This window comes from Hydra vulgaris, chromosome 13 (genome assembly GCF_038396675.1).
Source record: "Hydra vulgaris chromosome 13, alternate assembly HydraT2T_AEP".
Taxonomy (NCBI): domain Eukaryota; kingdom Metazoa; phylum Cnidaria; class Hydrozoa; order Anthoathecata; family Hydridae; genus Hydra; species Hydra vulgaris.
The window spans coordinates 5,985,536-6,057,624 of NC_088932.1; the positions used below are offsets into that span (position 1 = coordinate 5,985,536).

At 26.1% G+C, this 72,089-nt stretch overlaps 2 protein-coding genes across 4 annotated transcripts in view; both read left to right on the forward strand.

The window, feature by feature from the left end:
* Positions 1–12,782: 12,782 nt before the first annotated feature.
* On the forward strand, positions 12,783–53,205 carry LOC100197187 (KH homology domain-containing protein 4). 2 transcript variants are annotated; one of them, XM_065816227.1, is made up of 19 exons: positions 12,783–13,061; positions 20,092–20,406; positions 22,517–22,640; positions 22,724–22,896; positions 26,623–26,656; positions 27,752–27,840; positions 28,320–28,372; positions 28,443–28,543; positions 29,472–29,561; positions 38,400–38,441; positions 38,784–38,866; positions 44,669–44,729; positions 45,509–45,563; positions 45,718–45,925; positions 46,417–46,473; positions 48,544–48,724; positions 50,283–50,309; positions 50,387–50,543; positions 52,758–53,205. In XM_065816227.1, the coding sequence occupies exons 1-19, from the start codon at positions 12,817–12,819 to the stop codon at positions 52,871–52,873; spliced, it is 2,211 nt and encodes a 736-aa protein (XP_065672299.1). In that variant the 5' UTR covers positions 12,783–12,816; the 3' UTR covers positions 52,874–53,205. The 2 variants fall into 2 exon arrangements, with proteins under 2 accessions (XP_065672299.1, XP_065672300.1); XM_065816228.1 differs by having other exon boundaries at positions 48,547–48,724.
* A 6,264-nt stretch (positions 53,206–59,469) lies between these two features.
* Positions 59,470–72,089, forward strand: part of LOC101239514 (RAB6A-GEF complex partner protein 2) — a 17,083-nt gene continuing 4,463 nt past the window's right edge. The window contains exons 1-5 of one of the 2 annotated variants that reach the window (XM_065814917.1): positions 59,470–59,832; positions 69,099–69,182; positions 69,805–69,954; positions 70,075–70,248; positions 70,938–71,065. In XM_065814917.1, the coding sequence (XP_065670989.1) occupies positions 59,505–59,832; positions 69,099–69,182; positions 69,805–69,954; positions 70,075–70,248; positions 70,938–71,065 (864 nt within the window). In that variant the 5' untranslated portion in view covers positions 59,470–59,504. The remainder of the gene's footprint in view (positions 59,833–69,098; positions 69,183–69,804; positions 69,955–70,074; positions 70,249–70,937; positions 71,066–72,089) is intronic. The other variant, XM_065814918.1, reaches the window with a different exon arrangement.

The following is a 72,089-nucleotide window of genomic DNA, read 5'->3' on the forward strand; positions in this document are numbered from 1 at the left end:
TAGTATTAAAAAAAATGGCTTTAGATGGAAATGACAATTAAAAATGACAAAAAAATTACATACAAAGCTATCATTTTTCTGATGATAGCAACTTATTAATAATTGAAAAAATTTGCGGAACAACATTTGCGCAAAAAATTGCGGAACAACATTTCGGACGTAGGCGGACAAGTGTTTAGTGTTAAAAAAAATAAAATGCTTAATTTCGTATAATGGAAGACAATAACTTTTATTCAATTATCAGTTAAACTCCAAATTTCCGTCAAACTATGTTTAGCAAACGAAATGCTAGTAGAGTGTGTGTGTGTGTGTGTGTGTGTGTGTGTGTGTGTGTGTGTGTGTGTGTGTGTGTGTGTGTGTGTGTGGAAAGGAAGAGGGGAACGTTCCCCCCTTCCCATATCCCGCTGTCAGCAACTCTGCTGTGTAAACAATGAAACCTATATAGATATCTGGTATTCCACCTTTTGGTCTCATCTTATCTATGAGTTTCATATAGGGACAGACTCATTAATATTTTATTTTCATTGTTAGTTCATAAAAAAATGCTTAAAAATAATTTACTTTCAACCAACCAGCTTTGATTCTAATATTATATACATTCTATCAAAAATTATGAAGTTAGATCAAAAGACCTACTTGTTGAACTCTTTGATTGAGATGTTATGCACATAAATATACCTATGGCTTTCAACAATTTTTTCAAGCTTACAGATAATACTCATAACCTCAATCTTAAATCAGTATTTTGTAATAATTTAGTGACATCATCAATGCAGACATATAATTCCTGGAATTTCCTATTGTGGACAATGGAAGTTCCAGGAATTATATTTCTGGAACTATCTTCTTATGAAAAGATGAATATGAATACCAGATGAAAGTTCAAAATAAGTATATTAAAATAAACATATAGATTGATAATATAGATAAACCAAGATTCCTTGCAAATAGTTTTAAAATAAAATTAAATTAAATTTTTCAAAAAACAGGAATACTGAGAATAATATATATTACATTACATGAAGACTAAGTTAGTTGACTAATTTGCTAGTATTACAAACTATTATTTAATAAAAAGCTAAAATGTATCAAAGTTTTTCCAAAAACGATGAACATCAAAACAATTTTTTTAAGTCACTATAACCTGTTTTTTTTTCTATTTATTAATTTAACAAGATTTTGCAAAGATCGGAAATTTTCTCCAAATTAAATTAGCAAATAATACCTTTTAATCAAGAAATAATACAACGTTCGAAGTTAAAATATAACAATGTTACAGGGTTCTAATAGTTTAACTACAATATCGTACTTGCCACAAATTCTTTTTATCTATTTTTTATATCGGTTTATATGATTTGTCATGTATGATTTTAAATGATCGGTTAGTATGATTTGTAATTCAATTATTTACGATCTGCAAGCCTATATTGATATTATATTATCTGCCTACATTATCTCTAAGAAATTGTTGTAAATTTTTTATTTTTTTTATTTAAATCTTGATATTCTTTTATTATTGTAAAAAACAAACTTTTTTAGTTACTACGTGAAATATTTAACATGTAGATATGTAAAACGTCATTTTACAGCGGTTCTCGACGACAAGAACTAACGGTCTTCTACAAGTTTCCACGTTCTTTTTTTTATATATATATTAAAAATCTCCACCTGCAATTGTTTATATTATTATATCTTAGCTTGTAGGTTTTATGAAATATTAACGTAATGTTTTAAAATTTAATAAAGAACAGCAAAAAAAAAAATTCCGATTCTTAAAATAATATGTGTATACGGCAATAAAATATCTTGTATACAACAAGTACCAATAAAATAGCTTTTATACGTTTTATTAGTATTTTGGCAAACCTCTTTTATTTGACTATTATGAAGGATGGTACTTCTTTTTTCTATGCTATTGTTTAGATTATTTTTGTGTGAACAAGACACTTTATAGAGTTACTACTCGGATCAAATTCTCAAAGTTTTTTTAGAGAGGTTTATTAGATTTTCCATTGTTAAAATGGAAAGTTATGCTGTATAAATCGGCATTCGGTAAAAAAAGTTTGTTATAGAGAAAGGTAAACTCTCCTTAAGCGAATCAAAAATAAAAAGAAGATTAGCAAATCTAACGCTGGCAATGTAGAAATTTTAAGTGTTTTAAAGAAATTTGAAATATCTGTATTATAAGGTTGAATATTTATAATTCGGATTGATTGACGTTGCAATTTATTAGTTTTGCAATTGTCAATTTGTCCATTGTATAGACACTTAAGGGTAGATTTATCAACACAATGACAGGTTATTAAAAACATCCCATTAGCTCAATTTAGTTTTGTAACATAGCAGATCTAGCATAATACTAACAAGTTTCGCAATTTAAAATACATAAAGAAGGGCAAGAAGAATACGCCATATCACCAAGTTTCTTAAAGATTCAAATCTACAAAGATACCAAGATATTTAATAACTTTTGTTGAATATGGATGTTTATTACTAATTTTGGTTACACAACTGTAACATATACTTTTTTGTCTTTGCGATGAAAAAAATTCTGATTTGAGAGATAAGTTTGAAACTAGAGATGTCACAAATAGTAACTTTGCCAAATACAGAAAATTTGGCTGCCGAATATTCGGCAACACTTAATTATTTTGTTACTGTAGGGGAGACCGGGCTCGGTTTTTACTCTATGAGCTCTGTACTTTTGCAACTTTTGGAACATCGCTTTCTTTTTACTTTACAAAAAAATTAGTATTTTCAAAAAAATGCCCTAACAGGACATTTTTTTGAAAATACTAAAGTGTAGTCTCAGAGAGTATGAATTTGGGTAACTTATAAAATTTGCATTCATTTACAAAAAAAAATTCTTGGGGCATTCCCGGGCCCTCAGAAAAAAAAAAAAAATTGCGCTAACTTACAACTATTTTCTTTGTAAAGTAAAAGGAAAGCGATGTTCCAAAAGTTACATTTTTGTCCAAAAAACATATAAATTTTAATATCTCCCATGCGCATGCGCAAATCCTGACAATACTTTAGTGAATGATGAAATGATCAATTAGTAAGGTTTTGTGTAATTTTTGTCACTTTCTGATGAAAGGCTCTGAAGATAAACGCAGTTCGTCAACTTACCCATGCGGCCAACTAGCCCCGGTCTCCCTTACTTAGTTATTATATATCAAATTGTTTTAACGATAGTTATGTATAAAAGTCATGCTCTTCAAACTAATTAAAAAAGTTACATTTCTGAGGTAATATCCAAAGTTACTATAGATAGATATAGCAAAAAGAACTCCAAATTTGTTAAGAATGATATTTTCACTACAATCTGAACTTAAAGCATGGTTTAACTTTAATAGGAATGTTAGTTATTACGGTTGTCTCTTTTATTGGCAGTTTGAATATTGCACTTACTTGTTTTCACCCATGCCAATTCGCATTCATGAAATTCACATTTATTAAGTGGCCCCTTTTTTTTATTTACGCATGTTCCAAAAAAAATTTCATCACACTTGTTAAAACACAACAAACAAACAAACAAACAATTTAAATGCTCTGAAAAAGATTAAGTCAATAAAGGTTAATCCTTCTCAGTGAAAAGGTGCTTGACACTGATGAACCATCAACTGTGTCTAGCAACACCGGTGATGATATATCTCTACTTTGTAAAAAAAAAATGTAAATAAAACTTTAAAGAATATATGCACACATATGAAAATGTGGAAAAGAAAAGAAAAATTGCAAACTTGTTTCTCCGCGCAACGGCCTTGTTCGCCAAGGTTCGTGTTTCGGAGTTATAGAAATGAGAGAGGGCCGTAACCACAAAAATTAGCCTTCTCGACTGTAGTGACCCTCTCGGCCTTGGGGAGGGGAATAATTAAAAACAACAACAGCAACAACAACAAAAAAAAAAAAAACAACATAAAACTGTTGGCTTAAATTAGACATTAAACTCTTACAAAATATGGTTAGAAAATGCAAAACAATATCCTAATAGAAATTGCTAAACTTTTCTTATTATTTGCCGGTGGGAGTGTTTTCGTTTCATTACTATCTGGTATTTGGTATTCAGCCGAATAGTTTGCAATATTTGGCCGAATACCAAATAGTTAAAAAAGTAGCCAAATGGGCTAAATATCAGATAGTGACCGAATATTTGTGATATCTCTAATTAAAACCAATCTTAAAAAGATTCTATAATGTTCTGGCTTAAAAATTAAATAGTATGATCAATAGTATCATAAGCTTTTTGTAAGTGATAAAAATGATAACAAAAAAAACCATAAGAAAAATGACCAGTATGCAGTGCTTTTCTGATTTTTTTGGTTATTTTTATTAAAGCATAGATAGCAGAGTGTTTTATTCGAAATCCAAACTGAAAGTCATTTAAATATTTGAAGAAACTTCAAATGTTTAAATGACTTTCAGTTTTGTTTAAAATACGTTAGACTTTCAAGAAGCTTTCTAATATTAGATTAAAATAGAAACTGGTCTTTAGGTAATGCATAATAGTTTAAAGCCATTTTTAAACATTGGAGTGACACAAGAAAAATTCCATTAAAGAAAGAGATATTATACAGACTAGAAAAGATAAAAATTAAAATTAATAAGAATGTTTCTGGAGATGCTGTTTTGACCAATTGCTTTTCAGGGTTTCAATTTTGAAATGAGATTTCAATATTGTTTTTTTGGAGATATCAGTAAACTGTGAAGACGCTTAAAATTTTTATAGCTAATATAAGATAAGTTAAATATAATAAATATTGGATTAAAGTTGTTTAAGCAACATTTGTAAAAGTATATTAAATTCTTCGGAGTTAAGAGTTGGTTCAGTTATGTATTTTTCTTGGGAGTTAAGAGTTGCTTCGGTTATGTATTTTTCTTCGGAGTTAAGAGTTCAGATATGAATTGTTCGTTAATTTGTAAGTAATTAAGAGTTGGTTCAGATATGCATTGTTTGTTAATTTGTAAGTAATTAAGAGTTGGTTCAGATATGTATTGTTCGTTAATTTGTAAGTAATTAAGAGTTGGTTCAGATATGTATTGTTCGTTAATTTGTAAGTAATTAAGAGTTGGTTCAGATATGCATTGTTCGTTAATTTGTAAGTAATTAAGAGTTGGTTCAGATATGTATTGTTCGTTAATTTGTAAGTGATTAAGAGTTGGTTCAGATATGTATTGTTCGTTAATTTGTAAGTTATTAAGAGTTGGTTCAGATATGTATTGTTCGTTAATTTGTAAGTAATTAAGAGTTGGTTCAGATATATATTGCTCGTTAATTTGTAAGTAATTAAGAGGTATACTACTAACATTTTTGAGATTTCTTGACATCTATAGAACATTATAATTTTTATATTATTATATTATATAATTTGTTATATTACAAAATTATATTATTTTTTATACACGTTTTGAATAAAATGATGTCAAACGCGTCAACTGTCATGGACAAATCTCTTCGATATTTAGTTCTTCATGTAAGATATAACCATAAATCGTAAACATAGCAATCAATAAAATGTTATTGGGATTCTGGAATAAAATTTAAAAAACCACAAGAAATAAAAAATTACAAAAAGTAATCTCACTCCTATTTATTAGCATTTAAATTAATTTATTGATCATAAAAAATTATTTAGATTATATTTATATAAATGAAGTAAACAAAAAGAATAAAAAAAAAAAAAAAAAGAAAAAAAAAAAAAGTAAACTTCAAAGTTATATTTAAAGCATAAAAAGACAACTTAAAAAATCGTGATTTCAAAAATTACAGGAAAATAGACCTATCCTCCAAATTTTAAAAATAATGACCCTAAAGTTTACTATGTTTATTTACCACGGTTATCATAAATTCTGATAATGCCAATCTAGCTTACTCAACGCCACTTGTATGGAAAGATACACAGTACACAGCAAGGTACTTTGTGATGGAAATTTTGAAATTTTTTAATTTTTTCCCCAGAAAAAAATTAGAATGTTTGCAAAAATAACTGACTGCTAAAAAACTTGAAGGGAACAGAAAAAGATCAAGATGATGGAACAGAGGGTCATAAAAATTTAGATTATATTTAAATTAAGTTATTGATCATAAAAAATTATTTAGATTATATTTAAATTAAGTTATTGATCATAAAAAAATATTTAGATTATATTTAAATTAAGTTATTGATCATAAAAAATTATTTAGATTATATTTAAATTAAGTTATTGATCATAAAAAATTATTTAGATTATATTTAAATTAAGTTATTGATCATAAAAAATTATTTAGATTATATTTAAATTAAGTTATTGATCATAAAAAATTATTTAGATTACATTTAAATTAAGTTTATTCTACTATGTAATACTGTTTAGTGTTTACTATGTAATACTATAATATTTTTATTATAATTGTTTTATTAGTACATGTACAGTTTTCATTTTATAGACCAAAGCATAAATTTGCTATTTAAAGAGTTGTTCGACTTGGCCATACAAAATCACAGCATTTTCAAAGATATAAATTGCTGTAAAAATGCATAAAAGTTTATAAAATAAAACATTTATTTTTCAAAAAAAAATTATAAAAAATATTTTTTATTTTGACTAAGAAAATTTGACTTAAAAAATTTAGATAGGATGACTAAAATAACTGACTGCTAAAAAACTTGTAGGGAACAGAAAAAGATCAAGATGATGGGTCTGAGAAAAATTAATCTATACAGAGGGTTGTTTGGAAACAAAATTTGTAAAAGTTTGATTAAACCAGTGAAAATCGTTTTTTAGACTTATTTACTTACTTTATTTAGACTTTAGATTAGTCATTAAATAAGATTATAATTGTAAATTAGGGGTGACAAGTATCATTAATTTAAATAGTTTCTTGTAAGAAATAAAATATTTTAGGAATTGTTTCCTTTTAATCTAAGTAAATATTTTTTTGTTTTTAATAGCTTTTAAACTATAATATTTGCAAGTATATTTAGTGGTTTGTAATCCAATATTTCGGTTAACTTTGTAAAAGGCCGAGATATTCAGTGAACTTAGGCTTAGTGAACTGCTACAAATGCCAAAGCAAAGATTCGTGATAAAAACTTGAAAAAAAAAGTTTGTGTGTTTGATTTGTCTGAAAAAATGTTTAAGGCAGCTTACTGCTTCCCAAGCAAATCGAATGCAAAACTATACAAGACCAAGATAAACATAAGTGGTTCTCCGATATTACAAGGACTGGCGAACCGTGCAGTGCTACTTTGCATATGAAACAAGAGGTGAAAGAAATTACAATTGCCCATATGTTTGACTTCAAGTCAATACAAGTGAGACCTGAAACAAGAAACATAATGTATTGTTAACCTGCCGAATTGGTAGTTGTTAATCTGCTGAATTGGTAATTGGTAATGTTATTAATCTGCCGAATTAGTCGTTCAAAGCGTAAAAAAATAATAATTTTCCTAAAGAGCAAACCGCGGTTGAAAAAGAACTAAGTGTGCGTTGCAGTACATGCCTCAGTCTTTTATAAAACGGTTTGCCCCACAAAAGCACTCTAACAAAGTTCATGGAAAGCCTTCAATCTTTAGCAATAAAAGTTGCCGAAGCAGCAAAAAAAAATCTCATTTTGAGTAATTTCTATTAGAAAATTATCTTCGGAAATAACTATCCAACTTGCTAATCAATCTAGGAGGCTTTAAAATTACCACCGGTAAATATGTGTACTTAAATAGTTTTTACATTTAAGGATAATTAATTACATTTTTTACTATTGAGAAATAAGAATAAATAGATTTCAGGAAGTATTTTTTTGACAAGTTTTAATTTCTTTAAAAACAAATATATTATGTATATATTACACAAAATTTTAAAAAAAAGTTTAATATAAACATAAGTAGTGCCTAGTCACCATTAAATGTTACGAAATTGACGACTATCCCTTGCAAATGTACAATTAAATTCTGGTTAAACAACTGATTAAAGAAACTTTTGAAAACTGTAAACCAAACGTCAATCAGCATGATGGTAGAGCAAAATTTTACATGAAACCTTTAAAATCAGGTCAACATTTGAGTGGTTTCTTCACCTGTAGTGACTTTAAAATTGCCGACGGAAAAAGAGATTCTGGTACAATTTAAGTTAATCACTGCAATGATTTATCAAGTCTTCTAGATCATGTTATTCAATATAGTTCTCAAAATTTTCGGCGGCTATTTTGTTAAGCTAGGAACTAATACTGAAAAAAATTTTCTCAAGTTTTGACTAAGCATTGTCAATACTGCGTTAAGAGATCAATCCAGTTCACCCCCACAACAGCAACTTCTTGCTCAAAGGATTGTCAAAAAAACTGGAGTCATGAGACAAACTCTTTTTGCGTAATCAGAAAATTTGCAAGAAACTCACTTCAATATTGAACGAATCTGATCACTCATTAATGCAATGCATAGAGTTAAACAAATTTTGATTTGTGATATAACACTACAAACTCCTTCAAGTATGCATCCTTGCACATGGTGTTACATCAAATCCAAGTTTCTTACCAAATCTAAAAAGTTGCAAAAACTGGGCTCAATCAAATCGAGTCATTTTTGAAATAATTCCACCAAGGGAATTGCATCTTATTTTAGAAGTTGTCAACCATCTTTTCAAGATCCCTTGACATTTTATTGAGCCCATATCATGGGAGCCAGTTCGAGGGGAATGAATGCAGGAAGCATCTTAAAAATATCGATACGTTGCAGCTGATAAAAAAAATAGTTTTCAACATTGTTCACATAATTGAAGCGCTCAAAAGTTTCAACTAAGTTTTCAAAGCTTGCTTTGGATTCATCATTTCAAAAAGTGTTACTTAACAATAGCTGGTGCAGGCGTAACACCTTAAATTCACGCCATAATGAGGTAGCATTAGCAAAACATAATGACAAGCAAAACAATAAGAGTACTAGAGTACAAATCTAGAGTACAAAGAAAGGTTGTGAATCTAGAGTACAAAGAAAGATTGAAGAGAATCTAGAGTACAAAGAAAGTTTGTGCGCGGCATAATTGATCTGAACAGTAAGCAACATTAAAGTACTAGAAGCATAATTTGAGTTATTAAGGATTATGTCGCAGAAATTCTTACGGTTTATAATGAACATTTTCACCATCTTAATCATTAAATGTTATTAGTTTAAAAACAATGATCTTGAATATTTCATTTAAAAATAGTATTGAAGAGTATTTGTACTAAAAGAGTATATTGAGCTATTTATTAATAAACTTTTGTGTATAAAATCAATGAACATGTCTTAAAAATATAATCAGATGCGAATTGATGGTGATACAATGTTAAAAATAGTGTATAAATTTTTATTTATTCACTTAATTTTGAAAACAAATGTATTTAATAAGGTTTCAATAGTTAATAAAAAGTTTGTTAATAGATACATTCTTTTTTTTGTTTTCTTGATAGTCCTTTGGCCTTGATTTGCACTTTTTTTTAGCATTGTTTATGATTTTGGCAGTAGTTTATACCGTATCAAATGTTGATACACTTACGCTTGGCATCAGATAATTCAAATCATGGTTTAATAAGAAAACGGATATTTTGATCTATAAAATGAATATTGTTAAATCTACCAAAAATCATTTAAAATAATAATGGTTGATTATTACATAGTAGAACTCTTATGTAAGCATTATTTTGTAAATATTTACCAAATATTGTAGTAATCAATAACGTTTTGAGGTATGTGTAGCAAAAAACTAACGAAATTTAAACTTAAACTTTAAAATAATATTCAAATTTTATCCAGAGTTTGATGCGGTCAAAGAATACATTTGCACCAGTTTTTATCAAATTTTGTAAGGTGATTTTTATCCTACAGATGTTTTATTGACGCTCAAAGTTTCACACAACTCGAACATTTAAATTAAACTTTTGTTTCCGCGGACAAAATTAAGGGATTTAAAAGTTTGCACCATAGGATACCTAGATATGTACGCTATTTTTCCATATAAGTAGAGTTCTTTGGTCAGCTAGGTTAGAATTATCAGGGGCGTCTTTAGATCGAGCTGACCCCCCAGGATTTCTAAAAAATTGGCTTCTAGTAGAGCTGACTGAGGGAGGGGGGATATATATTTCTGGTACCGCAGTTTTAGAAGACCATTTTATTAGAAAAATTTTTTTTTCTTATTTTATGTAATGGTTATATGTCAGTTTAGGGTTCCTATTTTAACTTAGCTTTAAGCACTAAAATCTATTCATAACTTCTAGGTCAAGAATCGCTGCATATTTCTCTAACTCATGCTTTTGTATACTAATATAACAAAGAATATGACATTACTACAAAAAGTAAAATACAGTAGAAAAAAGATTTAAAATTTCTATTAAATTTTAAATTCCAAAAACGAAGATAAAAAAATTAAATAAAAAAAAACTGTTGTTCATACATATAAATTGTGAATTTTATTTTAAAATCAATCAATTTAAATAAGTCATACTGTTTTTTGCAATTAAATGGTACTAACAACACATCTTTGACTGAATATAACTTACATAAAATAAAAAAAGGATCTCTAAGAATGTCATTAATTTTAAAATGGTTTCAAATTTTGCCGAGGCTTCCCAGCATTTACCCGTGTTGATTGTGGGTAAAGACGGCACTGATCCATGATGACCGTGTTACCGTAACTTAAAAGTACACATCAAGCTTTTACAGTGCAAATTTATGATGTAAATTTTGACTCTTTTTAGCCTGTATAGTAATGCTTTTAAGTTTACTAAATAAGTCAGAGATAACAACGCCTTTGACTTATATTTTGAATTTTTATTAGAATTTGTATTTTGTACAACATTACTGCTATAAATAAAAATAATCATTTCATGTTTTTTAATTTTTTTTAACAATCAAATAGTAAGTTTTTTTTTAGGTTTTGACTTTTTACTACACCTCCCTCCCCTTTCGTTCCCTCTTTTTTAAGAACAATGATCTGATACCGCGTCTGCTAAGAACAATTTGTCAATTTTTGACGGACACGTTCAGAAACTCGGTTGTTTTTGTTACAATTTGTTGCATGCGTTGGTGAAGAATATTCATACAGTTTAAATAATTATTTCAAAACGTGTTTTTATTTTTTGTTTTACTTTTTGACACAATTTTTTGTGTAATGATCGAAACCGACGAGATTTAACTCGAACAACTTATTATTTTTTTCGAGAAGAAAGTACGGGTAAAAGATTTTAACCGGAAGAATGCGCACAGTCACGGAGTTAAAACTCAATTAAAAGCAAAAAGCAGTGTTGTCTTTAAAACCAATATTTCAATAAATGAAACATGTTATCAATTAATTTGAATAAACATTGTTTTTTTCTAGTAGTGAATAATATTGAAAATGTTAAAATCAATCAAGAGTTATAAAGATTTATCATAATAGTTTTAAAGTTTTATAACTTGTACAAATATTTAGTTTTTCTTTTGGTACAATGTGATATGTGTTAGACTGTTAACATTGCTTTAATACTTGCTGTATAAAACTTAACAGTTAGTTTACAATTTTTATGTTATATAATTAAATATTATATACTATATAATGTTTAGTTATATAAAACACTATAAAATATAGTGTTTTCTATTTAGTGTGCTTGCTGTACTGTACAAGCTTTAAAATTTTAATGTTCAATTGCTTTATATTAACATTAAAGTATATTATCTATTACAAGTATGTTCAAGTTGCACTAAATAGAAAAAGCCTAATTTTTAATATTATAATCTAATTAACATTATATTTGAATGTTAAACTGGTACAAATTGTTAAAATTTTATCAGTTAAGTATTTGATTACCACAATCTATTAATTTAAGCTCTAATTACTGAATTTATATTTATATGAACTTACATAAATACATACACATGCATACATACATAAATACATACATGCATACATACATACATACATACATACATACATACATACATACATACATACATACATACATACATACATACATACATACATACATACATACATACATACATACATACATACATACATACATACATACATACATACATACATACATACATACATACATACATACATACATACATACATACATACATACATAAATACATACATACATACATACATACATACATACATACATACATACATACATACATACATACATACATACATACATACATACATACATACATACATACATACATACATACATACATACATACATACATACATACATACATACATACATACATACATACATACTTACATACATACATACATACATACATACATACATACATACATACATACATACATACATACATACATACATACATACATACATACATACATACATACATACATACATACATAATAAGTTAATTTTAATGCATAAAGACTCATTTTTTAATTGTAGCTGTAGTCTTACCTTTCATCTCATTAAGTTAAAAGATATTTTAAAATTATTATAACTTTTATACTTGATAATCATGTATTTCATAGAGATAAACTTATCAAACTTCCATAGGTTCTATGGAAGTAAGATTCTATGATAGAACAATTAGGAAATAGTAGCTATAATTAAAAAGTAAACTGTTATGTTCTACTGATTGTTTTCTATAGCTAGTTTTAAAAATCAAAAGGATTTTTTGTGAAAAATTGTAAAGCCTTTTCTAAAAATTATGCTTATAATACTGTATTACATAGCACAACTGTTATCAAAATATTTCAAAGATTGTATAAAGTTTATTTTGGAAAATTGTATTATAAAAGTAGAGTAAAAAATAATGAGATTCTGATTCTGCAGTTATTTATTTTTAGAAACAATTATAATGCTTTAGAACTATGGCTGAAGTGGATATACCAGTTTTTAAGGAAGGCACTGAATATGAAAGTTGGAGAAGTGAGGTATTAAAATGGCAACTGTTTACAACAATGGAACCTAGGAGGCAGGCTCTAGCTGTTCGAGCAAAACTTGGAGGATCTTTGCGTGACTGTGCCCTTATGATTGATGCAGGAGAACTATTTTGTGATGATGGTCTTGGTGTTCTTATTGGGAAACTTGATAAAGAATTTAGAGTAAAAAAAAGGTTTTAAACTTGTTTTGACTCAGTCTAATTTATTTTCACCTTTTATTTACTTATTCATAACCATTATTTTTGAAATAAACTAGTAGAGGTGTAAGATTCTTAATAATAATACAAATAATAATCATAGTTATAAATAATATCTCTATATATTATTGCCGAACTTAATAATGTTAGTAGTGTTAGTGCCCCTTCGAGTGTGTTTGATATGGAACCCTTGGCAGCCAATGCAACCAAGGTAGTGGTGAAAAAGAATCACAGCTCTTTCGAAATATTATAGCACTATTCGAAAACGTGAAGGAAAGTGTATGCAAATATCTTACTCATGCAAACTTGAAATTATGTAATGTTAAAACATATTAAAACTTGAATCAAGTTTTACAGTTTTACTTTCATTGAAAACTGCGTTGCGGCAACATCTCCTTAATGTCGTTCATCTGCATTTATTACTTTTTTATAAAGTCTTTTATTTATTAAATAGTTTTAAAATTTTTATTAGACAATAAGGCCGAGTGGTTAGTGTGTAGAGCTTCTAAACAAAAAAGCTGTGGTTCAAATCCTACCATTGGCAACTTATTATTTTTTTTAAAGTTTTATAGTTATTACATGCATAACATATGTGAAGATATTATACACTATAACAAATGAAAGGATTTTTACAAGAGGTAAAAATTCACCAGGAGAAATTTGTTGCGTATGTGTCATTATTGAGATACTTATGTCATTAATGTGCTCAGGTAATTAGTCCTAATAAGCTGCAGATGGTCTGAAAAAAAGTTATGGTCTGAAACTTAATAAGGAAAAAATTTAATAAGACAGTCCTGCTACTCTAAAAGGTTCTGCTGTGGAAAAAAAAAAAAGGCCAAACGTTAAAAGTAACTTTTATTTTACCAATTATTAGTCTTTTTAGCTATATTTATTTTATTTTCTTAAATTATATGGCCAGATTAAAAAAATTAAAAATATATATTGTCTTAAGGGGTGGATTTAAACCCATTTAAGTCCGCCCCTTAACACAATAACAGTACCGATGACAGCGCATTAAACCGAATTAAATCGAATTTATGCATGTAATTGAAAAACAAACCATTTTCCAAAGTCTTATACAGATTTTAATTAATCAACATTTTTCAAGAGAGTTTTCTAATTAAGCGCAGCTTTATTGCACAGCATTTAATATAACATAATATGGCAATAAACAAATAAGTTATATACAAATGTAAAAAATCCACTTATATAACGTTTTATACAGTTTTATACATGTTTAATAAAGAAAACTTTTCTAATAATTATGAAGATGATGTAAATTTAGTAATATCTGATTGCTAAATTTACATCATCTTCATAGATTATTAAATATGATAGACGCGGCTTTTTCATAAATCATTGAAGTCAAAAAATTTTCCATTTGTTACGTCACTTTTATGGCAAAACACTAACTAGAAATAAGATTTTGTTTCAATTTTTTAGAAAAGTTTCTTTTTATTAAAAAAATATATAGAATATATTTTTATGGGATATAGTCTAATTAGACTAAATATAGTAATTGCTAAATTTTTTCTTTAAAACTATTTTTTTATTATTATTGTAATAAATACAAACTCTTATCCGTGAAATTATATATGTACCAATTTTATATCTTTATTATAAAATTAATCAAAAAGATAAATGCAAAAGCAAACTTGATGTATAAAAGTTTTTTTTACCACAAACTGGCGCCACTGCACAAAATTTTTTTGGCTTAACTTTTAGATTAGCATTTTATAGCTAAGGCCACGTTTATAGTTTTTAATGGTCTAAGATCTTCTTAGTTCTACCATTGATTTTGCATTATGTACAAACATCTGTAAGTGTAAATGTCTTTAGCATATTTTGAGTTTGCAGGCAGTATATGGAACAATTGTGTATAATAAATCTATAAAACTAGAAAACTTTAAAATTTTATTTAGAAATTTAGAAATCTTTTTTGCTATATTATTATTTTTTTGCTATAAATATATAAACAAGATTTCAAAATCTATTATGCTAAGGGGAGGTCTTAAACCTCTCGAAACGACACTGATGACAGTGCACTAAACCGCTGAGCTATCAATGATATGCGTTAAGGAAAAAAACAATGTCATTTTGCAGTGTCATTTTACCACTTGAACATTTTTTCTTGTGAATGATATATTTTACTGTGTGAACCATTTTTAATTAATATTTTAGCTTGTGCTAAAAGTTTTTTAATATATTGTTTTATTTTATACATTGTAAATGAAGTTGTTTATATTTATGATCTTGAGTTAGTAACATTTTGATAAATGAATGTATGGCATACATGATCACCAAGTATAATTTCAAAGCTTAAATATTACTTAGAGTGCTTGCTCAGATCAAGCAAGAGATCCAGAGTTCAAAGCAAGTAGGAAAATTTTGCTGCATTGGTAAGGCAGGAGGCGTGGAACGTTTTATCTTTTCAGTTAAAATCTCTTCTGTGGAAACAAACATTTAAAACCTTAAACAAATATATATATATATATATATATATATATATATATATATATATATATATATATATATATATATATATATATATATATATATATATATATATATATATTTATATTAGGGTGGTGGAAAAAACAACTTATTTTAAAAATGTCAGCTGACAATCCCTAAATGTGTTTTATATAATAAAATAATACTGGATTTAAAAAATTTTTGAATAAAAAATATTTTTACGGGTGCCACAAGGCCCTTATACATCAAACAGGTTCCTAATATTATAAAAAAAAAAGTTTTTCAAAAGTATGTCCTGTTGGGTCTCAAATGATGCAAAAATATATAAAAATTTCAAAAATATGAATCATTTTATAAATATATTATTATTTTAGATTTTAGTAAATAGAAAATGATATTTTTTAATTTATAACAAAAAAAAGGGAATTTAACAAGATTTTTTTAATTATAATTTTTTTATCTCTGCTTTTTATAAAACAATGATTATTTTTGAAATTTTTACATAATTTTGCTTCATTTGAGCATGATATACTTTTGAAACCCAACATGATATACTTTTAAAAAACCTTTTTTTTTATAATATTAGGAACCTGTTTGATGTATAAGGGTCTTGTGGCACCCGTAAAAATATTTTTTATTCAAAAATTTTTTAAATCCAGTATTATTTTATTATATAAAACACATTTAGGGGTTGTCAGCTGACATTTTTAAAATAAGTTGTTTTTACCACCACCTTAATATAAATATATATATATATATATATATATATATATATATATATATATATATATATATATATATATATATATATATATATATATATATATATATATATATATATATATATATATATATATATATATATATATATATATATATATATATATATATATATATATATATATATATATATATTGGGGAGGTGAATTACAAAAAAAAAACAACAAAAAAACAAAAAACACTTTAAATTGTGTCAAAGTATTGTTAACTGCAGGCCTTGTTAAGAAGCGTTACGCAGCTCGCATTTTGCCTGCGAAAAGGCGATTTGCCTACGTGTTCAGCAGTTTTGCGCTACGAAAAAACTTTTATCTTTTAGAATATTTAAATTATCTTTTGATGTCGTTAACGTGACGTTTATTCAGTAGAAATAAAGTCGTAAGTAAAAGCAATTAACTGCAATTGTAAACTAATAGATTTTTTGTTAAAGAAACAGTTTGTTAAGTAATTTTTGTTGTTGTTAAAAATTAGTTAAAAAAATAAAGTGTTTTAAGTTTTATCTTAAGGAATTAAATATATAAATTCCTTTTAAATATAAAAATTATTTTTAATCATAATAGTTTAAAAAATGCCTGATTTATTTTGATGTAAATATTTTATTAATAAAATATTTTGTTTATTGTTAGTTCAATAACGTAAAGTTTTAATGATGTTCGTTTAATTTATGAAAATAAATTATGATCACGAATATGTTATCAATAACTGATAAATAACAAAAAAACCTCTTTATTGTTTAAAAACATTAAAAAGAGTTCACAAATTAAAAAAGTAAAAATTTATTAACAGTTAATAAAATAACCAAAAACCAACTGTAAAATTATAAGAATATAAACAAACATTATTTTACGTTTCGTGAAATAAATATTTTTTTCAAAATAAAATGTAGTTCATATTTAAAAAAAATAATAAAAATGATTTTTTAAATAAGATTTACTTAGATTTTATTTGTAACTTTTGTTATAGTGAGAAAAAAAAACTGTATGATTTTTAACGCGTTAATAAAATAACTTTAATTACAATTCGGTATTTGAAAAGACTCTAGTGACGCAATATAACTTCTAACAATGCAAAATATATTTGCTGAGTTGAGTTACTTAGAATTGCGTTACGCGTTTTCGCTACGCAGTGAAATCTCGTAACAAGGCCTGTAACTGGATTGCTTTTAGTTTAAACTTCAACCAATAAACTTTTTGATATAAGTCTAAAAGTATTAATGATTCGATTACTAGAAAGCTCTATTTACGCGATATAGATATATCTCACTTAAAATATTTTTAAAAATATAAAAATATTTTTATATTTAAAAAAAAAATGGAAACACGGATTTACACGGATATTTGAATAGCTTCTTTTTATTGTGTGAGAGAATTTTTCGAAGTTGATAGAGGTTATTTTAATTTTAAAGCTCTCGATGTTTTTGGCATTAACAAATTCATACGGAAAGTTGATCCAAGTATTATCAAACCTGAGGGAGAAAAATCATTTATGGACATCATGTTAACAAATTAGTTTGCATAATTTGAATTTTTGACCTCAAGTGTATAGTTGTTTATTAAAAAGAAACTTGATATATTTAGGCAAACTAAATTAGCGCAAATTAACCAGTGTTATTTTGTCAAAATAATTCAGGGCTAGAGATTTTACAAGCTTAATTTATTTAATATGGACCCGGTGCCAGGTACCCCGACTCGGACTCAGTATAAACTGGTGCCGGCACACCTCTAATATATATACACACATATACATTTATTAGGGGCTATTCTAGACTGTTTTCGATAGTGTCAATCGTATTTGGGCATTGCCCAAATTAAAATTTGAGGACCTTTTTTTTTTTTTTCCTTTTTACACCAAATATTCTTTTTTTCGCAAAAAAAACACTGATTTTTTGCTAAAGTTTGCCAGAACAAGTGGGTACTGCTGCCTAAATTTTTTTCCTAGAATAGGCCCTGTTTATACACATGTATTTATATATTTTTTAAAATCATTCTTTAGCAGCTGAGACAGCAGAAGAAAAAAAAAAATTTTAGAATGGTAGTAAGTAATAAAGTTGTAGTACCCAATTCTATTTAACTAGTTTGGAAATAGCAATGTAATTCAGCAACTTCAGAGAGAGTTTTTTCTACTGCCAGTAATGTTGTCACTACCAGAAGTACTACCTTAGTGGTTGGAAAAATTAAAAAGATTGTTTATATAAAATAAAACATTCTTTTTTTTTTTAGAAATCTGCCATTTCAAATTTATGAAATAAATGATCTTCAAAATTTTGTTTTGCTTTTGAACCAAATTCAAAAACAAGTTGAGTTAAACCAAGCCAATTAAATTTTTTTTTGAAACCAACCAAAAAAATAACCTAAATTGAACCAAGCCGAAAAAAGACCTAAATCGGACCAAAAAAACCTAAACTTAGTCGTCTTAATAGTAACAATATAAATTTCAGATCAAAATCTTTTCTTTCATACTTTTTTCTGCTTCGGATGTACCCTATTATTATTAATATTATTATTATACTTGCAACTTTCTAAATGTGGACCATATGGTTTTTTTTATATTGCGCAGTTATTTCTAATGTCTCCAATCTTTTTTACTAGAGCTGACACACTGTATTATCACTTCTGATAAATATTTTTATTGTTGCAAGAAATTGATGCAAGAGGTAATGTTCAATGTTAAGATCCATTTTTCTCAAACTACAAAATCTTATATTTTACCTTAAAAATTTGGTTCTTGAGACTTTTGAAAAATTATTATTAGCGTCATTAACAAAGGCAATTATAATAAAATTAAATTAATATTATTATCTTTTTCAAGAAATAGATTTAATAGTAAATAAAATCTAAAGACAACTCTTTTTCCGACGTCTCAAACAAACTATGTTAAAATTATAATCTGGCAATTTCATTATATTATCAAAAATAAAAACTGGCATTTCTTAGGTATTAAGAAAACACAAAAAACAAAAAAACAATTGTTATGATTGGTTGCTAAAGACCCTTGAACATTAAGTGGATCCCTAATATTATTTTACAAAATTTATCCAAAAGTATGTCATTATTATAACTTTTATACTTGGTAATCATGTATTCCATAGATAACCCTCGGAATTAGGGTCGGCATTCAGCAATGCCGATCTAACTGCCAACCTAAAAGTGTTTGAGGTTGACAAAAAAATGCCAACCTCATTTCTATGTTTAATAGTAAGACTTTTGTATCATATTTTTAGTCAACAGAATGCCGACTTTTAAAAAATTTAGGTCAGCAAATTATTGCCGACCTTATTTTTTCTAATTCTGAGGGTTGCATAGAGATAAACTTTACAAACTTACATAGAACTATTAAGAGAAAGTAACTACAATTAAAAAGTAAGCTGTACGTTTCAATGATTGTTTACTAGTTTCAAAAATCAAAGAGATTTAACATAAATTTAAAAAAATGCACCACTAATCTTTTACTAATGCTTATTTTAGCAGTTTTAAAAAAACCGATTTAATATGGACTGGTAAAATCTCAATAGTTGTTAAATAGATGTATAATTAAAACTTGTTTATAAAACATATTATAAAATGTTGTACTTATTGTAGGTACTTATAGTATTGTTGTTAATTTATTATTATTGTTTGTTAATCTTGTTATTATTGTTACTAGTACTAGTGTGTTTATTTTAATAGTTTATATACTTGTTTCTAATTTACAATCATAGTTAAGTCCTTTTTTTCCTATGTTGTTAACTTATTTTGTATTGTGTCTTGTTTTTTAGTTCTACAAACAGAATTCTAGATGAAGATACAAATTATTTATTGAAAAGTATATGGGTAGCTGACAGTTCATCAGATGATAATTATACTCATTCTTCAAAAGTTTCATCTGATTCAAGATCTAAAACACGAAGAAGTAGATTTGATGTTGTTCCATCTAAAGAATCATCTCCAATACGCAGCAGTCGTAGTCGATTTGATTACAAAAGTAATTCACCAGTAGAACATAAAAGTCGATTTGACCAAAAATTTGACGATGAACGAGAAAGTAATCAATATGACCAAAGTTTTGAAGATGATCGACGAGGATGTCATCAGTATGAAAAATTCTTAAAAGTTTATTACTTTATTTAAAAGAAAGATTTTTTTCTAATTACTGTATTTAAGTTGTCCTTAATGAACAATAGTTCAGTAACCTCTGTGATGCCTCAAGATTTCATTTTATGTTGTTTCTTATTTATATTAATGTTCAATGGTACTTAATGTTACGTTTAAGAACTTTAATTTGAAAAGATATCACTTTTTGATTACCTAGAACAGATAGTATATTTTAAATGTGATCTCTCCTGTGACAGGTTTGAGCTTGCAGTAGTTGGTAAATTTTAACACAAACAAAAAGCTATTTACTGCTAGTAATTTGTTGCAATATTGTTGATATTCTACCTAATGAATGACACTACTCATCCTATTTTCTTTACTTTATGTTTTATTAAATTTCTGACCTTTTTTTGGATATATGTCCGATTTTTCCTTACATTTCATGAAAAACATTTCCATTTCATTGGCTGGAATCTGCAAAGATTTTTGTTGAGCTTGCTGTTTTTTTATTTCTGATTTTATTCGCTTTAAAGTATGGTATTTGTGTTAAATGGATTCATAAGAGAATAGTTGCATACAAGGTGCTATATATTGTTTTTAAAATTGCTGGTTTTAAGTGTATAAAATGTACTCTTTTTTGTTGACAGAGAAGTCAAAAGGTAGAATAAAATAAATAGTGATGGAAAAATTGAGTAAGTTTTGTTATCTTGGAGTGACAATTGGATCAGCTGCTGGATCAGAAGAGGCATCGAGAGAAAATAAGATGTGCCTTTGCCAAGTTCTCCACTTTTCCACAAGTCCTTCCAACAGAGGCGCATCAATAAATGTTGAAGTAAAGTTATCACCATATGTTTCCAGAATGTTATGATCAAAGGTAATGAAGCACAGGTAATGAAGGTTGATAATATCCAGTATCTTGAAAGAACAGAGATAATAATGGTCAGGTGGGTGAGTGACTCTAAAAAATTAAAAAAGAAAGGAAGATTTTAGACAGAATTTAAGAATAGTAAGTATATCTGGTAGGCTGCATCAGAGAAAGTTATAGAGATTTAAGCATGTATAATGTAAAGATGCAGGTGATTGAGTATCAGTACGCAGGGAGATACTAGTTTCTCCCTGCATACTAAAAAAAAAACCATACTGCATAAAAGAGGTCAGACTTGGCAAAAGTGCATCACAGATGATATGAAAAAACTTCATTCAAGTAAAATGATGCTTAAGATGTGTGTATTAGAGAAATGCAGGGTCGCAGAGTCCCAAAAGAGATCCGGCTTTATATCTCTATTTTTTCGTCTGGTCTCTGGTGTCCAGACGCTCTAAAAATGTTGGTTGATTTATGATCTGCAAAAAGAAAAAAATTCATAAGATTTAATGACTTAGAACTTATTATTTTTAAGCCGGAAGTCCCACAGTCCTTGCAGCCATTATACCTAAGGATTCCAGGTTCAAAAATTGATTGTTCCTCTAAACTAAGTCTTAACTTTTTTTCCTATTAGTAATCTATTTGCTTTTTTATATTTAGAGATTTAGAGCTCCTGGATACCAAAAACTAGGAAGAAGTAATTTTTTTGTTACTCCAGATTTTTTTGTTACTCCTATTTGGGACTCCTCATCCCTGGAGAAATGTCATTATGAGAATTGTCCTATATATGTGGAAGACACCTAAAATATGCCTTTTCTCTATTAGGTTCAAATTGCATTGTAAATATGATTTGATCTTCTATGGTTACAAAGTTTAGCCTCTGTCAAATTGTTGTAATGCATATCTTTCTTCTTTTTACAAAAATTACCATACTACTTTACTTTACACCTTTATAAGTTATCATCTTTAGTTCTACTTGCCATTTTTGTGACTTGTCATTCAGTAATGTTGCTTCTTTTTACAGGAAATTTTCATCTTAATAAAACTTTTATTTTTACTTTTTTCTTTGAACGTTTTTCTCGTCTTCTTTACACTCTGGTTGCACTATGATAAGAAAATCAAAAGTACCTTGTGTTTACTTTAAATTGATGTCTACATAAAGCAAGAATCATGATTAAGATGATTATATAAAAATAAACTTTCAGTGTTACTTTTTTTTAAATAAAAAATTGCTCATTCTTATTTAGACATAATCAAAGAAAAGAAACTGAGGAGTTAAGTGCAGCTGAAAAAGCAAGGCAAAGAGCAGCTCAGCTTTCAGCAAAGCTTGTTGCAGAAGGAAAATACCAGACGAAGCCAACATCTTTACTGGTTGGTAACCCCTTAATTAAAAAAGTTATAAACAAAAATAGTCATAATCTACTTTTTTGTTATTAATTCAATTTCTCTTTAAGCCAAATTCTGTATGGAGTCCTGCAGAACAAATTAGAAGAAATAACCCAATTGAAATCCAGGGACCAAAGGTTCCTTTAATCAACACTACACAGACAAGAAGTATTCCTGAAGTAAAAAAAATGGACAATGGAGGGTATTATGCAGAGTTTGACATAAATGATATCTCAGCAAGGTAAAAAAAGTTGACTTTAAATTCAATAAAAGAAAAAAATTTAATTCAATAAAATAAAAAAAATTTAAGTTCAATAAAATAACTTTAGAGTGGTTTAGTGTTCAGCACATTAAATAATAATATTTATAAAATTTGAAATTTTGATTGCCAATCTCCAAAAAAAAATTATATTTTATCGAAAATAACTCCCATTCATTACAAATTATTTAATTGCATAGTTCATTTTTATAAAAGACCAGATTTTGAAGATTGTCAAGACTAGATTTACCTAGGGAAAAAAAAAAATTCTCTTGTTGTCTGTTATAACAAGGCGAAATCGCTTACATTTTGTGGGCAGTGAAAGTAGAGAAATGGAGGTGATGATGAGGGGGGGGGGGGGAAGAGACAAATTATATATACTTTGTTTAAAACTTACCATAGTTATAATAGAAGTGATAAATTTATAAACAATTTAAAATGTTTACTCTTTATCTATTTTAGTTATTGTTTCCTTATATCTATAAATTCTTTAATTTTTTAAATTAGATAGTTAAATTAAATTTTATTATAATACGTTATTATTTATATTATAAATAATAATTATAAATAAATTTCATAATAATAAGTATTTCAATAATGAAAAGTTTATTTTTAAGTTTGTTTTATGTTCTTAATTTTTTAGTATTTTATTTTAACTGTTTTGCTTAACCAGAAAAAGTTTTATTTGTTATTGAGTAATTAAATTAAGTAATTAATGTTATTGTTGAGTCATTAAATTAAATAATTAATGTCAACTTTTATTTATTGTTGAGACATTAAATTAAGTAAATGTCTACTTTTATATATTGTTGATTCATTAAATTAAGTAAATAATGTCTACCTTTGTTTATTGTCTAGTCATTAAATTAGATAGTTAATGTCTGCTTTTATTTATTTTTGAGACATTAAATTAAGGAATTAATGTCAGAAGTCATTTGGTACTAATTGTGTACTGAATTATTAGCAGTTTAATCACCTATAATAAAACAGAATTTATATAAATAATGCTTTCAATTTTTGAATTAACTTAAGTTATTTTTAAAGTATTACATTTAACCAATAATGCAGATATCTAAATAGTTGTTGCCAAATTATTTGTGCTTCTATCCTATATATAGACCAGAATAAGGAGGGGGCAACCAATTATATCTTTAGAAGGGCACTGTTTTTCAATAATGCATTCAACCATTGATAAATAAAAATAGGATTATTAAAAAATGCTGGCATTTTTGGTGTGAACAAGTTTATAATGTTTGCATTTTAGATCAATACAAAGTGTTAGATTAGTTTACAAATATCTCAAAATGTCTGAAAATTTGACTTTTTAGGCAAATAGACTTTTAGATATGTTCAAGTTCTAAACTGCAACAAGCTGCTATTTTGAGCACTTATTGCAGACTATAGTAGCTAAACAGAAAAGTTACCTGTAAAGACTTTTGAATCAGTAGGAAAATGCTACAGTTAAGCAATCTTTAGATTTTCTAAAGTAGAAAATGTTATAATTTTTTCTAGTATGATAAAAATTAATAAAAACCATTATTTAAATGACAGGAGTATCTATGAAATAGTTCTAAAAAAAATGACAAACTTGTTGAATATAAGAAAAAAGTTATAACGATTTAAATTAGTCTATTTTTACCATTTGTAAATGAAGGAGTGCCTATGTGTCTTATTTATAAGGCTATAATTTCAAAACTGCTGCAGTTGGAAGTCTAAAGTTTTAAATTTAACCTACCTACATAATGCACATAACAATATGTAAAAATTATTGCAATTTGTGCTAGTAACATTCAATGTACCTTTTTAAATACTTTCAAGTAGTTTCTCTTCAGTTTTAGATTAACATCTTTTGATACATCGTTTTCATTTAGAAAACATATTTTCAATAGGATTTCAAAAGGGAGAAAATGGAGGTAAAAACATCAAAGAATTACCAACAGGCGCTTGAAGAATTACCAACATCTCATCTTGAACAACAGCATCTTTATGGAAACGAACATTATCTAAAATTAAAATATCTCCACCAATTTCATTAACAACTAATTGTGCAAATAAAATATAAAAAGATTGAAATACTCTTGAAAAATAATTAAAATAATCGATTATTTTTAATTAATAATAATTAAAAATAATCGTGATAAAAAGCCTTTAAATACTCTTGTTTGTGCTTCATATTTCAAAATTCTATTTTTGCATAATAGACTGAAATATATTGGTCACTATTTGCGTGACCTTCTTTCCAGCTAAAGAATGACTCTTTTAATTTGCATTGAAAGACTAAAGCCTATTTCATCAATTAAGAATATTTTAGTGTCATTTGATGCAGACAAAATGTTCATGAATCTTTCTGCATAAATAGCTCTTCAATTAAAATTAGTCTAAATTTTAATTAATCTAATTTTTTCTGCATAAATAATTCATCAATAACTTGTGAACACGCTCTAAAGTATAATTTAAGCTTTTAATGCATTTTGCTGTAATAGAACAGCTAACTGGAATGGATTCTTGCTGAAAAAGCCTTTGTTTAACTTCATCAAGAATTATTCCACAATCATCGTCAATACATTTTTTGAGCCCTTAATTTAATTTTTTGTTACTCGAACCTCTTTTTTATTGTTGTTCCATCGGCAAAGCATTTTTCAATATTTGAATCAATTGTATTTTGTTTAAATCCAGGAATATTTGCAATTTCTGATAGTGAGTTTTCATTTAAATAAGATTTAAAATCCACATGATTTATTTTACATAAATTTTTTATGTATATCTAAAAAATTTTTTTTGAAACTGCATTTATGATTTTAGTATCCACTTTATATATTTTTTTATTTATATCTAAAAAATTATTTTTAAAAGCGTATTTATGATTAAAGTTTCTGCTTTAAATATTTTAGAGTTTAAAAATTGGACAGATTAAATACAACTCGTTTATTATTTAACAATCATTTGAAAATTTTTAATATATATATTTTTTAAATTGTTGAAATTTAATGCAACACAGTTAAAGTTTAATGCAATAGTGTTAAAATGTGTAATTACCACGTCAAAATGTACTGATAGAATGTCAAAATGAGCTAATACATTGTCGAAATGAGGTGGGAAAAACTGTATATATATAGAGAGGCCTCGGAATTAAGGTTGGCATTTGGCGATGCTGACCTTAAAGTGTTTGAAGTTGGCAAATAATTGTCGACCTCATTTCTATGTTTTATGGTAAGACCTTTGTATCAAATTTCTTTTTACCAATCTGATGCTGACCTCTAAAAGATTGAGGTTGGCAAATTGTTGCTGACCTCATTTTTTCTCAATTCCGCGGGTTGTATATATATATATATATATATATATATATATATATATATATATATATATATATATATATATATATATATATATATATATATATATATATATATATATATATATATATATATAAAATATATATATATATATATATATATATATAAAATATACATATATATATATATATATATATATAAAATATATATATATATATATATATATATATATATATATATATATATATATATATATATATATATATATATATATATATAAATATAAGTATAAATTGAAAAAGAAAAAAAAAGTTCATAATGATTTGCATTTTTATATGTATCAAAAATGTTCTGTTTTTATTTTCATTTACTTTTAAATACTTTTCTTAAACAGTTTTTAACATTTATGTTTTAGAGTTTTTTTAACAAAGTCTTCTTCTCAAGATTTGGTGAGATTTAAAGATTTCTTAATTTCTTTTACTTGAATTTTTTAATTTACAATATAGAACATTTCCATTTCTGTGCATGACTTTTTATTTTTCTTTGTTTTAACAATTAGAAGCAGAGACTTAAAGCAATATGGATACTATTATGCAGGGATGCGGAGTCCCAATAAGGACTCCGGATTTAAAAGTTACAAAAAGATTACTTCTTCCTAGTTTTTGATACCAAAAGCTCTAAAAATATAAAAAAGTTTAAGGACTTATAATAGGAAAAAAAATTATAAAAAAAATATTTTTATCATATTTTAGGCTACCTGAAAAAATTAAATATATATATATATATATTTTATATTTAACATTTTTGTCTGTTAATGTCGCAATAGTTTGAAAAATTTCCAATATTTTTCAAAACACCATACTAAGAATATATATAATATAATATATACATATATATATATATAAACACACCAGCTAGAAGTATTTGATGACTGCTATTTCCCATCAAAGATATTAAATATGTGTTGTAGAAATATAATATTTCACTTGAATACTTACAAGCAATTTATTTTTGTAAAAATAACTGTATGAAATTGACAAATATGCAACTTTTGTCTCTGACTTCGGTGCGTCATAAATCATGAACTGCATTTAAATGACTGCTGTGACTCTATGATACATAGTGCTATCCCGTAACTTTCTGGAAATCTTTACTAAAACCTAAAATAATTAAAAAAAAAAAGTATACTGCTGACACCTATATTTTCTGAAGAATAAAAGTTTAATTATCTAGTAACTAAAATTTGCATTTTTCTGTTCCGCTTCAAACTTGATTTATTCTTTGATAACATTACTAATGTATACCATTGTTTTGTTTAGAAAATTTTTATATTGATTAGAGTTAAATGAGAGTAAATTAGATATTGTCAGTTTTATTTTTATGAAAATAATAGACAAGTTTTCGTGCGCGATATTTTGGAAATGCCCTATAACAATATATTAGATATATAGTACATCAATACTTAGCAATGTTTAGTAGTACGCAATGCTAGCAGTACTTAGAGCTTTACTTAAATTATTTTCTAAAGTTACATATTATTACAGATTGGGCGTCAAAGTGGTGCATTGTTGTCTTTGCGTGGTCGATATTTAAGTGCAGATGATAAAAGGAAACTTAATTTATTTGGCACATCGTAAGAGCATTTTTTAAATTAATTTTTTTAAATTTATTTGTTCTATAGTTTTGTGGCCGTTTGTTGTGTTTAAAGTTTTTTTTTTTGATTTTGACTTATTTTGCTGATTTTTTAAATTTATTTAAAATTGCTGAATAATTGACATAATAATTGGCACTAATTATTATTAAAGCAATTGTAATTTGTTTATAGTGCGTTTATTGGTAGAATCAAGAATGATTTTAAATAGGTTTTTATTTTGCGGATCAATGGTTTTTTTTTAAGAGGTTTTTGCATCAGTTATAGTTTACTTTGTGAATGCAAGGCTTCATTTTTAAGTACAATGAATTATTCTTTTTTTATATTTAGATATTCCTTTTATGTTTTTGCCTTTTTTTTTTTTTTAACTTGTAGGTGCATGATGTTTTTGTAAGAATGAACATTTTTATGTAAATATTTAAATGTTGTTTAGATTTGAACATGAAATTTTTTTTTAATAGTGAGAAACCTTTAACACTGATGATTCATGCTGATGTAGCTGCAAAAGTGCAAGGTCAGCAACTTTTTAAAATCAAATATTTGTATAATGTAATAAGTGTTTTAAAACATTTTTTTTTTTCAAGTTGCTGTTCACAAAGTACAACAAGTTATTGACAATTGTGAGAAGCATGGTTACAATGGGCTGGCTAGCAATTATGGATTAACTGCATCTGTTCAACAAACTGTTTGTTTTTCTTTACTTTAAATTTTTGTTTTTAATGACTCAAAAGTATTTCTTTGAGAATCGTCCATAGATTATGTAATGATAAATTTAATAAACTAAACTAAAAAGCTTTCCTTCACAAAATCATTAATGAAACCAAGAGTTGAAATATTGGTTTTACTTGTTAAAAAAACAAAAACAATCTTCTACTTCCATTTTTTAAATAAGTACAATTATTTATGGATGATCCCTTGGTTAAAAGTTGTTTAGTTGAGTTGCCATTGTTCATGTTACACTTGTTAATGGCTACGAATTTTTTTTTCTTTCTTATTATCAGCTTTCTTAAGTTTTAACTTTTTCGTTCCTTTTATAAGAAAAGAGTCATAAATTTGTAGTTATTTTGTTTTTGCATCACTATGATCAATGTCACATGTGACCACTATCACAATCTCACATGTGACCACTATCAAAATCTCACATGTGACCACTATCACAATCTCACATGTGACCACTATCACAATCTCACATGTGACCACTATCACAATCTCACATGTGACCACTATCACAATCTCACATGTGCCCACTATCACAATCTCACATGTGACCACTATCACAATCTTACATGTGACCACTATCACAATCTCACATGTGACCACTATCTCAATCTCACATGTGACCACTATCACAATCTCACATGTGACCACTATCACAATCTCACGTGCGACCACTATAATCACTTTTCAACTTTATAATACTTATCTTTCCTTAACTGTAATCTTTTCTATAAAGTTTATTCTATAATATAAAACAATATTTTCTATAAAGCTTATACTATAATATGAAAAAAACTTTTCTATAAAGTTTAGTCTATAATATGAAATAAGATTTTCCAAAAAAAATAAATAAAAGTGTTGTAATAATTCAATTGAAGTTTTTTATTTTTTGTCAGACTCATCATTTTATTCAAGATAAAGTTTTTGTCGGACTAACCAATGTTCATCCTGATTTTCCATTGAACGAAAGAATAACAGGAGTTGATGTAAGTTGATGTTTATTAGAATTGATATGACAAAATTTATTCAGCTTTTCATAATTTTAACTTTAGATGATGTTGATTACTATTAACTCAAAGAGAATAAGAATCTGTGAACTAAACTATTACTATAACCTCTTAGCTATTATTTTAACCCCTTAACTATGACATAGATTTAAAATTATATTCTTTATTACAGCAAAATATATTTGTTTAGGATTGTTTCCTTTTGTTTCCTTTTTTTTTTCGTTTAGTGTGCTGTAAGTTGTAAAAGTTTCATTAAATATACCTTGCAGAGACATGTATCTGTTAGACACAGTTAAGGGGTTAAATGAATAAGAATATAAGTTGCTAATACTTTAAGATTGTTCACCAATTAAAAAAAAAAAAATTATCATGGATATATCAAAATTGATTGCAGTTGAATAATGCATAGATGAGTTTTTACTGGGAATTCCCCGAAATTCTGGAAATTTACTTAAAACTCCATTTAGTTTCCAGAAATTTCCAGATATTTTTTGCTTTTAATTTATGATAAAATTTTAAATACAGCAACCTTGGTGGGCAGAAGTTTTTAAGTGTAAAAAATATTTAGAGCCTAGTAAAATAATCAAAGCATGCCTAAGTATATTCAGTAGTTCTCACGTTAAGCAATCATTCAACACGATGAACACCATAGTTCATCATGCTGAATGATTGCCTCATGAATGGTACAAAAGAGTTAAAGAAACCTATTAATGATAATGCAAAAAAGTGCAGATAAAGAAAAGTTGACAAATGTTTTGCAACAGAAAGTTATGAGAATAAAAAGATTTCTGAACCATTGTCTGACATTTTATATTTAAATTTGTTTACAGTAAAACTAAGATATTATGTTTGATTTTAGAGAATTTTAGAGAAATATAATTATTCAGTAGTTTTTAGTTATTTTATTTATCTCTTTACCAACATTCCAGAATTTAACCACATACCTTCTTCAATTTGTTGACCATAAAATTTTTCGGGATTTTTTATAAAAATAATTTTCCAGAAGTTTCATAGAAAAAAATTTTCTGGGATTTTTGTAAAGTCAAAAACTCATCTATGTTTATGTCTTAATTCATAAGTGTGACAAAAGTAAAATTAGATTTTGTTATCAGAGAAGATTTTGAAATCTTAGTATAGTCTGCATCCTTAGATTTCAATGATGGAGAATAAGGTGTCAATGAAATTTTATTATTGCTTTAATGTAACAGCTTTGTAACAGCTGCGAAAACATTTAGTAAACAAGATATTATACGATTAGCATGTATGGAACACAATTCTTACAACTTTGTTAAAGAACAAAGTTCAGCAAACAATAAAGAAAGGATATTTGATCTTAAACAAAATACTAAAGGAATAAATGGGATTCGATGCTGGTGATTTTGATATATTATATATATATATATATATATATAATATATCAAAATCACTTTATATATATATATATATAATATATCAAAATTATATATATATATATATATATATATATATATATATATATATATATATATATATATATATATATATATATATATATATATATGTATATATATATATATATATATATATATATATATATATATATATATATATATATATATATATATATATATATATAAAGTAAAGTTTTTATAACATTATTAACATAAAACGCGTTTAAAATAAAACTAATTAAATAAATAATAATGTTTAATTAAAAAAAAAATGCATAAGCATGCATATCCATAGACCAAACAAGTAAGATCAAAGCAAAAAACATTAGATACCACGTTTTTTTAAATTTATTGCTATTACTATTAAAAATCTAAGTATAATAAACGTATTGTTAAAAATTTAAGTATAAATAATTTTTTCATTCAAATGGTTTTCAAGTTAATATTTTCAGTCAATTTTTTTGTTCAAATTGTTTTGCAATAAAAAGTGAGAAAAAAATTTGATTTAATAAATCGATTTATATTTTGTTAATTTTAAGTATATGCTTAAAATATTTTTTTGGAAAAAAAATTCCTTGAACAGAAGTAAAATAATTTTTTTTTTTTTAGTTTTAATTTGTTTTTAATTTAAATTTTTTATAAATTTTTAGTTTAACGTTTGCAATAATCACTGGTTTAGTTTTTACAATATAATGTTTCTACTTTAAAAACTATTTTCAAGAAACAAAAAAAAAATTTACTATTCAAAGTGTTTACAATTTAAATAAAATTTTCTTCCTCGCTTGCACTATGTTTTAAATCTGCTATTGTTACTCTAGCTAGATATAGGGTAGATTAGGGTAATATGAGCATACTTAAAGATTTCTAAGATCTAAGCAGTGAAGTTGAAGTTGCATTGTATTTTTTGAATCAACTTTTTGTAGTGATAACAGAAATCGGTATAATTAGCGTAAATTCATATGCAGTAATTAGCAGGTATCATGTAATTAAAACGCTATTAAGTTTTTTGCGTTGTTAAAATAATATCATCACGCATGAATAAATCTGTGGCATGAAATTTTGGTGCTAAAATAATGAAATTGATTTTTTTATAAAGAAAAATAAGTTAGCTAGAAATCATTTCCAATTTTTTTTTGAAAAACAATGCATAGAAACATTTAGCTTTGACTTAATTTAAAGAGGCCATTTTTGTGTAATATGAGCATGCTCAAATTACCCAGTGTTTTTCATTTAAATAACGTAGTTTTAAGTCCTTATATCACAGTGATTTTAATTGATTTTTGAATAAAAACTAAATATAGTAAAACATTTTAATATTTCAACAATACTGAATATTTTTCTGTAATTTTAAGTCAACAAATTTGAATTTTTTTTGTTCAAAGGTTTAAGTTAATAAAATTGATAAAATAACGAACTAATTTTTTTTTTAATATTGTTTCAATAAAAAAAGGCCAAAAAATTTTTTGATGATAAGTTTTGTTAATAACAAATCATATTCCGAAAATTAGTTCTAATTGTTAGGTTGGTATTTTTTAATAAATGTTATTTTTTTGAGCTAATTTAAAGTGATCATATTACCAAGTGGTGTGGGTAATATGAGCATTTTGGCTACTTTTTTAAAACCTCTGTGTTTTTAAGAAAAAATTTTAGGTGCCCAAATATCTAAGTGAATCATGAATAGGGATTCCTAAAAATTGATTATTCGCAAAAATATTGGATACAGCATAATAATTTATCAAAATATTTCAATTTTTGCTTAAGGTGCTTATATTACTCTACCCTACGTTTAACTTTCAGAAATTACCCTCACTATGCCACTGGGTATTACGGATGCCACTGCAATTAAATTTATAATTATTGAATGTTAAAGTTTTTTGAAATTTTTCCTATATATTTTTTTTTAATTTCAAATTTTTATCGCAAAAATACTTGAATGAAAGAATTTTAGAAGACTAAAGTTCTTTTTTTTGAAAATAGATTTCTTTTTTAAAAAATTCGTAAAACAACTAGCGTAGTTATAGAAAATTTTTGATCTTGATATCACTTTGAATAAAATTTAAATTAAAAAAAAATGATATCGCGTTTTCCATATTCAATTCGACATTTCTTGTTAAAATAATTTTTAGTTAGAAGCTTATATTATGTGTTAACAACATAAGATATAACAACATAAGATATAGGTAGAAACATTTGTATGGCTAACTTTTGTGAGTCTTCGAGTATATTAGGTAAATTAATATAATTTTTAAGTTAATATTTGAGTAACTGTAATTTACTGTAGTAACTTAACTAGTTGTTTTTATTTAATTTATAACATAGATGAATTTTTTTTGGGAATTATCTGGAATTCCGGAAATTCACTTAAAACTTATTTTATTTTCCAGAAATTCTCGGATGTATTTTGTTATTAATTTGAAAAAAATTTCTTTTTTTTCTCTATCTAATTCATTCAAATTAACTTTTTAGAATATTAGAAATTCCTTTTTGTAAAAAGTTAAATTTTCTTTTTTATAACATCTTCGCTTCCAACAAGGCTGCAAGCAACCTCTAATTAGAGTTAGGAGTTACTGAAAGAGAAAAGATGCAGATTGTAGAGCAAGATAACGATTGACAGATGACTTAAAGGATTGCAAATTATATGAATCAGGAAAGTAAGATTAGCGAATTCCAAAGAACTAATGTTCGAGGAAAAAAAGTAGACAAATAAGAATTTAGGAACACTTAGGAACAGTCACAAAAAGGATAAGGCTTAATTAAATGAGGAGTGACACGAGAATGAATTTTAGTAGATGGCACAAGAAACACAAGCTCTTTAGAGCAGTGCCCATTATAGTATTTGTAGAAAAGAGAAAGAGAAGCAACGTTATGAGGTTGGCTGCAAGGTTGGAGGTTGGCTGCAAGAGGAGGTCCAACTATGTTTACAATGCATTTTTGCACCTTGTCTAAAAGAGAGAGGGCATCATTAGAAGATCCTCCCCAGATATGGCAACAGTATTCCATACAAGGCCGGATTTGAGATTTATAAAGATGGAAAATAGAATCTGGTGTAAGAAAGTGCCGAGCTCGATAAAGAGATGCAACCTTAGCAGATGCTAATTTTGCAACGGATTTGATATATGGTTTCCAAGAAAGTGTTAATCCTAGAAGATGAAGGGTAGATGACTCATCGAGTACATTACTGTTCAAAAGTATAAGAAGATTTAAATTATTGTGATAACGATTGGCTGAAAAAAATTGAGTTTTATCTGAATTAAAGTTTACCGGCCACTGTGAGATCCATGATGTAGCAAAAGTGAGATCCTTTCCAAGCTGAAATGCCTCCTCCAAGCAATCAGAGAGTGTTGGCTTCTTATCATGACAAGTATAAATGGTAGTATCATCAGCAAACAATGCCACCTTAGATGTGAGAATGTCTGTAAGATTGTTAATGTAAATTAAAAAGAGTATAGGGCAAAGGATTGAACCTTTAGGAACCCCTGAAGTTACAGAATAAGAAGAAGAGTGTTGTCCATCAAGGACAACTTAGAAACTACGATTGAAAAGGAAAGATTCAATAATCTTAAAGGTGTTACCAGATACACTGTAAGAAGAAAACTTATGGAGAAAACCAGCATGCCAAACTTTATCAAAAGCTTTTGAAATGTAAAGAGCGATGGCCTTAAACTCTCCACCTTTATCTAATACACAATAAAACCTATTGGTTATTACTGTTAGCAAATGAGCTGTAGAACAAGAAGATCGAAATCCATATTGATGATCAGAAAGTAAGTTATTAGATTCAAGATAAGAGATTAGGTGTTTGTTAATTAAAGGTTCAAAAACCTTGCTTATGATAGGAAGAAGACTAATGGGACAGTAGTAGAACGAATCAGATCACTCTCCAGAATTTTTGAAAATAGGGATAGCAGATGCCACTTTCTAGCAGGCTGGTAAACAAGACTCTGGTCAGCACTACTCTTGTTGAATAGTTTTGAAAGTATAGACGGCAGCTCCGGAGAACACTTCTGCAAGACTATAACAGGCATGTTGTCTGGGCCACAAGCTGTAGAAGAGTCTAAGCAGAAAATCACTTTTGATGCAGAAGGTGGAGTGATATGAATGTCAAGCAATGGATCAACCTGATTGATGGCTATATTAGGTAGAATGCAGCTAGTGGAATCAAGAGACGATATTGATGAAAAGTTCTAAGCAAACAATTCAGCTTTGTCTTTATATGAGGTGACAAAGTCTGAACCATTCAAGAGAGCTGGAATTACAGATTTGCCCTTATTATTGATACTATTAAAGATTCTCCAGAAGTTATGAAAGCCTAATTTTTGTGATGAAATACGAGATTTCATGACCTAAGAATAGCGGGCTTGGCGTTAGACAAAACCTTTTTACAATGGTTTCTAGCAGTAATAAACAGATGTCTGTTTTCTGGAAAATTGTTTTGCTGATAGATATGGAAGTAATGGTTACAATTGGAAGTTGCAGCAGCACCATATGAGGAAAACCATGGAGAAGAGTGAGGCTTGACCTGGAATTGTCAAGAGGGAACAAAAGATTCCATGCCAGCCTGAATCCACGAAGTTATGTAGGAAGCACATTTGTCAACAGGAAGATGAAAGGTTTCTACCCACGGGCCATCACAAAGAAAGTCACGGAAAAAGTCCCAGTCAGCTTTATGGTAGTTGTAAGAGGTACAATGATAGAGGGATTCAGATGATGAAGAAGAATGAGATAATAGTTTTATAGAGATCAAACTGTGATCAGAAGCTCCTAAAGATGAATGTGGAGAAACTGAGCACTGACTAGGATCAGAAACAAGACCTAAGTTGAGTAGAGAAGGTAAATGATTTGGGTTGTCTGGAAAGCGAGTTGGAAAGTTGACTATTTGAGTTAGAGAATGAGAAAGGCTTGTGGGCTTTAATGCCTGCAGAGTCACTAACACTAGCGCCAAGTCATTCAGTGTGATGAGCATTAAAGTCACCAATAACAACAATTTTGGCTGATGGATAAAGGGTGGGGGCTTGGTCAATTTGATCAGAATTAGCATCAAAAAGAGTGCAGTCTTGAGATGAAGGAGAGCGATTAAGAGTGAAGTGGTGCTAAACGAAACCACATAAAAGAATATTCTGTGGATTCAATCCTAGTTTCCTGACAAATGGGTGAATTCTTATGAATGTAAATGCCCAGGCCAAGCATGTGGCTATTACGAATTAAAAGAAGATAACCATCAACAATAAGATCGCAAGATGAGACAGCTGAACTCAAATTAGTCTCACAAAAAGCAATTACTATTAATAAACCCTAAGTCGTAACAAAGGGCTCCAAATGTGACCTTAGCAATGCACACCAAAGGTACAAACAAGCACACCATCCATGCGCAACATGGCGCTGTTAATACTTTGATATTTTTCAGCTGTTGAATTAGCCTCTGTGTGAGCTACCACAGAGCTCGGGAAACCTGACTGCCAGCCGTCCTCAGAACCATAAAACTGTGTTTTAGAGCTGTACCCTTATTAGGAGATAATAGTATGATTTGCCTAGTCATAAAAACAGAGACACAAGCAAAACCCATGCATTAAGTCTTTAAAGTGTCTTAATATTGTTTAAAATGCCTAAAGCATAAGAAATTTGTTTGGTGTTAAGTTTGGATTTAAGACAGTTAATTGTGGATGACCATAAAAGTGGTTAAGGTTATATTAAAATAGCTCATAAATGTAAAAACAGTAATGTTAGCTTACAATGAATTATAAAAAAAATATGAAATGCATGATACTGTAGAAAATATGAAAAGAACAGGCCACCCACACAAAACATTAATTCACAACGATAACAGGATTTTAAGAGAAATAACAAAGGAACCAACTCTGTCAGCTAGGAATATTAAAGATTATCATTTTTATAGTTTGTGTACCTTTACCTTTTTAAATATTTACAATTATAAAATGTTCTGAGTATTTTTATTATCAATATTTGTTTTATTCCTAAAGGTATGAATAAATTTTGGTGCCTACTGTAATATATATATATATATATATATATATATATATATATATATATATATATATATATATATATATATATATATTTTTTTTTTTTTTTTTTTTTTTTTTTTTTTTTTTTAGATTATTCACCTCCCCAAGGCCCGAGGGGGCCACTTCAGTCGAGGAGGATACTCATTTTTTTTTTTATTTTTTTTATTTTTTAGTTGTTATTCGTGGTGCAACCCTCTCTCAACTCTTTAACTCCGAAACACGAACCTTGCCGAGCAAGGCCGCTGCGCGGAGAAACTAAGTTGAGCGCGGTACTTATATATATATATATATATATATAATATATTTATATATATATATTTATATATACTTATATATTTATATATATATATTATATATACTTATATATTTATATATATATATATATATATATTATATGTTGTTACATGTATTTGTTGTACATTGTCATATTATATTTATTATATATTGTCACATATATTTTATATATATTGTTATATACATATATTAAATATTTTCACAATCATTTCTTTTAATAGTTGATCAAGAAGGGTTTAGTTATCAAAAAGTATAAATTAATCAAGAAATACAAAGTTCCAATATCCAAATTCACATTCAAATGTTTTAGAACAGATTTAAAATGAAATTTATTTACAAAATATTATCAACTTTTACAGAAAATTTTATTAAAAAAAAAAATGAATTAGGCCAAGGGGACAGTTTTAAAGGGCTTGCTTCAAAAGTGAGAAGGACTAACCTTTACACAGTGACCAAGGTATGGTCACTGTTTGTCAAGGTCTAGAACTTTTTTTAAAGCAGGTTATAATATTGTATTCAAATCAAATTCAAAACTAAAATCTTGTCTTACTTCACAGAACAAACCCCAGCAAAATAGTCATCCAGGTTTTCATTGTACAAAGTTTGAAAGCTGGCAGAAGATTTTAGAAAGTTGAAAAGGCTCAAAAGTATTTTAAAAGTATAAAAGAAAAGTAATTGGGCACTACAAAAACATTTAGTCAAAAATAAAAATTTTTAAACAAAATGTTTATTTTAAATTAAAATACATGAAAAATAAAAAATAAAGTACATAAATACTTTTCAAAATACATAGCTTTTATAAAATGTATCAAACACATGACTGTAAAATAATTGTATCAAACACATGACTGTAAAATAAATGTATCTAACACATGACTGTAAAATAAATGTATCAAATACATGACTGTAAAATAAATGTATCAAACACATGACGGTAAAATAAATGTATCAATTTCACTGGTATGTAAGATAAATGTATCAAATACATGACTGTAAAAACACTGTAATATTGTTGCTATATTAACTTTTTTCATTAGATGTAAAATTTCAAATAATTTTTTTTCCAATAGAATTCAAATTTTAACTTTATCATCCAACAAACAAGTGCAAAGGTAAAGATCTATTATATTAATTATTTTTTATTGTTGATATTTTAATTATTAAAATTATTAAAAAACTTTTTTTTAATAATATGTTCAAATAGTAGGAAATAGTGAAAGAAACATAGAAGTACAGTATATGTATTTTTTCTTATACTTCTTCTAAAGTTTTATTTTTATATTAATTTTATTTAACTTTTATTTGAAACAATCTACTAACATGTCAGAAAAGAAGATGATCAAGATGAATGTCCTCTAAAAGTAAAATGCTGTCTCGCTTAGCAAACCAAAGAATCCTCTCTCAGTTTTTTTGTTACTGCCTTTTTTATTAATAATTTTTATAACTATTTAAAGGTATTCCTTCGCGGTCAAGGTTCAGGTTATTTGGAGCAGAATTCTGGAAAAGAATCATTTGAAGCCTTACATATATACATCAGGTAGAATCTTTTTTTAAGATTGATATCATAAAAGCATATGATCTTCTATCATATGCTATCATATTACAGTCACTGCATTTAATACACAACAAATTGATTTGCAATATGATATGGGGTACATATTCACAAAATTAAGCAAGTTTAAACATTTTTTAAGATAGTAATTTTGTTTTTATTTCTAAAACTTTTAAATATTTTTTTTGAATGCAAATGTATTCAAGTAGAAAATAAAAACACTTGGACATACAAAACACAAAACCATTGTTCTCTAAATCTATCATTCACTAATATTTTTGGTCTTCGAATTAACTTTATTTCTGTTGAGTTTTATCTTTTAAAAAGTTCATCATACCTACTTGCTCTTTGTAAGATTAATCTGAGTTCAGCTGTGTCATCTTGTGATTTTAGTGTTGATAGTTATCTTCCTTTAATTTGTAAATTTATTATTGTTCAGCCAAAAATTGAAAAATTACAAGTTTATAATTCAACAAAATTAGGTTAGGTGTTACTCATATAGTTAAAAACTATTCATTGGAGTGACACCTAAATAAAATAAACAAACAAGCGAAAAAATTAGCAGAAATAATAAATAAAAGCATGCGTAAATTAAATTTATTAAAAAAAAAAAAAAAGACAAAAAACAATAAATAATAAGACAAAAAAATATGAAAACTCTCAATAACAACAGCAAACAAAAATAAAAATAATTAGCAAAACAGCACAAATAAAAACAAACTTAACACAAATGAAAAGGCAAAACACAAAAACTTATGTTATTTTCGGCAAAAAAAAAAAGGTGTAGAAAATGTGGTAAAATAAAAAAACAGAACAACTATAAAAATAATTAGCTACAAACCCACAAATAATAACAAACTTTACGCAAACAAAAAGGCAAGCACATAAACTACAAAACAAAAATGCAAACACAAAAACTTCTACAAAATAAAATAAAATAAAAAAATAATCTTTGTTATTTTTGCCGAAAAAAGGTGTAGAAAAATTGGTAGCAATTTATTTTTACGTTTTAATTAGTTGTTTCTATTATTATTTTGAACTTTTTTTGAACTTTTTTCTTTTAAATTGGTACTTTGCTTCTAATTGATTTTTTTTGTTTTGTTTTTGTTTTATTAAAATCTCTTTGTTCTTTTATTCTTTTATTCATTTTCGTGTTTTATTTCTCTTCAATCTTTCAATTCATTCATACCTTTTAATTATTTTCTTATTTTACTTTATTTTTAACTAATCTTTTTTATTTTTCAAAAAAAAAAAAAAAGATTAGTTAAAAATAAAGTAAAATAAGAAAATAATTAAAAGGTAAGAAAGGTAAGGTTCCTTTGCCTTTCTTTTTCTCTTTTTTTCCTTTTCACCGTTAAATAAGCACTTCCGCCATTAGTGATGTCATTGCATTGAATGACAAATTGTAAAGACTTCGTAAGAATTGCATTCGTAAGAATTCTTTAATTTGTTGAGAAACTAGGTTTGAATCCACAGAGTATTCTTTTATGTGCTTTTGTTTAGCACTATCTCACTCTATCGCCTTTCTCTTTGTTCTATATTGCTCTCCATCTCACGACTTCACTCTTTTTAATGTTATTTTTGATCAAATTGACTAAACCTTTTCTCTTAATCCTTCAGCCAATATCATTGTTGTCGGTGACTTTAATGCTCATCGCACTGAATGGCTTGGCTTTTGTGTTAGTGACCCCGCTGGCATTAAGGCCCAGAACTTTTGCCTTTCTCAATCTCTAACACAAATAGTCAACTTTCTAACTCGCTTTCCAGATAATCCAAATCATTTACCTTCTTCTTAACGCGGTTTGATCTTTCTAAGACTATTATCTCATTCTTCTTCTTCATCAGAATCCTTCTATTATTGTACCTCTCACAACAACCTTAAAGCTGGCTGGAACTCTTTTGTTGATTTTTTTTTGTGATAGGCCTTGGGTAGAAATCTTTCATCTTCCTGCTAACAAATGTGCTTCTTATGTAACTTCTTAGATTCAGGCTGGCATGGAATCTTTTATTCTCCTTCGACAATTTAAAGTCAAGCCTCACTCTTCTCCATGGTTTTCCACTCAATGTGCTGCTGCAATTTCCAATTGTAACCATTACTATTATATCTATCACCAAAACAATTCTCCAGATGACAGAAAACAGATGTTAGTTTACTGTTGCTAGAAACCATTGTAAAAAGGTTTTGTCTTTAACAGTGTCTATAATAAGGGCAAATCTGTTATTCCACCTCTCTTGAATGGTTTAGATTTTGTTGCCTCACCTAAAGACAAAGCTGAATTGTTTGCTAAGAACTTTTTATCAATCTCATCTATTGATCCACTAATCACACTCTAACTGATATAGGCAACAAACAAATTAATCCATTGCTTGATATTTGTATCACTCCAGCATTTGTATCTATTTTTTAATGATAATAACCGATAGGTTTTATTGTGCACCAGATAGATGTGGTGAGAATAGGGTTACCACTCTCTACCTTTTTAAAGCCTTTTATAAAGTTTGGCATACTGGCCTTCTCCATAGGCTCTCTCCTTATGGTGTATCAGGTAATATTTTTAAGATTATTGAATTCTTCTTTATCAATCCTAGTATAAAAGTTGTCCTCAATGGACAGCACTCTTCTTCGTTTTCTATAACTACAGGGGTGTCTTAAGGTTCTATCCTTACCCCTATACTTTTTTTAAAGATTTTTTTAAGGATCTTGCATTTTAAAAAAAAGGATGCATCTTTTTATTGTGCTTGCCACTTTCTTACTTCAGATTCTACTCTTTATCTCCATAAATCTCTATTTTGTCCTTTTATGGAATATTGTTTTTATATCTGAAGCGGATCTTTAAATGATGCTCTTTCTCTTTTAGATAAGGTGAAAAAATGCATTGTGAACATAGTTGGATCTGCTCTTGCAGCTTAACTTCAACCATTGTCTCATCATTGTAATGTTGCTTTTCTTTCTCTTTTCTGTAAATATATCTTTTCTATAAATTATCTAAAGGGCTTGTATTTCATGTACTATCTACTAAAATTTATTCTTGTGTTATTCGTCATTCAATTAAGTCTCATCCTTTTACTGTGACTGTTTCTAAGTGCTCCAAAAATTCTTTTTCACCTAGTTTTTTTCTTCAAACATCAATTCAGCGGAATTGGCTCCCTTCATCTTGTTTTCCTGATTCATATAATTTGCACTCTTTTTGTCTGTTGTCTTTTCATAATAATTAAAGACAACTTTGCAAGTTGTCTTTTTATTGTTATCTTGCTTTATAAACTTCATCTTTTCTCTTCCTGTAACTTCCTACTCTAATAGTGGTTGCTTGCTGCCTTGTTGGAAGTGAAAATATTTTAAATATATATATATATATATATATATATATATATATATATATATATATATATATATATATATATATATATATATATATATATATATATATATATATATATATATATATATATATATATATATATATACAGTTATGGCCATTGAAAACCGACCACCAGTATCATTTTACTTAAAACTAGTTTAATGTAGTAATAAACAATTGTATTATAGCAATAAAAGAATAACATTAACAATTAATGATTATAATGTAACATATCGTACATATTCAATGTTTTTAATATTTAGTGGCACCACCATGTGCTTTTAAGACTGCATTAATGCGATCTGGCATTGAATCCACGAGAGCCTGACAATATTCTGGCGTTATTTCAGTAATCCAAGCTTGACGAATTTTGTGCGCTAGATCGTCCAGTGATGTAGGATTAGTTCTGGATACTGCTGACTTTAACTTGACCCAGCAATTTTTGATTGGGTTCAAGTCTGGGGATGATCCCGGCCAAGGACCCAGAACCTGAACGTTATGATCCTCTAACCAAGATTTTACTAGACTAGATTGGTGACACGGTGCACCATCGTGCTGGAATATTTTGCAACAACGAATTTCCATCAAATTTGGAACCTTTTCTTGAAGGATTTATAGATATTGTTGGGAGTTAACAGTCTGTACCTTCTGCATTAAATAAATACCACATCGACCAGATAAAGCTATTGCGCCCCACACCATAATTGAAGGACATTGCTTGACAGCTGGTACGGTATACCTTGCATTAAAACGCTGATTAGGTGGGCGACGAACTAATGACTTATGCGGAGCGAATTGCTTTATTTGTGTCTCGTCGCTAAACATTACCTGGCACCATTTGGTTATTGACCAGTGTCTGTGAGCTCTACAAAATGCGGTCCTATCACGAATGTTCTTTAAAGACAGTCGCGGTTTGAGGGCTGGACGACGAGAACGTAGACCTGCATCTTTCAATAAACGTCTTCTAATTGTTCGAGTGCTGACTGTAACGTCATTAGGTAGATCTGCCCTGATTTGTGTGCTGGATATTGTTGGATCTCTCACAGCAGCCCTGCGTATCATATTGTCTGTTTGTTTGCTAGTAATTCTAGCTTTACCAAAACGTTTTCTGGGCGCAGTGGATCCCGTGTTTTTGATTAGTTGTATAATATCATGAACAGTAGATTTTGGCATTCGCAATTTTGCTGATATCTGACGCTCACTTGCACCATCCTCCCATAAAAGTTTAATATTAGCACGAAGACCTTCCTTCGTAGTCATAATTAAATTGTGACAGTTAAATGATAATCCATACCCTACAATGAGATATATAGCTTAATAAATTTTACAGTGCAATAAAATAAATGCTAATGTGATTGGCTAAAAGCTAATTAACTAATCATTGATGTCAGGGAAGAAAATAAATTGATTATTCGCATGCATAGACTGTTTTTCTTTATATTCAGCAGTGGTCGGATTTCAATGGCCATAACTGTATATATATCAACCCTCCGGGTTAAAGTTTCTTTAAGTTCTGTTAAGTTTTTTCATTGGTTTTAGTTTTTTCGATTTGTCATTTCTTGTATATAAATTCTTAAATAATTATCATAATGTTTTATAAAAACTGTAAAGTAGTTTAAAAAAAAAAAGTTTGCAGAGAATTAACTTATTATAAGAGTCTTGAATTTGTACCCAGTTTGATAAAAATTTTAAACTTTAAAAAGTGTTGAAAATTAAGGCTTCAAGGAAAGGGGAAGGTATTTAATTCATATAAAGGTAAACTAAAGTTTAAATGATAAGAAGTCTTTTAATAGAAAAGGTAAGGTTATTAAACTAAATGCATTGACTGTACCTTATAAATATTGAATTGTATTTTGCTAATACTAGTTGGTTTTTGAATTAAAAATTTTATATTTAAGTGTAAAGCTTCATTTTGTGCTTGTTAACAGATTATACATATATATATATATATATATATATATATATATATATATATATTATATATATATATATATATATATATATATATATATATATATATATATATATATATATAGATATATTTATATATATATATATATATATATATATACTTTCCTATGGATTTATTCTTTGTTAACTTTATAGATTATATTTAATCAAAATTCATATTGTTTGATAGAGTCAAGAGTTTTATTAGATATATTCATTAAATTCATTGTTACTTTAAGTTTTTGAAAATATAACTATTTGGTGTACAATGTCTTGCTCATTTTTTATTTTCTAGTTGATTTGTTTTATTGATTATCTTTAGTTACCCCCTGTTCCCTGTTTTGTTCTTGTATTTTATTTGTTTAAATTATTTGACTGATCAGCAAAAATTTCATGTTTATATTGGTTGTTTTATTGGTTATAATGATAATTGATTGGTTTACAGAGCATTTCATTGTTGTATTTTTATTATTTCTAGTCATACCCAGAAGGAAGGTCTTAATACTACTAGATCGTTGTGTAGCAGTTTAATCGATACTGTGAGTATATGGGAATAAAGCGAATGGTGAAGACAGTCACCCTCAACCAGATTCTCTAATGCATTTCTTTCTTTTTAGATATTCGTTTGTTTTATAGTTTCTTTTTTTTCAGGTTAAGGACCAAGTCATACTTCACATCGTACTATTTACAATGAAGTTTTTATTTTAATCATAAATACATACATTCATATATATATATATATATATATATATATATATATATATATATATATATATATATATATATATATATATATATATATAAATATATATATATATATATAAATATATATATATATATATAAATATATATACATATATATATATATACATATATATATATATATACATATATATACATATATATACATATATATATATACATATATATATATATACATATATATATATATATATATATACATATATATATATATATATATATATATATATATATATATATATATATGTATACATATGTATATATATATATATATATATATATATATATATATATATATATATATATATATATATATATATATATATACTTTAGCCTTCCAAATATACACTAAGCATATTTTTATAAATTATATATCACAAGTTATGAAGTATTTTGTAATAACAGTATTGGCAATATATAATTCAAAGTGTTAAATATATGATATTATTGGTCAGGTTTTCATGGAAATAACTATATTATATTTATAGTCATTATTATTATGTCTGCAATATATCTTTTAGCATATTAGTTTTCAATATATTTAAGTTTCATACAGGTTAAGCGAGATTACAACGAATGGCAACATCTTCGGTCCATAAACCAACCTACAGGTTGTTTGTTTAAATTAATTTCTGTTTGTTTGTTTGTTAATTTCAGGTTGTTTGTTATAATTAATTTCTGAAAAATTTTTTAAATCAATTTAAAAAAACTTTTCTACTGTGTAAAATAAATTTTGATTATTTATCTCAAAAAAATTTGTTTCAGTTGTAAAACATTCACAAATATCGGAAGTATTACCTTGGGATATAGCATCATCAAAACAATCTGTAATTTATCAACAGCAGTTTCAAAGCTATCCTCCTTGTACTAATAATAGCTATCCTCTTCAAAACTCTCTTCAAAATCCACTTCAAAGTTCTTTGCAATCAACCGCATATCAACCAAGTGTTTATAATATGCTAGGTTTTCATTCGTAAGTTTTTTATTGAATATTATAAATTTTTTTATTAATAAATTTATTTTGAATACTTAAGTTCTTTAAAACATTTAGCAATTACATAAATTAAATTTTTTAGTTTAGATTAAAAAAAAAATTTTATTATGTTTTTCTTAATATTTCATAATATCATTTCCATTATAACTATTGCATAATTATAGATTACTTTGTATGACATTCTCATCATAATTATTACATAATTATAGATGATCTTGCAAGGCATTTCCATCATAACTATTGGATAATTAGAGATGACCTTGCAAGGCATTCCCATCATAATTATTGGATAGTTAGAAATGACCTTGCAAGGCATTCCCATCATAATTATTGGATAATTAGAGATGACTTGGCATGACATTCCCATCATAGTTATTACTTAATGCATGAAATTTTTTTTTATCGATCACTTGAAAAACTTCAAGTGATGAAGTTAAAAATAATCATATAGTTCAAAGTTTCTTTTATAGTACTCCAGATAAAAATGTAGAAAATGAAGAGAAAGAGAAAGAAAACAAAGATAAAAGGTTTTATTATAACTTTTATGACTTTTATATTTCATTATATTTTTTATAAAACTTTTACAGTTGTTAAAACATTCTTACAAATTTGAATAAATTTGGTTTAAAAAAAAGTTAGTAAGAAGTTTATTAATACTTTGAGTATGGGCAATGCAACATACAAACCTTCCCAGGACTCATGTGCAGTTGCATGCCTTATATGACCATGCATACAATTTTTTTTTTTGACAACTTGGCCACGGTTTTTTGCATATATTAGTAGGTAAGAATAGTTTTTAGTAAATAAGTTTCAAAGTACTAATGCTTGGATTAAATAACTTTGAAATTTGGATTTTTTAAAAATTCTTTGTCTGAAAACACTTTTAAATTGAAACATTAATTTTTTGCTTTTAATTTTTCTGGTTTATATTACATTTATTTTATCATTCATTTTGATTTTGATTTTTTTAGAATTTTTAAAAATTTTTTTTTTCAATTCTTTTTGTAGTTTGTTTACTTTTAATTTAAGTTTTAGTTTAAGTTTACATTTGTTTACTTAGTTCATTTTTAAAACACGCTCACTTAAAACATGCATGGAGCCATGACCAAGTTGTCAAAACAAAGTATTATATGCATGAACATATAAGGTCTGCAACTGCATACATCTCCTGGGGAGGCTTGACATACATTTTGTCAAGAATCAGATGTAATGTGTTCACAAAGTACACAGCAAATTCTCAAAAATAATAAGTATATAAAAAATTATAAAATAAAAAAATCTTTTTTGGAGAACTCGAACTGAAAACTTCTGCAAATATCTTGAATATATAAAAAATATAAAATGTATAATTCAATTTTTTTTTAATGTTGAATAGAAATAGGAGTAAAGAGCTTTAGACTTTTTTAGATGTTGTTTCTGATCAAATTGACCAAACCTTTTCTCTTTATCTGTCAGCTAATATTGTTTTTTTTTTACTTTAATCTTCATTAGACTGATTGGCTCAGCTCTAACACCACTGACCTTGCTTGCTCATAACTTCTGTATCTCTTAATCTTTTACTCAGGTAGTTAACTTTGTGACTTGTTTTTCAGACAACCCTAATCAATTACCTTCACTCCTTGATTTGTATCTTGTCTCTGACCCTAGCTTTTGTTAAGTTTCTCCTTGTTTCCGCTGGTTTTGTCCATACAATGATCCCTCAAATATTTTATTTTGTACTTTTTCTTCATACTCACCCTATCGATGCACTGTTACTACCCCAAAGCTTGATTAAAATTCATTTTGTGATTTTTTTATGATTGTCCTCGGGCTGTTGTTGATGATCCACAGGCTGACATTTTGTAATCTTCTAGATTCTTAGGGGGTTACAAATTTTATAAGATCACCTGTTATTTTAGTTACTTAGGGTAAGTAAAATAACTGGTACTGAGGGGCAATACAATTGGTATTATATAAATTAAAATTAAATTTATATTTTAAAATTAAGTTTATCAACTAAATTGATACTCATTAAAGTTGTTAACAGTAAATTTTCAATATCTGATACTAAGGATCATGTGATATAATCTGATACCAAGGATCACAATTCTAAATGAACCTACTACTGAAAATAATGTTTCTCACAATTAGAAATGATGTATGTTAAAATTATTCAATGAAACTAATGCTTTATTTTTATTTTATAACATAAACTTAAACAGTTTAAATGATAAATTTTATTCTTGATTTATGCTATTGTATCACTTACCTGAAATTATATATAATATTGTTTATCCAAGATATATATTATATAATCATAATATAATCTAAATATTATTATCTACATAGGTTTATATTATTATCCACATAAATATTATTATCTACATAAATATTATTATCTACATAAGTTTGTATAATAGTTAGTTTAATTTTTAAAATAAATGATAGTTTGATTTTTAAAAATTGTTTCAAAAAATCTTATTTGTCAAAGAATTTTTGTAACATGAAATTTATTATGTCACCATAGTTACCAGGAAGAGTAAACAGTGTATTAATGACAAATAAATAATGTCAAATATAGAAATTATTTCATTATAAACTTATGTATTTTTTTTTAGTAGTCATTCAAGTAGTCAAAATCGAAGTCCTCGCCATCGAAGGAGAAGTAAGAGTCGAAGTCGCAGCCCAAAAAAAAATCAGGATGTAAACAAGAAGTCAAGCCCTGATAAATCATCATCGCCTCCAAAATCTAAAAGAAAGTTCACTGAAGAGCCTAAAAAGAAAAGAAAATTTTCTGAAGTAAAAATCATTTTTTTTTTCCTTCGTATTTCTACTTTTAGGTCATTTACGTTTTTTTAATTGGAATATTTAAACAGTCTTTTAAAATAGTTTAATTAAGTAGTAATTAATTGCTGTTAAAAGCAATTAATTACTGCTGAAATACATGTAAAAGTACCAGCTAAAACTTTGGGATCTGGTAGTTTAAAATAAAAACACACTAAATAACAGATACAGACACTTTATTTATTTCTAAAATTAAAAGTTAATAAATATTCTTAATAAAGTATTTTTTTTATCAATAAAATGCTTTTTGTATGGTATCCACAAGATTCTTTTCTTAATAGCATTTAAAAAAATGCCAAAAAAAAATTGCTCAAAATTGTCTAAAGTGTTCTTAATAAAAATAGTCTTAAGTGTTCATAATGAATGAACAATATTGAAATAAAATCTTTAAGAATTTGGGTTGAGAAATAAACTTGTAATCAACCAAATTTTATAACCTTTACATTTTAAAACCTTTTTTTATAACCTATTTTATAAGCTTTTCTTTATTCCTCAAAAATCTTGTCTATCATTTAAAAATCTACTTTTTTTGTTTTTTTTTATGTCATTTAGGATTTTTCTTTAATTTTTTTCATACTTTGCATTCTTGTTTTCTTTTTCTGCATTCAAGTATTAAAAAAAATGATTTTATTTAAAATTTCTGCATATAAATTTGAAAATGGAGCAGTGACATATGAGCAGTAAACGCCTAGGAGAAAAATGAAATAAATAATGAATTTAGACAGTTGTCCAGACAAAAATAAAACCTAATAGAAATTAAAAAATATACAAAAAAAAAAGCAACCATAAGCAATATAGATAAATCACAATATTATTGACAAATACAGATAAACAAAAATATAATATAAGTATAACTAACCAAACCAAAAAAAGTATAATCAAGTGCAAAATAAAACAAATTTAAAATGATATGGTGAGAAAAAAAACAACAGCAATTGTATAAACATTTGTAGTTTTTTTTAATGGCTTTATTTAAAATATTTTAATTTTTTTCTCTGTATGTTTAATTTAATTAAATAATTAATTTTTTTAGATAATATTAAAATTTATAAAATGATTTTGATGATTTAAAAATTTTTTTTATATTCTTTAATTTTTCTTTATTTTCTGTTAAAGAAATATTCCATTACAAAAGTTGCATTGCTGCATTAAATTTAAATTAAAGGAATGTAAAAAATTTGCAACATGAGTTTTTGTCTTCAGAAATTCTTTTATAAAAATTGATGTTAAAAAAATGTCTTAATATTACTATGAATAATAAATGAACATTTGAAAAACAGATTTTGCAATCAATTTCATTTCGAAATTGTTTGTTAAAATGATTTTTAGTTTAAAATTTGTCAACAACATTAATAGAAACATTGCTGCTGTTAGCTTTTGCAAATATGTATTCAGAATTTGAATTTAATTATAATTGATAATTTAAAACTACATTTATATAATATTATTAAAATTAAATTGTTTAACTAATAATATAGTATAGTTTTTATTATTTTATCAAATTTCTTTTAAGGATCCACAAGTTATTCAAAAATATAAGGTATGTTACTAAGGTTACTAAAATATTTCTTTTTGTATTTCTTCTTGAAAAAAATTTAATGATTTTTTTTATAAAAGGAAAATAATAGCACTCCTAAACTTCAATTTCGTTCTGCAAAAAAAGAAAATGGAAATAAAGTTGACCCAGTTATGCCTCCACCCGCTCTTCCACCTCCATCAACCATACCAGCTAAAATAGCTCGAAATAAATCGAATGATACATCAAAAACCTCTGGTTAGTTATTTTTCTTAAACTAAATTATTTTAAACACATTTATTTTCATCTTCTTTAAAAGAAGATGAAAATGAAAAGAAAGATCTCTTATTTTGTCGTAAACAATAAAAAATTTTAAATAATATACTAAAGATATCATAGTTATAGCTTTTTTAATAGTTATATCCCTTTGATAAGTCAAGATGTGATGCATTATTACTTTAGATTATCTCACAAATTTGTGAAAACAAAATTCCCATTTTTAATTATTTAAATAAAATCACTGCCCACTGAATAATCAGTTATTTATTAATTCTTTTTTTTAATAATTAACCATATTATTTCTTTCACAATATCTTTTAATATTTATAATCCTTTTTTTCTATGCATAGACGCAGTAAAACACATTGCGTTTCCTATGTATTATCACAGTAAACTGAGGTTACAGCAGCATTCTACTAAATGCACTTGCTACTCAGGAGATCATTTCTAAAACTTTGATGTTAATTTTGAGAATATTATATTTTGAGGTTACACATTAGGTAGCACTAAAATTTTAAAAGTTTAAAAAAGTTAAACTTATAAGTAAAATTAATCTTCATAATTCTAGTAAAAACAAAAGAAAATTATGTCAAACGAAATGTCAAATTATGTAATCAATTAAAAATTTGATAATGGAATATTAAAAAAAGTTAACATTGTACTTGTAATTATACTAAAATGGTTAATTTTACTTTAAACGGTTAATCAAATACCTCACCATAAAGCTTTAATATGTTAGAAACTGTTATTGCAGCATAAAATACATATTTTCCAAGTTATTCTGGATTTACTAAAAAATGCTAAATCACAAGATTTACAAATGCTGATAAAACAGAAATTTGTTAGGTTATTCATAATGTTCCCAACAATACATCAAGATTAGGTGTCTGAAACTTAACTCAGCTTAAATCGTCTTTTTTTCAAATGAGCAAAACCATCCAGCACAGCTTTATTAATAAGGTCATTCACCAAATCTCTTTTAACTGATAGTAATGCTAAAATAATAGGTTTATAATTGTTTCTCACTCATAGTAGACTAATCAGATTTCAGGGGGCTTTGATAGGCTGAAAGATTAATCTGAAGACGCACTACAACAATGTCATGTTTTATACAATGTTTGGGTAAAAGTCACAGAGATTATTGACAAAAAGTTTAAGAAGTTATTATTGTTTAACTCTTCTGTACCCATTTCTTCGGAAAGATTTCTGAAGAAAAGAAATCTTGAAAGATATCATTCAGAGTTAAGATATCACTTGGATATTGGATATAACTATCCACAATCTCAAATTTTGGGATCTAGACATTAAAATTTAATTCTAGATCAAATGTCTAGATTAATGTCTAGATCAAAAAAGTTAATAAAGTGAATTTTTGAGCTTACCACAGAGTGAGACTAGGTAAGTATCAATAACAAAGTTTTTACTAGCATCTTTTTTTCCATCAAGCGCTTGCTCATAAATCAAGATTACGGGCTTCGTTTTACAGTTCTTGCTAAATAGTTTCATAATATTTTCTCTTATATTCTTAAGTTGAAGTTCAAAAATTTGATATAATTTAAAGCAACAACCATGTCTATAGAGCTCATTTGTAAGTGTTGAGATAATTGAATAGCTTGTAGTAGCAGCTTACTCCAAAACACTAAAAGAATCAAAAATTAAATTTCTGAAGAGATATTAGAGTTCCCTTTGCCTCTACCAGATCCTTGCTTTTACAATTTTTTATATGCTCTACTCAAGCTTTGTTTAATGCTACTACCAATGCTGAAAGATACTGTAGTATAGAATGATCCTCTGTTTTCCTAAATGCCCTCTTGTGTCACTAAGATGTTTCAGGTTTTAAGGCAAACATCTTTCCACACTCTCACGTTGCTCTTCTTTGAATAACATTACCCTGAGGAAACTGCTAGTAACTCTATTTGTAGAATACACTAACATAATATATATATATATATATATATATATATATATATATATATATATATATATATATATATATATATATATATATATATATATATAAATATATATATATATATATATATATATATATATATATATATATATAAGAATATATGAATATATACATATAAATATATATAGACACACACTCATATATATATATATGCATATATATATATATACATTTGTATATATAAAATACAATATAATATATATTTTTTGTATATTTTATAGATGTTTTTAAAGTTCCACCTCCAATTAATACCTTGAGCGTAACACCAAAAGCATTAAAGATGGGAGCTCTTAGTACGATTGCTATATATTCAGATGACTCAGATGATGAAACTTGATTATTGAAAATACTAATGTGCAAATGGTGTCAATTTTTAATAATTCGTCATGTGTTAAGGATCCTTGTAATGGATCATTGTGAAAAATATTTAGTAAAGTTTGAGTGATGTCATTAGCTGATTAAGTGATATGTAAACATCGCTACCGCTAATATTTTTGAATGATTGTTGTTTTGTTTACACTTTCTTTCTTAAAGTATAAACTTTTTAAAAAAATTATTGACAGCATGTGTTTTTATATTTTTATTGTTTATTGGGATCTGAAGCTACAGGTTTTTAATAAAGTTATAAATTTTATTACAAATTTTTAGAATAAATGATAAAAAAATAAAGTTTTTTCTTTTACGTATTATTATAACTGGATAAACCCACCTAAAATTGACTTTGTCTGACCAAAGTTAATCTTATAGATAACATGGTTTCATATTTGAAAAATGAATTTAGAAACTTTTTTTTTTGATTTAACTATTATTTTGTTGTGTTACATTGTATCAAGCAAAAAAATATAATGTATAATATATTATAAATTATATTTTCTTCTACTTGATAACTGTTTGATTTAAAGTCTGATTATCACTAAGACTTGCTATTAATATTGTCATTGAACTTTTCTTGATTAAATTAAAAATTTTTTAATAACTTATTATTGAACATAAAAACTTTGTTGAGATTTTTTCTTGGGGCCTTTTTTTTTTCATTCTCTAACTCTCAGTATTGCATAAGAAGTAAAATATTTATAAAAACATTTAACCTCTCTGAAAATTTATATAAGCTTTTCAAAAACGGAATGAATAATTATTGTATATTGATATAGATTCAAACCATTCACCCCAAATTCTAAAAGAAATCCTAAATTTCAATTAACTTGCTAAACCAAAACTCTTCTGATGAAAATGTATTTAATTCCTGTAAACGTATTTACAAAGATGTTTTGAAAAGAAGTAGATTTCAAAATTTGGAACTAAAATTTGGCCTTAAAAAAAAGAATGCAAAATAGCAAACAGGAACCATACTTTGGTTCAACCTCCCCCTCCCCCTACCCCACACCCCCATATGGCAAAAATGTTTCCACTAACATAGGAAAAATTGTTTTTAAAGTTTGTTGATAAACTTTTTCCACCCTCTAATAAATTGTATAATATTTTTAATCGAAATACAATTAAAGTTTCAAGAATTATATAACGCTACAATAGTTATTCTTTAAACAAAAAAGAAATTTAAAGTTAAAAAAAAATTTCAAAAATTGTAATTGTATACAAAAAAGCAATTGTCCAATTCGTTGAAAATCTTTTTCAACAAAAATTTTATATAAAAAAAGTAGTTGTTTTTTTCTACGAATGTATCTGATAAAAAATATATTGGCTCAATGGGAAAAAAGTGTGAATAGAAAAAATGTTTTGCCACTCTTAAACAATCCTTTAATAATAAAATGTATTCAAAACACACCATGTTGTCAAAAACATATGGGAATAGAAAAATAAAACAGCACCTGTGTATAATAGTGTTTCTTAAAAATGTATACATGTATGCCTACAAGTAAAAATTAAGATAATTATGCATGCGAACCAAGAATGTTTATTATATAAAAAATCGGAATTGATTTCTAAATGCAAGTATAAAAATATTTCTTTTAAATAAGTGAGCTTACAAAATGATAATAAAATATTCTCTTTGAAAACATATTTTAAAAATAGTTTTTAAAAATTCTTCTTATAATAGTGTGATCATATTCCACAAATGTGTGAAAATTCACTAATGTGTGAAGTATTACAGTAGTTAAGTAATGACTTATTGTAATTTAAGTTTTTGTATAAATTGATGTTTATTAATTTGATCATTCATTTCTGATTTGTCTTAATGAACCACACCATAAAATATAAAAATTTGATAAGTGATTTTTTACCTACATATAATATATATATATATATATATATATATATATATATATATATATATATATATATATATATATATATATATATATATATATATATATATATTATATTATATTATATTATTAGGGTGCAGCAAAAATGCTTTTTTATTGAAGTTGAAAATTTAAATATAACATTCTGATGTCCAAATAGATTGTAAGATGCTGTAAAAATTTTTTTATCATTACTTCAAAATAAATTACCAAAATGAAGTTTAAAATGTTTGACAACAATAAAATGAAATAAAATTACCATTTTTAGTCTAAAACATTGAAATAAAATCAAAATACAAACTTGAAGAATATGGTGTAAGTTAAATTTGTATTTTTTACTCTTAAAAACAATTTTCTTGTTCAAGTAAAATTTTATTTTAGCTTTATTTGTTTATTATTTATAGATTCAAATATTAATTATAATAAAACAAAATTGTATAAAACAAACAAAACAAAAAACCTTATACTCTGATTTTTTTCAGTCTGTAAATTAACTTTTGTTTAACATGTAATGTTTACTTTAAAAGTTATGTTAAATGTTGTCTTGATTTTTATGTGGGTGTTTTAAAGATGTATTTTACCTAGTAGAATTATAAATAAATTCAGTGATAACAAGAAATAAATCCTAAGTTGCTAAAAGTTCATATTGTAAGGTTAGTTTAATCTAATATTGTAATTTTTATTATATTTATCATTTTTTTATTGTATTTATTTCAAATAGTTTTATTATTATATACTGTTTTACTATTGTATTACACTGTTTTTAATATTATTATTGATTTTGATTAAGGTTATTGCACAGTATCAAAAAGTGAATATCAATATTCAAATCCAGCCTAATCAATATGTAGTTCAGAGAATTGAAAAAGAATGGAAAAGAGTTACTCAAACCGTATGGGAAACATTGTAAAGTTCTATAGAAGATAAGTTATATAATGAAATTGACATGTAATTGTTTATTCTTTGCTGATAACACAATATTATGCAAGGAAGATCCAACTTGCCGTAATTGTGTTATTTCTCAAATCTGCAATTGTCCTGAGAGTTTAAAAGTTCATGAAATAAAGCTAAAGTTTACCAGAGTTCAAAGAATAAAAGTTGGAATAGTAACTTTGTTGGGACAAAAAAGAACATACTCAACTAAACAATACAAAAGAAAACAAAAATACACTTAAGAACAGTTTTGAGATATAGAACAAGTAACAGAGAAGTTTAGCTAATTTTTTCTGAGATGTTTGTAGATTTTGGAATTGTTATTGAAAAAGACTAATTATTGACCACCACCATTTAACTCTTATTAATGAACAAGATAAAACAGCATTAAAAGAGTACAGTAAAGATGGACTTCTATACTGTCACTAATGAATCATGATGAAAACATGTATTCCATTTCTCTCCTCTTGAGACTAGCCTTGAAGAAAAACATGCATTAATGATAGCAAATCTTTAGCAGATTGGTGTAAAAAAATTGATATAGATTAACAGTATATTGAAGCAGATTCTACAGCTACTAACACTGGTAGGTCTATAAGAAGACTGGTGGGTCTATAAGAAGAATAGAGGAACTTCTTAATAAAAAATTAACATCGATTATATGTATGCTGCATACAAATGAGCTTCATTTTAGGTATCTTGTTCAAGATCTTAATATTAAAACAACTTGTTTATATCATTGTTTATATCTAGTTTTGTTGTGCTACATAATTCCAGTTGCTCAAGAGTTTCCAATAATAAACGTTGGTGAAAGATCTATTAAATTATGTAAAAATGTGTTAAATAATCTTTCAACTTATTAGCACTATGGGTATAAAATGATTTTAGTTTTAGTCTCAGTTCATGTATTGTCTGAGCAAAACTTTAATAATTTAAGTTGCATAGTTGAGTATGTTGTTGGCGTTTATCATCCAATATGGTTTGGTATTAAGATGAAGTGTTCTTTTATATATATTTATATTTATATATATATTTAAAGCATGTTTTAAAAATCTTAAGGTTTGTAAAAAATGCAGAGGTATTGTTGAAAATTATATCATATAAGGAGCCTGGTTTTCTCACAGTGAAGCTATTCTAACCACAAAAGCTTTGCAGTTCTAAAGTGTAAGAATGAGTTTTTGCAGTGGATCATATCATTCAAATCAGAATAGGTTCTGACAAAAAAAAATATCTGTTTGAGAAAGAACTCATACTTCTTTTTTAAATATTGATGCTAAGAATCTAACAGAGCTATTTTCTTGGACTCATAATGTGTTTGAGCCATTTCAAACATGTTGCTTTACCATTGAGACTATTGTTAATTTCAAGGTTAATCCTATGGTTTCTGATTCCATACCATGCAGCACACAAAGTATTAAATGGCTGTTAAACAGGCAACAAGAACTTGTGCTTCTGTTTATAAATATGATTCGAGAGATAAGTTAATCCAAGCAGGTTGTTATCACCAAAATCTCTTACCTAAAAAAAAATACAAAAAGAACTTGAAAAAGATGGTTTTATAATTTATATATTTTAAATGTGTCTACTAAATGAGATCATCCATAGAGAGATTTTTCTGAAATCTTTTTTTACCCCTTCCCTTCTCATATACAGGGGTTATCTTTTTTCAGATATTTCCGGAATTCCAGATATTATTCTTAACTTTTAGTTTTTCTGGATATTCAAAACATTTTCCATGCATGCAAGTTTAGGTGTACATTTTTGTAATTTATTTGTTTTCTAAGCTTTTTCACTCATCACTCAAAAATTATAAAAAGTTTGGAAAAAAAGTTTGATACAACTCAGCTAAAAGCAAATTTATCAGAAAAAAATATTTTGGATTTTTTCTGTATATTCTACCTAAACAATTTTCCAGATTTTTAAAATATGACCTGGATGATCTATGCGTATAGACATTTCTTTTTAATAATGACAACTTCCTCCTTACCCAACATAAAATCCAACTGAAAACTTGAAACTATTGCATAAGAATTTACATGGAGATCTTTCCTTTACTCTAAAAAGGAATGTTCTTTATGGATGACCCCAAATAAAAATGCATATGATCTATTTGATGTATTTATGTTTTTATTAATTGACACAAATCGATTTTTAATTTAAATTTTTTTAATTTAAATATATGAGTAGGCTTAGACAAGTTATTTGTGATTAGGCTATATTTAATTTGAAATGGAACAAAATCACTTTTATCTGGCTTTTCAGGTTTACTACCATTAATAGTTTCAGCAAGGTTAAAGAAGCAAATTTTGATATTTTATAAAGTTGTCAAATAAGGGTAGTTTAAAATAATCCTACTGTTATTCAGGCTAGGTCTCAAAATCTTCAACAAAAAGTTTAATTGTAATTAATGAAAAATTGTAATTTTGAAGTAATGAAAAGTTTTTTTTAATAGTTTATCTAAAAATCTCTTTGGACATAAGAAAAAAATATTTAAATATTTTTTACTCCACTCTAACACTCTAAAGTATATATATATATATATATATATATATATATATATATATATATATATATATATATATATATATATATATATATATATATATATATATATATATATATATATATATATATATATATATATATATATATATATATATATATATATATATATATGTATATATTTATTTATTTATATATATATATATATATATATAAATATATATATATATATATATATATATATATATATATATATATATATATATATATATGTATATATATATATATATGTATATATATATATATACATATATATATCAACCCTCAGAAATAGGGTCAGCATTCGGCAATGCCGACCTAACTGTTTATGATAAGATCTTTGTATCAATTTTTTTTTGCAGACCTCTGAAAGATTGAGGTCCGCAACTTGTTGCCGACCTCAATTTTCCTAATTCCGAGAGTTTATATATATACATATATTTATTTATATATATATATATCTATATATATATATATATATATATATATATATATATATACACTTTAGATTGTCAGAGTGGAGTAAAAAGTAAATATATATATATATATATACACATATATATATTTATGCATATATATGTATATGTTTATATACTTTAGATATATACGTTAGAGTATATAATGTTTAGTTACGTTTAACATTTAGATAACGTTTGGTTAATGTTTAGTTAACATTTATATAAAATTTATATATATATGTTAGAGTGGAGTAAAAAATAAATATATATATATATACACATATATATTTATGTATATATATATATATATATTTATGTATATATATATATATATATATATATATATATATATATATATATATATATATATATATATATATATATATATATATATATATATATATATATAATGTGTATATACATATATTGGTGTGTGTGTGTGTACATATATATATATATATATACATACATATATATATGCACACACATACACACACAGATATATATTAAAAAGTTGAGGTAGCAAAATTGTCATCGTTAGAGATTTTTTAAATCAAACAATTAATTTAACAATGATAACAATAGTTGCGTCATTGATTTCAGTAGTGCTGATTAGGGTTAGAATATAAGTAAACCACTTGGTGAACTTCGGTTACAAATAGACCAAAAGGTATACCCATTTTAGGGTACAAATTTAATCTTATTTAGGACAAAAATGAATTCCAGCATAATATTTTTATAGATGTTTTTTTTTCTTTAAGATTAATAAATAATGTTAGAGGTGAAAGCACGTCTTTTGCATCGAGCTGTATTTATTCCTGAAGAACCAATCAATTGTGAGCTTATTATAACAAATGTTGATAAATCTTGTCAAGTGTCTGAAAATAATAGTTATTTCTCAACTTCATTGCTTAATTCATTAGAAACATTTGGAAAATCTAAACAGAATGACTTTAAAAGTAATGATCATTGTGCAACTATTGCATGGGGAAGTGCACAGATTTATTGCCAATGTGACATAAATGATAAAAAAGTTAAAATACCAGTGTTATTTCAAAAAAACTTTAAAAATAGTCAAACAAGTTTTAAACCAATATTGGGTAAGTACTATATTTTATCAAATATGAAACATACAATTAACTTTAGTTTTTGTTTTTGGTGGAAATTTGTACTTAGTAAGTTGGAAAGTTGGAAATTTATACTTAGTAAGGTGGAAATTTATACTTAGTAAGTATTTATGTAAAAAGTTTTGTTTTTGTTTTTGGTGGAAATTTATAAGTATTTATATAAAATATTTTTTTCGTTTTTTGATACCAGTTGTTACAATAAATTGAATAAAAATCATAAAAGACAAAAATAAAACAGTATAACAAAAATAAAACAGTATAACAAAAATAAAACAGTATAACAAAAATAAAACAGTATAACAAAAATAAAACAGTATAACAAAAATAAAACAGTATAACAAAAATAAAACAGTATAACAAAAATAAAACAGTATAACAAAAATAAAACAGTATAACAAAAATAAAACAGTATAACAAAAATAAAACAGTATAACAAAAATAAAACAGTATAACAAAAATAAAACAGTATAACAAAAATAAAACAGTATAACAAAAATAAAACAGTATAACAAAAATAAAACAGTATAACAAAAATAAAACAGTATAACAAAAATAAAACAGTATAACAAAAATAAAACAGTATAACAAAAATAAAACAGTATAACAAAAATAAAACAGTATAACAAAAATAAAACAGTATAACAAAAATAAAACAGTATAACAAAAATAAAACAGTATAACAAAAATAAAACAGTATAACAAAAATAAAACAGTATAACAAAAATAAAACAGTATAACAAAAATAAAACAGTATAACAAAAATAAAACAGTATAACAAAAATAAAACAGTATAACAAAAATAAAACAGTATAACAAAAATAAAACAGTATAACAAAAATAAAACAGTATAACAAAAATAAAGCAGTATAACAAAAATAAAGCAGTATAACAAAAATAAAGCAGTATAACAAAAATAAAGCAGTATAACAAAAATAAAGCAGTATAACAAAAATAAAGCAGTATAACAAAAATAAAGCAGTATAACAAAAATAAAACAGTATAACAAAAATAAAACAGTATAACAAAAATAAAACAGTATAACAAAAATAAAACAGTATAACAAAAATAAAACAGTATAACAAAAATAAAACAGTATAACAAAAATAAAACAGTATAACAAAAATAAAACAGTATAACAAAAATAAAACAGTATAACAAAAATAAAACAGTATAACAAAAATAAAACAAAAATGAAAGATAATATAAACAATAAATAATTTATAAAATTAATTTAAAATATAAAGAGTTTTCAACAATACAGGATATATTTAAATAATACATTATCTGAAAAATAATCTTTTTAGTTCTGCTTGCTTTTATTTATGTCTTGGCTTTTAGTTAACAACATAAAAACAGTTTTAAAAGTATTTTACATAATGCAAAGACATTGCATTACACTGTTTACATTATGCTAAACCTTTTTTGTTTGGTAATTTTTAAATAACTCCATAGATATTTTCAAGTGGTTTTTTAATGAAGTAATTAGTGATTATTTTAATGGAGTTTTAATAGTTAATGTTTTAAATACCATACACTGTTGTGACAAAATTTTCAAATACAAATTCATAAAAATTGCTCAATATTTACAAATATAATGAAAGCAGATAAAATAAAAAAGTAAAGTTTAAATTTTTATAAAACTTTTTTATCAAAATATATTGAAATAATCAAAGTATTTAAAATCTACACAAGAAAAATGTGTCAATTGTTTTAATACGACTTAAACAAACAAAAATGTAAAAAAATTAAAAAAAAAGGTTAATCTAAGTAAAATAATCTAACAAGCGTGTAAATATTTATTTACATGCTTTTTTTTTTCAGCAATGTTAAATTTTTTCTTTAATTGTGTTCAGGAAGAGAAGAGTGCTAGTGGTTTCATTTTTCCAGTAAGTTACCTTCCTATATGTCTTATAAATATACCTTTCAATATATGCCTTATTAATATGCCTTCCAGTATCAGTCGATGCTTTTTCACCCACCTCCTTATCAATATGGTACTCAAAAATTGTAAGATCGTTAATCAGATTTAAGTCATTGATTGGTTCATTGATAGCATTTGTAAAAATCACCAGGTTTGTTGAAAATAAATCTAACTGTTGGCTTTTCTCCAAGTAAAATTGCTGTGATTTTGTAAAACTCAAGGTAATGACTTCTAGGTTACTTTGCCTTGTTTAAGATTTGATCCAAGACAAAATTGCATATTGTTCATCATTATCAGCAATTGGTCTTGAATTTGTCATTATCAGCAATTGTCAGCAATTGCATTATCAGCAATTGTCATTATCAGCAATTGCAATTGTCAATATCAGCAATTGTCATTATCAGCAATTGTCATTATCAGCAATTGTCATTATTAAAATTTGTCATTAGCAATTGGTCTTGAACTTTGAGTGTTGTAAAGCTTTTTTACTTGTTTTTTCAACTTTATCCTGCTATGTTAAGTCTGTGCAAACCAAGCAAATTTACAAGGTTTGGATAATGATTATTCAAACAAATATAGAATGGTTGAAAAAAACTGAAAGAGCAGAAAGAAGACTGATTGGAAGATAATTGGAAGGGTCAGAATGTTCACCAGAGTTTTTGAAAATTAGAACAACAGATGTCATTTTCCAGCATGAAGGAAATCAAAACTCAGTCAAGCATTTATTTAATAGTTTAAAGAGAATTGAAGAGAGTTCTGGAGAACAATTTTGTAAGGCTATGACAGGAATGTTGTCTGGACCACAAGCTGTAGAAAAGTTTAATCGAGATATGACTCCAGCAAGGGAAGCTGGAGTGATTTGAATGTCAGGTTAACCTGTTTAATTGGAATGGAAGGAAGGAAATAGCCATAAGATTCAAGAGTCGAATTAGAAAAAAAAACGTTTTTTGCAAATAGTTCTGACTTATCTTTGGGAGAGGTAAAAAGATCAGTCCCATAAATGAGAGATGGAATAATAGGTTTTGAGGCTGCTTAGCAGAATTATTCTGCTTACCCCTAAAATCCTTGCATAGAAGGTCTCCTACAAGACAGTAGTTGGATATAGTTAACATCTGCCCAAGATGAGTATTTTTATGGAGACACAATCTCTAATCTCATAAATGATCTAAACCAAGGTTTAAGTTATTGATTTAAACCATTTGGTTCAAGCCTATCAACCCTGAAATAAAACTGATTTTTCATAATTTAAACCTGGATTTAAGATTTTTATAATGAAAAGTCAGTTGACCTATATTTCCCATAACAACACCCATACTTCTTTGATCATGATATCATGGAATGATATCATGATCAAATACATGATCCACAGACTGCAAGTAGAGTATTTTTCTATAAAGATGGTTTTTAATGCAACTGCAGTATCTTGAATGTAACCAGAATTGGTTGCTGTTGTATATCTGCAAGTATCAACAATTGTTATTTAAATATTCCACTGTTGCAAAAAATGAATGCATTTATTTGTTTCAGCTGTTTCTGACTTCAAGTTTGAATTCCAAGAATCTTTCCTTGCAGGCAATCTGATGTGTTTCCCAAATGAGTAACAGCAAATCTGACTGATAGTTTTTCTTCAGTATTTGCAATCATTTTCCCATCCCATGAAAAACTGAATACTATGGTGGAAAAAATTGTACCTGATGTGTAATGCTTTTTCTTCTTTTAATTGTCTACAGCTGCATTCCACAGTTGATCTGCTAATAAATCATCCTTTGAGACTCCTGCTTTTACAAAAACAAATCCAAAAAAATTGTTGCTTGCTAGCTGGAATTTTTAACTTCAACAGATTTAATTTTTTTTCATCAGTTCATCATTTTCATCATCAATCAAATTCATCATTTAACAGATCAGCTGAATAGATCAGCTGATCTAACAATTTCAGCATCATCAAAAATATTTTTTGGAAGAGTTAAAGAAACCATCTGATTATTTTTCTCTATATACTTGGTGAATACCTCTTTTCAGTCCCTACTACTTAATATATCTTTCTAAATAATAGATCGTTGATCTTGTAAAAATTTAATATCTTTCTTTCTTGAGGTAACAGATTGACTTTGATCACTTTCAATTGTTTTAATGGCATTTGCTGCAGAGAAGTCTGAAAAAGAAGGACCAGAAGGACTAACCTATCTTTCCTTTGAATTCCTTTCATTTTTTTAATTTGATTTAAAGATTCACTTTTAAAATGTTGTTTCAAGGAGGTCTATTGATTGTAGAAAAATACAACAATGTCATAAGCATTTGTCTATCCTTAAGTTTCAGTGGAATCATCTTGTTTAAACATCTTGTTGAAATATTAGTAGATATTTAAAAGCTTATTGGACTTAGTATAAGTAAATGGTATTTTTTGAGGGGTGACAAAATACATATCTTTAAAATTCTGGTCCAATTTGTTTGTCCATTATGGTTGTTATATCAGAAGCCTATCTACAATTTATCGAATTTAATGCTATCTAATAAGCTTTAAGCTTTAATACTGCATCAATAACTTACAAAAGGTATGTTGAAGGTAGTCAAACTCAATTTTCTAATATTGACAATGTAGATTCTTTTTTAGATATTTTAAATTCAATGATTATAAGCCAATCAGTATGCTATTGAATTCTCAAAATCATCTAAATTTTCTAGATGTATTTTCAGCAATTAATTTCTTAATAAATATGAGTTTTCAATATATCGTAAGCAAGTAACTAGTAATGTATTAATTAAACCACATTCTTCAATTTCACCAAGTATAGCAATAAGTATTTTTAAAGGTTTTCTTTCAAGAGCATATCAAATATTTTCAGAACAGGATATTCAGAATAAAATCACTTGTTAATGTGTTTTCCCAAAATGGACACTTATACAAACAATTTTTAGAGTTAACAAAAAATTATAAACTATCACATAAAAAAACAAATAACTAGCTAGTTTATTTCCAACAAACTATAAACTCTGGAAAAATTATCATACTGCTGTGGATACAGAAACTAACCATTATACTTAAAAGGGAGTTTAGTAGAAAGATATAAAAACCGTTTTTTTTGCTATGGTAATTTTTTACTTAACATTTTATGTCGCAATAAATTGGTATCTCATCTAAATAGTTATCTGGGTGTTTATCAGTTAGATTGTTTATGTGTTGCAAGTTATTTTGGTGAAATGAGAAATAAAATATTCACATGCGTTAATGATAGAAACATATCTTAACTTGGGCGCATTAGGTATAATCAAACATGCATAACATTATAATTATACAATTATCTAGACTAAACTAAAAATAATTTCTGTTATGCCTAATAACTTTTCGCTTTACTAATCTTACATGTATAGTTATTAGACATAACAGAATAGTTATTAAGCATAATTGTTAAGCATATAGTTATTAGGCATCACCTAGTTGCCACAATGGTTATTTAGTGATGACACACCATTGGAGACCACTTTTTGTTAAACTTAACAGGTTTACATCTTTACGTTGCAATGACATTATTTTTGTTTTAATTTTATGAATTTGTATAAAGGATTTTTCAGTTTTTATGATAGCTTATTAGTATAAGCCGAAATATCACTATAAAATAGTAAAAATAATATATAACCAAACATGATGTAATTTTTATCATTTAAATATAAAATATATTATTAATGATGTCACATACACACACACACACACACACACACACACACACACACACACACACACACACACACACACACACACACACACACACACACACACACACACACACACACACACACACACACACACACATAAATATACATTGCCAGTTGTAGTACTACCCCCTTGACCTGATGAATCTGCAAAATCCCACTTGATTTGTGTTTTTTTGCCAATTTACTTCTGTATATTCTTTTTCCCTATGGTCAAAAATTGACATTACCCTACATAATATGAAGCTATCATAATAAAAATAAATTTAAAAAATTGGTTTTTTATGTTTTTGTTTTTCGTTTTATGCTTTGCAGAGTGTACACTTTGTAACTGAATAATTTATAAATAAATTTTAAAATGTATTGGTGCAAAGAATTCACAACAGTCATGCAAGTTAATATTTTTTAATCAGTTTTTAATTTTATTAACAACCTTTTCTCAGCTCAATTAATCAATAAAAAAAATCTTTAAGATCATTAAAAAATATTTAATAATCAAGGCACAAAGAAAAAAGTTAAGCAAATACAGAGAATTGGTTTGAAATCTTGTACTTACAAAGTAAAAGTTTAACAAATGTACTAATGCTGTATAGTTTTAACAATAATTTTATTTTAAGACATATTTTTTCTTTTTCTGTTTTTAATGGTTCTTTACTATTACCAATATATTTTGGTGTTACTTTGTGCTTTTTTGTATAAGTACTATGTTTTGGCTGGCAGCCAGAAAACACATGGTTGGAGGAATAAAAAATGATAGTTTGCATGAGCAGCAGCAATTTGTAAAAAAAAAAAAAAAAAAGAAGCCATTATAAGGATTGAACACTCAAGCTTGGCAGCTAGAACTTTTTAAACATTTAATTTTAATTATAACTATATATTTTATAAAAATAGTTAATAATAATAATAAATAATAAATTAACTCCAAAGTACAATCATTACACATTAAATTATCTCCAAAATACAACCAAAATACAATGATTACACATTAAATTGTCTCCAAAATACAATGATTACACATTAAATTATCTCCAAAATACAATGATTACACATTAAATTTCTAATAAAATAATTAAAAGTGTATAATAAGTCCTAAATTTTTTAATGTAATTTTATTATCATTATTATTATTATTATTTTATTATCTATCTGTTTAATAACATTACTAGCTGTCATGACTCATACGATACGGGTCATGGTTAATCTGTTCCACACCCGACTAAATCTAAACTTGTTTTTAATTTGGTCTTCTTACATCAATCAATGAGCTTTAATAAATAGCAGAAAATTAATCAATTTAAAACTCTTGGCGTTTGGTTAACAATAAATTTACTATACTTTAAAACTTATTTAATTTAACATACATGAAAGTTACATAATATTTCTTTCAATGTTTTAAGAATATTAAGGTTTTAACAAAAAGATTTATAAGCATTTTTTTTTTAACCCCTTATTTAAATTTATTTAGAATACAAAATAGGACTCAGAAAACAGGTCACAGTTCCTAGTTATGTCAAATAAGTTATTGATTTTATTTTATTGAAATTATTTGAGTTATTGTGATTTTATTTTATTGAAACTTTTCTGTAAAGAATATATTTATAAGAAGTAATAATTTCAAAGAGAAAAAATATAAAGTTTGAGGAGATACAAAAAACATTTTTCTTGAGGTAAAAAAAAAATACTGATACACTTAAAAAATTAAATTAAAACGTTATTATTCTTACATTTATACAAAGCGCTGCCAAAACCGGTACAATGGTAACTACGTTACACAACTGACTATATCTATACTTAATTTGTTTTTACTTTAATAAATCTCAGTTTACGGCAAAACAAATTGATATAAAATTCTTAGCTTTTGGTTAAAGATTTACTTTAATATCGTTTACATAACTTTAGTATCTTTAACAGAGATTACATTTGTGTAACAATTTAAAAAAAATTTAAGTTTAACATCAAAATCGAAACTCTTAAATGCTTAAATGGGGAAGAGCTATTAGTAAAAAGGAAGTCTGTTTTTTAACAAAATTTATTTATCGTCAAAAGTATAAATTGGTAACAAAGAAGAACAGAATATATATCTTAAAACAAAAATTTTTTTAAATTAAAAAAATACAAATTGTTAAGGAATAAGTAACAGAGTATATATCTTAAAACAAAATTTACTTAAAGTTATGAATATTAAAGAAATTATAGATATTAAAAAACTATATCTTTTTAACATTTCTTTTAAACACATTTATTCAACAATATTTTTTCAACACATTTTATGAATACACTTATTACAATCAGATTTAATTTATGTGTTTTATCATGCCAGTACACCACTCTACTGGCAAGGACAGCATTTTTGCTCTCAACAAAGTCAAGTCACATAGCAAAGTACGACACTTGGCTAGCAAGCTCAACACTCAACACTTGCTGTAAACTAAGCCAAGTCACAACAATTTAAAACCATGCAAACACCATAATAACCACTTATAAACTATAAACACATGACATTATATCACAAACATAGAAACACTTCATATATAAAAGATATTTACACACTTACAAAATATAAACTCATATAACCTTAACACATATAAACACATAATAAATAACACATAAATATAATTAATTATATAAATTAAGAAAAATATTTCAGTTAGAAACTTAACAAATACAACCTTATTTTTGTAATATTTGTTTGACAACTTTGAAAAAACAAACAATCAACCTGGTTTTTTATATTATAAAAGCAAACAGATTTCCTTTAAAATTAAATAAGATATTAAATGATCTTGTTCTTTAACATGCAACATAGAGTTGACCATGTGAGCTGCAATGGTTTTGGAGATAAACACTAACTTTATGAAGAGTTAAACATTTTGGCCTTCGAAAAGAGCATTGTTTTCTAGAGTCATCATCGTCTTCTAATTTTTTATTACATACAGTTAATTAATTAAGTATAATTTTTTTTTAAATTACAGATTAATATACTTTAAATACAAAGGACTTACATTTATACATTACAAAGGATATACTTTAATACAATTTTCTTGAATTGTGTTATTATTAAAATGAATGAATTAAATATATTACCTGACTTACTAATTTAAAAATAACATAATTTAATATTAATTTAAAAATAACATAAGTCAATCAATAAAAAGTTTTCGATCTAATTACTGATTAAGCAGATATAAACAGATTATAATGATTTAGAATACCTCATCGCGTGGCTAAAAATATAAAGAGAAAGAGCATGCTAAATCTTATTTATAATAAAATTCCATGTAAACGTGCACAAATGAGCAGTTTTAAGTTAAGCAATAATATATAGTGATTAATTAAATGGTAATTTCATTATACAAAAAATAATTTACAGTTTTTTTAGTAAAGTATTAACTGCATTCTGGCTCTTTATGTCTCTTTTTTGTTTTCTACCCTAACTCCCAATTTAAATAGTGGTTGCTTGCAGCTTTATTGGAAATGAATGGCTTTAAAAAAAAAATTATGTTGAATTTTTATTTTAAAGTTGTTATGCTTAAATGATAAATTATTTTTAAAATTTTTTGCATTTAAATTATTTTTTAATTTTATTAGTTGTTTTATTTTCAAATTTTAGGTAAACGAAGTCATTGCTTATATTCATCAGAAGCTAAAATTGTGTTCTGTGAATTGCAATTAAAAAAAAATGAATCCAAAACATGTGTGAAACTTTCTACTTTTTTATATTTTATATATATATATATATATATATATATATATATATATATATATATATATATATATATATATATATATATATATATATATATATATATATATTGTTAATTCACCTCCCCAAAGCCCAAAAGGCCACTACAGACGAGGAGGCTACTTAATTGTGGTTTTAACCCTCTCTCAACTCTATAACTCCGAAACACGAACCTTGACGAACTGCGCGGAGAAACAAGTTGAGCGCGGTACTACCAGGGGCGTGGTGGGGATCGAACTCGGAACCTCTCGCTAATGAAGCAAGCGCTCTACCATTACACCACTACCGTTTTATATATATATATATATATTTATATATATGTATATATATATATATATATATGTATGTATATAGAAATTGAGTGAGAAAAACATTACAGCTTAACATATATATATATATATATATATATATATATATATATATATATATATATATATATATATATATATATATATATATATATATATATATGTTAACCTGAAGTGTTTTTATTACTCAACTTCTTTTTTATATATATTTTTCAGTGTTTCCTTTGCAAAACAATCAAATCGCAAAAAAAAATGTTATATTTTAGTCATGTATAGCCAGTCTCTTCCTCTATCTCTGCCTCCTTCATATTCTGGACAGTACTTAAAAATATCTTATAAAGTATCAATTGGTATTGGTGGAATAAATCAACCATTATGTATCATAAATTTACCATTTAAACTTTTTGAAATGAAATGTAACATATTTTCAATTATAATATAATTTTGAATTTTTGTTCTGGTTTTTGTTGGTGTTTTAAATTAGCAGATTTACATTGGCAAATTTAAATTTGCATTTTTTTATTTTTTTATTACAGGTATTTATAAGGCTTTAAAAACTCGATTTCAAAATCATCTTTCTGATGGTATAGCTAAAAATCAAGTTAATGAAAAAACCAAAAATCCCTTTCAAGAAGATGACACAGACAGAGAATCTTCTCTTGAAATTTCTATGGATCTTCTTACAAATATAACAACAACAAAGAATTTAAGTAAAGTTATATTAAATGTTATATTTTAATAATTATGAAATGAATTTACATGAAATATAAAATTACTAATAATCACAATAGCTTGTAATTCTTGTAATTGTTAACATCAAATCAATGATAACCAACAATAATCTTTTTGCTATCAGTAACACCCACACTAGGGTTATGACTTTTTTCAACCACATGCTTATGTACTGTAGTTTGATGAACTTTTACCTAAAAAGCACTAAATGAATTATTATTTGCATATCTTTTGAAACAAGTTCACCCCGCCATTGAAAAGTCGATTTTGACGTAAGTACTACTATGTAAATACATAGTAGTACTTATGTCCAAATCGACTTTTCAAAATACACTGTAGTTTGATGAACTTTTAGGTAAAAGTTCATCAAACTACAGTGCATGGGCATGGGGTTGAAAAAAGTCATAACTTTAACCCACACACCCTTATCCTCACAATCATTAATAACATCTTAAAAACCATTACAACCCTTCTCACAATCATTAGTAACCATACAAAACTTCTTTTTTCTGAAAACTACTTGTTGCTATCATTAGCACACCAAAACAATCTTTTTTAAAATCTTCGATGATTTTTTCAAATTGTAATTCAATATAAAATCATTATTAGATTAAAAGATTGAATGACCAATTAAACTAAATGATGAATGAAATACCGATCTCTTTAGATACATATAATATTCAAAGTGCAAACGGAATTGTCGGAAAATTTTGCTTATCTAAAGTTTACTATAGGCTTGGAGAAGATGTTCTAGGAATGTTTGAGTTCAGTAAAAGTTCCATACCCTGTATCAAGGTATTCGATTTTTATTTTAACATTTTAAGTTGTTAAGTAAAAAATTTTTGTCATTAGATTTTACTAATCTTTATTTTTTATGCTTCTTGTTCTTTCTATTTTCTGTTTATTAATATGTAACTTTCTGCTTCCTGTTCCTTCTATTTTCTGTATATATAAGCAAATTAAGTTATTCTTGTATTTTATATATGTATTTTGTTTCTGTGTGAATTTGGTATGTGATTAACATCTCACTGTATTTTATCTCTGTATTTATTCTACTTGTTTTTTTTTTTAATGTATTTTTCTTGTATTTTATCTATAAATCAGGCTTTTTTTATAAAGAATATTGCCCTGCGCTTTATTTTGCATCTATAAAATAAAAATATGTTGTCAACAAGTCCACTTGTCATTAAGTCATTGAGAGTGATCATTGAAAATTACTGTTGCCCACACTTGTTAAAAGTTTTATTTGTTATACAGCATTTTTTTGTCAATAAATATTTCAAAATCATTATCTACTAAATAGTATATTTGATGCGTCTGATTTGACGCAAACAATAAGCAAGGAGTTGGAAAGTCTAATGAACATTTTCATCAATATTACGGCATTAGCTTAATTAAGTAATATTTAACTGTTTAAGTATTTCTCTTAATTAAATGATTTATAAACTTATAAATTATTAAATTGAATTTGTATAATAATAATAAGAATTCAAATTATCTTTAAATGTGTGTTATCTCTGTATGCTTTGTATATTGTAGGCCTTGTTAAGAAGTGTTACACCATGTGTGTTTTAGTTATGAAATAGCAATTTCATCTATGCATTAAGCCATTTAAGTTACGCCAAAACTTTTTTAAATTAGATTTTTAAACAGTCTTTTAAAATTATTTATGCAGAAAATATTAAGCAATAATTAATTGTTGTAAAAAGCATTTTCACTACAATTGTAAAAGAATTTTTTTTAGATAAAATAACAGATAAGTTAAATAAATTTTTTTCTACTTTTCGTTTTTTTTTTAGAATTTTAGTTGAAATTTGTT

Bases quoted from the DNA above. Each gene is read 5' to 3' on its own strand.
- LOC100197187 (XM_065816227.1), top strand. From the start codon at position 12,817: ATGGCTGAAGTGGATATACCAGTTTTTAAGGAAGGCACTGAATATGAA. The intron at 38,867-44,668 runs GTAGAATCTTTT...TATTATTTCTAG, and splicing joins GCCTTACATATATACATCAG to TCATACCCAGAAGGAAGGTC. The intron at 46,474-48,543 runs GTTTTATTATAA...ATTTTTTTTTAG, and splicing joins AAAGAAAACAAAGATAAAAG to TAGTCATTCAAGTAGTCAAA.